The sequence below is a fragment of the Rutilus rutilus genome (genome assembly GCF_951802725.1).
Source record: "Rutilus rutilus genome assembly, chromosome: 18".
NCBI classification, from domain to species: Eukaryota; Metazoa; Chordata; class Actinopteri; order Cypriniformes; family Leuciscidae; genus Rutilus; species Rutilus rutilus.
The window spans coordinates 10,502,608-10,574,696 of record NC_140231.1 but is presented as its reverse complement, the minus strand read 5'-3'; the positions used below and the strand labels follow the sequence as shown (position 1 = coordinate 10,574,696).

Sequence of the window (72,089 nt, the reverse complement as noted above, 5' to 3'; positions counted from 1 at the left end):
TCGTCTTGGATGTATCCCTCTGACTATCGTCTTTCTTAGGCATGTCGGCATAAAACCACTCCCGACAGGTTACAGCAAAGTTTTAAGGGCAAATCAGCGTAAAATAGAGTTAAAGTGCAATAATATGAAAGTAAAATTAAGGAGATGTCACGGAGCACTCCGAAAACACGTCTACTCCATTACTGCGCACGAGCGCCCCCGAAAAACGAAGACAATTTGACGGTCGTCGTAGAAGTCACACTGCAGGACTGTGAGTCAAATCTTTTGACACTGCTAGAATTTCGTCTGAGGTCAAATTTAATCGCAATGGTCATTAATCGGCTGTCGGTGAACATGTCGAACTAACGACTTCAGATTTTAGCCAAGGATCAGAGGAATCTTTAGGATTTGCTCAATTTGTCTCAGAAGGCCAAATCGTGGCCACAATCGTACAGTGTGCACCCACTACTTGCAACTACATGTCAACTAACTCTCATTAGAGTATTAGTAGGATGTAAGGTTAGGGTTAGGAACCTTTTCATAGTTCCTAGCCCAGACAGCAACATAGTGTTGGCCCAGATTCAGGCCACATCTGGTACGCGTTGAATCCAAGTGTACCAGATGTGGCACAGGGTCTAAACCAGCACAATATGTACTATATGAAGTGTACGCTGATTGGCCGAACGCAGGCGAAACACCAGCACAAACACACAAATTATAGCCTATATATTGATGCCACAAAACTAACTCCACGAACATGGAAAACAGTGATAGACGAACCTCTCAACCTTTACGCTAAGGAGAAAATCCAACGCAACTTTGAAGGGACCAAGCGAAGCATGATTATGTATTTCTGCTCAGCTAGCAACACTGGGCATCAACCACGAGGCAAATGCTAATACCTTTGTATATAGGCTTCTGTTTACTTTCTTTGAACAAACGTTCTATCTAATAACATATTAGACAGGACTGTTAAACAGATCGTAAACTAATAAAGACGGAGAATGGGAGCGCTGTGTGCTCAGGCTCTGGCGTTCTAAAATATATTTCCACCGTGCTGTCAAAATAAAGGTCACAACAACAAGCGCGGCTTGCATCACTTCAGAGTTCCTACTGGCGGTGTGAATGCAACCAGGAAAATGACCCTAGGGGAACATTTAGTTCAACTTATAATCATGTGCAACTTTTTTTCTGGAAAATGCAGTACTTTAAATGTTGAGTAGCTTGAAGCTTGGCAAGCTACAGTTTTAATGTAGCTTCCCCAACACTGGTTTGGCATGATAGATGACTTGATGACTAAGATAGTGACCTGATGCAGAAGGAATGCATCAGACTGTGGGAATGTGGGAGATAAACTCCCTGCAGGTGAAGTTGAGACTTCACACCACACTTTTAGGGAAATGGTAACATTTTACAGAGTCTGGTAGACCATGCGAAATATGAATCTCCAGTCCTCTGTGTGGTTTCCCCGACATTTCTTGGCAGCCGAATGCAAACAGAAGAGTTGTCTCTGGGGCTCTCACGTGCTTTCTTTGTGCTCAGAAGACCTAAACAAAAACCAAAAAGGCTTGAGCTTAGCTGAAAGAGCAGACGTCTTCTGGCTGAAGAGGCAGTGGTTGTGTTTTGGTTGTGGCAAAAGTTGCTGTTTGTTACATTTGAAAAGTTGCAGTGCACCAGTTTGACAAAATAAAGGTTCTCTCAACAATGCCATAGAAGACCCATTTTTGGTTCGCCAAAAAAAAAAAACTTTCAATGAACAGTTCTTAAAATAACTATTTTATCTCAGTGTGAAGAACATTTTAAAAATCTAAAATAACCTTTTTCCACTATAAAGAACCTTTCGGTCGCTGGAAAGGTTCCATGGATGTTAAAGGTTCTTCATGAAACCATTGATCCCAACAAAGAACCTTTATTTTTAAGAGTGTAGCACTTGAGGAGCTTTAACAACAATTGTAGATGCTAATAGTGCATTTCTTTGAGTCATTAATCTAGATCTGTTATGATCATATGTATCATGATGTATGACTATGTTTCCCACCAATTTCAAGTTGGGAATCTTTGCTTTTACATGCTCTAGTTATGTTACTGGAATTATATAAGCTACTGTATAATGGATGTTTGTGAAATTTAAACTGGAGTAACTTGCTTAAAAAGCCGTTGGTGAAATCTGCAAGAACTGTGTTCTTCCTGCATTTTCCTACTGCAGTGTTACACAAGACATCCTGTGCCATGATGCCCCGCAGTGCGATTGGGTCCCCACAAATCTCCAACAGCTCTGAGGTTAAAGGAAACCGTGTATGCAGGTCCACCTCTGCTGCAATGGTTCACATGAAATATTGATTGAAACAAACTATTTATCATTTACAAAAGGTTTTCTCAAACAGGGGTTCGTGAGGGAAATGCAGGAGGTTAGTGAGTTAATGAAAAGCTATATATGAAATATATCTAATCAACACACGATGAACAAAACAAAGGCTGTGATTTAATTGATGTATACAGTCTGTTGTGCTGCGTTTTTCAGAGTGAAGAGTGGCACTGCGTTCATTTATGTGGTTTCAAAGCTACAGAAGTTTGATTTACAAAATCATGGACATATGAAAACTGCAATGACCCAACAGAGCTAAAGAATGGGGTGGGGGACCAACCAAGACCAAGAATGAAAAAATTGGAAAATTCCTTCCAGAAGCATAAGAAGTACTATAGACAGCTGATATAATGTGACTGGTGACCAGAAGATACTCCACTAGCTTCACTACCCTTGTCTTGTACCTTCATCATAAGGTCTAAGGATCACATATCCATATGCTTTCTTCAGACCAGCAGCCCAAACATTCTTTGCAACAATTCTTTGATATTTGAGAGTACTCTGATATCCAACTCTCTATCCCAAATGGCTTGGCGTCACCTATCCTTGACAAACTTCAAAAGCTTTCTTTTCTAAACCCTACGGCACCCAACACATCAAAATCCTTTTAAAATAATTACGACAGCCCTTAGCCTATGAAAAACATCCTGGAACTCGCCCTCCAACCTTGTATGCACTCAGGACAATTTGATTTCCATGTCCGATGCGCCTCAATATGTTTAGAAGCTTTATCTACTCAGTTTTGAAGCCTACCCTGAGGTTCCTTTGGCAATGAATGGCGGTTAGTAAAATGCTGCTGACCCTCTGGGCTTGATCTCATCTTTTAAACACAGAGTTCACTTTGTGTTTAAGGTTTTCCAGACACAAAGGCTCCATAACGTGGTGTTGGTTGTATTGTAATGACACATGGATGAATACCAGGAAGAGGAATGTGAGTTAGCTCAATGATAATGTCAACTATGTGGGTACAGGAAAGAGGAGAGTAGTGTTTGCGTCTGGTATTGTCGCGTGGTTTTTACGCACGTAGAACAGGAGCATTGTTTTGGACCAAGGTTTAAGGGTGAATATAGAGGAAGGCGGCTGTTTACAGAGGCTGAAAGTCTTTGTTCCCCTCAAGTCAATGTCACATAAAGTGGCAACTGTGGGACATCAGTTTATGCATATATAATCATATAATCAAGCAAATTACAGAGTGCCGATGCAGAAAACAAACATCTCAATGAAAATGAGAGAATATGAATCCTTCAGGGAAAAGGTGATTGATTTCATGTCAAGTTTCTTTTGTGTGTGTGTTTGTGTACTGCATAGCCAATAAAATAAAATTAAAAGATCCTACACTATTTACATATATACGTATAAAATAATAGCCAGACTTTGGGTAGATTTTTATACTAACACAGTTAATTGGCCAAGCAGAGACTCAACTGGCCAATGCTGACTATCTCAAAAATCTCAAATATCAGCCAAATCAATGGGCCTGACCAATATATTGGTTTATCCCTACTCATAACACGTCATTCAGTCAGGGTCCAAATTATGCTCTGTACAACGAAAAACATTCTCAAAATAATCCAAACCAAACTTTTGGCTGGGGTGCTAAACCAACAACGCATTAGGCTAATGATTCAGAACTAACAGTTTCGTTTCAACACAAAGAGATCAGATACACTGTCCTGTACAGGGTCCACAAACACAAGGGCCATACAAAAAAAACATATACGCAGTACAAAAAGCTGATATAGGCGAAAGTAATTATTATAACAGAGGTAACGTTTCCGTCTGGTACAAAAGATAGAGATGAGAGCACAATAAACGGCTGACAGGTTGACAGACAAGCCGTCGCCTCGCCCATCCCTGTCCTGCCATGCAAATTGAAAGGAGCTCCATTATTTCCACTGATATACTTCACTCAATAGATAAATAATTAGGAAGGCTGCAAATGTTTGGGTTTTGGCATGATTATCTGGTCATGCTTTCTAACTGGCAAATCACAAGCGCTGTAGTGAAGACTCCCTTGAACTGAGCAAACAGTACAAAATCCCTTGCACAACTCTCTGGAGGTCAAAGCATGAACTGCAACCTAGTGTAAAATCCGAGTACAAGCTAAAGATGCCAACAAATTTAAAATGTGTCATTTACACTAAAATGTATCAAAGTATGCACTATTAAAATGCAACTACCCCCAAAAAAACACCAAAAAAATAAATAATTAAGGGGTTTAAAATCGATTTATCAAACAAAAGCCCCCAGAAATAGGAAACAAGAGATCCAGGATCCATCCCAGACGCATTAATCCACGCATCCCATTCTGTGCGACCCATCCGCATATAGTTAGAATGCCAGCTTAATTGTTTTAATTGCAATGCAGTAACAGCGTACTAAAAGAAAGGAGTCTTTTTAAGTCAGGTTTGATTTATCTTACCAGTCGGTTGCCGACGTCTCGTTGATAACGTCCTGGTAGGCTGTTAAGAGGGCCAGTCTGTTCTTGCTGAGATTCACAGCCATGTTTCTGCCACTGCAATCATCCAGCCCAGTGTAGCAGTGATGATGAGGAGCGCGAGAGTCACTGCGGACGGAGCGCGAGAGGAGAGGAGAGGAGGAGGAGGAGGAGGAGGAGAGATGTTGCACGCTGAACAAAGAGACGCTGCTGCCGCTCTGCTCCGACGCGCCGCGCGGTCCTAGTGCGTTCTTGTGTTCAAAACAGCTACAATGGAACGCAACGTAGTAAAATAAGCCAAACTGTTTAACTGGTCATTTCGATGCTCATAGAACAAAGAGCAATACGTCATCTGTTGCATGTGTGCATAGGCCATTGAAAACAGATATATCATGGAATGTAATCATTCTCATCCTACTAGGCTTCATACTGTTTAGTGTTCTTAGTGTGTATGGGGTGCTGGAAATAAACTGCACAAAAATGCTCTATTTTGTCAGATTTAGTCATATATGCTACAAGTTGTACTTTTTATAGGCTATAAGAGTGTAAAAAAGTGTTCTTCTAAATATAATAATTAATTAGCCTGGCTAACGTCAGACCTCGTGGTCTGGGAAGTGGAACCACATGTTCATTTTCTCGTATTTGAGGCATGGTTTACGAATGCCGAGAGCCGTTTATTGGGCGCTACTAATGTCTATCAAATGCGCCTGTACATATACCAGATGACGTATGTAGAGCGACAGAAATTCGACGAGGAAGAAGACGAAATAAACTTGCATTCTAAACTAGAACACTATCTAGGCTGCATCGAAAGGTAACTTCGCGTCTGATGCCATGTTGGATCCATAGATATAAACCGTTAACTGTCTATGATTTAAACAAAGCCTGCGTCCCAATGTGCATACTATCCATCCTAAATAGTATGTGACATTAGTAATTGTCAATACTATTTAGGGCAGATAGGGTGGATAGTATGCAGATTGGGACGCAGGGAAACTGCTTCGGTGTGTCGCATAGACGTCGTCATCGTCTTGCTGCTCCCTCCCCGTTCTGTGATAGGCTAGTTGCACGCATAGACAGTATATAAACGTGGCCGCCATTTTGGATTTCGGATCAGCGAGTGTGCGCTTAGACACTTCCGGTTTCGCATTACGTCCGGTGCAGGGAGCCAGAGAAAGCCGAAATTTATCTTTTATAGTAGTTTATAGAATCAATTATCACTTAAAATACTACTAAGATCCATATTACTATCACACGAACCAATGGCAATTAAATGCACGGCTGCATAGTCAGATTAATGAATGAAATACAACTGTTCACGAACAGAAGATATTGACTCATGCTGCATACACATACCCAATGACAGTTATGCCTACTGTAAATATAGAGTTACAACTACGATTAGAGTTGTTTAATCGTAGACATTCACATGTTTGCCCTGTGATAGACTACAATTGATCTCCATAAATACTATTTTCTCAATTCTGCATGCATTTTTACTTACTTGCATCAATTGCTTGATCAATATTATCATCACATATTTTACATTTACATTTTTTACTGTAGGTACCACAAACAATTTAATATAGGTAAGTTTGTGTATATTTTACACGTAGTAGCCTACAATACTGTATGTGCTGCTTATAAACACCAGACAGATTATTATTATTATTATTTATGAAACAGGTCTTTACTCATCTCACTTGCACAAAATAAATGCAGTAATAGAAAGCATATAAACGCACAGGTGAAATACACTGAAAATTATATGCATTTAAAAATTTGGTCGGGTTGAAGTTATCCTCTGGATCTTCTGCATCCACTCAGTCTGTAGGCCTACCGCAGCGGCAACGGGGAATGCATGAAAGCTGACTTCTCTGTTGTAGCGTGACCCAAAACGGCACACAACGATGAAGTGCTGAGGCTGTCACCGTCTGAAAGGCAAGTCACTTCTCTTGAATACTCATTGTGAAAAAAAAATATCTCTGTGGTAATGGAACTCGGTCGCTGTTGTCTCTCGCTGTCAGATCACCTTAAGTTTTCACTGGAAGTATACTGGCCCACACACTCAAGTTCGAACAACGGTCGCCGTGCACGGCGCGAATCGTAGCCAAGGGCAAACGTGTGAATGTTCACGGTGCATATGCAAATAACTCTAATCGTAGTTGTAACTCTATATTTACAGTAGGCATAATTGTCATTGCGTTTGCGTATGCATATGCAGCATGAGTCAAATACAATCTTATGTTTGTGAACAGTTGTATTTCATTCATTAATTTGACTATGCATCCGTGCATTTAATTGCTCGTGTGATAGTAATATGGATCTTAGTAGTATTTTAAGTGATAAATGATTCTATAAACAACTATAAAAGACACATTTCGGCTTTCTCCGGCTCCCTGCACCGGGCGTAATGCGAAACCGGAAGTGTCTAAGCGCACACTCGCTGATCCGAAATCCAAAATGGCGGCCACGTGCAACTAGCCTATTGGTTCCCTTTTTGAGGGGAAAATCCTTCTTATTCTAAAGGTGTTTCTCAATGTCAAGGATCCTTCCTTGACATTGAGAAACGCCTACTGTCTATGGGAAAATCTGGTCCATGGAATCCAGGCTGCCTAGCAGCGTGAATAAAATCGCGCTGCGCGCAAGGCAGCATGGGGAAACCCAGGCTAATAATTAATAGGGATAGGCTACAATTTAAATTGTTTACTACCATTCAAAAGTATGAGGTCGGTAAGATAGAAAAAATAATAATAGGCCTACTTTTATTCAGCAAGGACACAGTAAATTGATCAAAAGTGACAGTAAAACATTATACAAAAGAATGTAAAATATTTCTATTTCAATTTATGCTGAATCATGAATCCTGAAAAAATAAAGGCCATCACAGTTTCCACAAATATATAAGAGTTGATCATACTAATAGTAATAATAAATGTTTCTTGAGCACCCAATCATCATATTAGAATGATTTCTGAAGGATCATGTGACACTGAAGACTAATGATGTAATGATGCTGAAAATTCACAGGAATAAATTACATTTTAATATATATATACTATAGTGTTTTAATATATATATAGTGTTAATGTAATATTAAGCAAAACAATTTTTATTTATATAACGCCTTTCCATTGCTCAAGGATGCTTAATATAACTTAATATAATGCATATGCAATTAAAACAGACAAGCTGTAAAATCTTTATCAAAATAATTTAAAATATTAAAAAAATTGTGACAAACAGCATCAGAGCAAAGCTGTACAGTCAGTGTCCCTCTTATTTTGGAGGTCTCTGAGATAAGTCTCTTATAGGATTTAAGTATTAATATTTCCTTTATGATATGTGGTATTAGATGGGATGGGAAGGAGCTTTCAATTTGTCTATCTGGATGTATAGACTATGGCTGTATCTCAAAACACGGTGTGCCGCCTACCTAGACAGCATTTTCTGGGCTTTTGATCCCAAAATGTTTCCAGATGCTCAAAAACATTGTTTATTTATTTAGTTAGTTGTGATTGAATGTGTTCAACTAGACCAAGTGGACCACACACTTTCAAATGTCAGCTACATTGTAAGGGCATTTGGCATTGTCCTGTTCTTCTGGGCAGCGACAAAGTCAAACATGAAAGATAATCTTGTGCATGGTGGGAAAATCTCCAACCCCAAAGAGTAAACAAATGCGCACCTTATCCTATAGTATCCTGTACTTAACAACCTCTTAGAGCTCCAAGGATTCTGTCCAATCCCATATAATGGCACAAGGCCAGGATCTGTCAGTCACACAGGGTCAGTGTGTGTAATGTATTCAACTACGGCACAGATTTCATCTAAGATACACACACTTCCAGTAGGGTGCTGCTTTCCTGCTGAAAACAATTGCAGCACATCTAATCCCACGACCCAAAAACACACATTTGCTGTGTCGCACATTGGGAGATGGGCACGCACACACACACACACACACATGCATACAGAAATAAGCTATAGTGCTTAGTCCTTCACCCTCCTCACAGCCCAGCCTCCACATTAATGGCCCACACACACACACACACACACCTTCCACTGCAGTCTCATCCAATCAGGATCTGTGTTTGCCTCAGAGCTTCCCCTCCCCTTGGCTGCCCACTAAATGGGTTACCATTAATTAATTCTTCTCACTCATCTGGTCCTTGGCGTCTCCGACTGCCTACAAAGGTAGCAATTATATTCCGTGGTGATGAGGATTGTTCTTAGGGAAGACATCTGTCCGGCAGAGCCTCGGCAGGCATCCAGAAGGAGGCATTCAGGAATACAACTTTGTGGGCACAATACAAGTCTCCGATTGAACTGCTATTGTGTGTTTAACAGCTCCTGTGATGTTTGCACCAGAGGTGATTTTTCACCCAAACACATTCTCTTCAACTTGCTATTAATTAATTATCAGTTCCAAATATACCGCAAAGTAGCAATCCTGAAAATTGGTGTTAAAGGTGCCATGCAACTTTTTCATTTTTTGCACTAAAAGAAATCAATTTCTAAAAAAAAATTAAATTTAAACTGTAAAAAAAATGCCAATTCACTATAAAATATGTTACAAAAAAAATCTACTAAAATTTACTTTAAAGTCAGCATGAAACAAGTTGCGATAGTCTTTTCTTCCTTATTGTGATGCATATCCAAGTGAAACAAATTCTCGAACAAGAAGAAAGGTAGGGCCGGGCTTAATTTTGGGATCATCGGGAATTGATTGGATGGTTGTGGTTTGCTATTGGTCAATCTCATGTGAGTGACAGGATGTCCCGCCCTCGTGCCCAGTAAACACATCATCAGAGAAAAGAAGAGATGTCGTTGCAAGACGGAGAGGAAGTTATTTTGATTAAAGATTACAAGGGCACATGAATAAAAAAATCGGTCTTCATGCATTCTCTTGACAATGGACCTCCTTTGCACAAAAAATGTCACCGAAGTTCTGCCAATGTGAACTCTTTGCTAGCAATATATTTACCTGTTAAGCCCAAAGACAACCATAATTGGCATATGTTTCCTGGCACTTAGAATCTCTCAGCGATGAAAAGTCCTCTGCTTTCTTATTAGTTTTAGGATGTTTGTCTGTGCAAGGCTGTTGGTGATAGATTAGAAATAGTAAACATTCTGCACCCTCCAAATACATGAAAGTTCGTCTATCGCACTCTCAGCTGCTGGCTTCCTATAAATGAACTGTCCAGACTGAGAACGCACCTCAAAAACCTTCTGATCGGCCCAACAAAGAATCTGACTGCGACCATTTCATACTTACTTCAAGGATATATCTATACATTTTCTACACAATTCTTTAAAATCGCTTACAGCACCTTTAATTTTTATAGTTTCATTTAAAACTATAAAAAATTGATTTGTGAAAACATTTTTATAATAAAATTGTTCCATTAAATATATAATATATATTAATGGATTTCAATAATGTATAACATTTGTGTTTTGCTCACCAATAGGCGCAAGTACAAAGTCCACGGTAAAACACGGTCTATGCAATTGTGTGAATATGTTTGAGATGGTGTAACAAAAACTTTCATTTTTTCTTTCCATTCATATGTCAAATGATCCAGTGTCACAAGATGAGTGATGAGTGATCAAATGACAGTATGTGAACAGTATGAGAACATGGTTTTAGGAAATTTGATTATACTGACAGTGGACTCCAGTCACCACCACAACACTTTACTCATTCATGCTCTACACTGGCACACACACACACACACACACACACACACATTAGGTTTCGGGATCTTTGTGGGGACACTCCAAAAAAGTTTATTCAAGTGTGCAATTAGTATACTTCGTTTAAACTAGAAAAAGGATACTTTCAGTCTACTTTTTATGTACATACAACAAACTATTCTGTGGGGCCATAAAAGGTTTTGTGAAAATGATCAAAAATGCTGCCGCTGGTTGGCAACTAAAAAAAAAAAAAAAAAAATTACATAATGTTTGAACATAAATGTGTGTCGGCAGTGTGTGTACACAACCACCCTATAATGGTAAAAATCCACCCACTCCTTTTTTAAATCCCCATCAATCATAAGCAGTGTCTCAGAACAAGCCATGCAATGTGACATCACAATACACATGCCCCGCCCACGACTGCTAACGACTCTGCCCTATTAGCATAGACTCCGCCCTCAGTGAACTGTACACAGTCTGCCAAGTTTATCTCCTCGACAAAGCATTTAACGCCAGCATTCGAGTAAGATATGTAAAGTTATAGTTATTAAATCAAGAGCAGTGAGTTATTTTCTGTTTTTCTTTTGTTGTTTGATTCATATAAACAGCATATATAGCAGTAGGTACTGTATATGACGCTGTTTTCACTTTAATACACAAATCTAATATACACAAACAATTTATTTACTTGCTGTTTAAGTTACAGACATAACCAACTGTTTATGTGAACTGTGTGTATTTAACAGTTTAAGCGCAATAAGACGTGAAAGAGAACTTAATTTAATTCTCACGGGACGCGCCGTCTGACATCCAGCTTTCTGTGCGTGAGCTTCGGATGTGTGCGCTCAAAAAAACATATATCAGAAGTTTAGACTGATATGGCTTTAAAGCACATGCATATAATATATTTTCATGATGATGAAGAACTGCAATGTCACGTGAGCGTAACCGCGATAGAGATGATAATCAAAACCAAACAGATGTTTTAGTTTTTGGCAGAGTATCTGATGCACCCGCTGTACAGGCTCCGCCCTCTTCTGGAAAGCGGGGTGGGAAGCAGCAGCTCATTTGCATTTAAAGATACATGCACGAAAACCGCATCTGTGCGTCCAATTCGCATACCATCCGTCCTAATAGCATTCGAAAATATAATTAGTTAGTCCCAAATTGTAGTTGTGTTGAAATGAGTATTCCAAAGATACCCGGATGGTCTACTATTTCCGGTCAGAATCCGAAGTGCAGATCGATGCGCACTATAACGGCTAACATTGCCCACGACCCATCGCTGTGCACGAGGATTCGATTACAACTACAAACACGAGTGAAAAGTGTTAAAAAACTACAGACATGGAGGATATGCGAGTCCGGCGGTTATGTAGAGAGGTTTAGATAAAGGGGTTTGACTGAATGATTAATTATCAGTATCTAACCTGACGAAAATGTATTTATTCAATGTTTACCACATTATATTTCATCTGCAGCAGCATTGGGAACTTTTGTAATGATACGTTTGGCCATTAACTTTCAAATGCATCATTATATTCAAATTGCAAACACATGAGCAGAGTCTCTGCATGAAAGACCCACAACTGGCAGATCAACGTGCTATAGCCTACATTACTCTCCAAAATGGTAGGAAATTGCATTAAATTGAATGTGGAGGATTTTGACTTGTAGACAAGATGATTGACAGGGCAGTTTAAACTGTGACAGGATGCATGTAACTAAGCAACAGAGTCCGGTAAAGATGACGAAGTAGTATGTCCCAAAGCTTACCTACTCTTTTGCTACACACTCAAAAGTATGTACTTTTTCTTTCCAAAAAGAGTACATACTTTTAGGGCGTAGTATAAGTAGGCGAACTGGGAAGCAGCGCATGTTTTTCCTTCCACTCAAAAATGCATTTACAACATGGTATAATAAATGATCTGTGGGGTATTTTGAGCTGAAACTTCACAGAAATATTCTGGGGACAACTGAGACTTATATTACATCTTGTAAAAAGGGGCGTAATAGGTCCGCTTTAAAGGAATATTTCAAGTATAAAAATTAAGTGACGAAGTATGGTAACTTTGTCCTCTGCATTTTAATCCATCCAAGTTAGTGCACTCACATTAGGAGCAATGAGTAGTGAACACACACTGCAAACCGTGGACACACATCCGGAGCAGTGGGCAGCAATTTTGCTGTGGCGCCTGGGGAGCAATTGGGGGTTAGGTGTCTTTCTCAAGGGCATCTCAGTGGTTTCCTTCCGGTGTTGAGAATCTAACCCACGACCTTCGGGTTACCAGTCTGGACTCTTTAACCATTAAGCATAGTACACTTAAAATGCTAAACATAGTAGTCTACATTAAGTGCAAAAATAAGTATGATGTTATGTTCACTTACAAAGTACTTACAACTGCAGTATAAAACCTGCAAGTACTTTATCTGTGCACGTTCTTTTTTAATTCATCGAATGTCATCGTAATTTTCGATTAAAATAACTTCCCCCCTCACTTGCAGGGACATCTCTTTTCTTCTTTGATGACACGAGGGCGGGACATCCTGTCACTCATATGAGATCACAGTAATAAACCACATCCATCCAATCAATTCCCTTTGGACAAATCAAGTCCCACCCTACATTTTTCCTTGTTCGAGAAGCCGCTTACTCTTGATATACGTCACAATTAGGAAGAAAATACTACCTTAAAGTCTTTGTGCATGCAAATACTTTCATGTTTTCCATTTAGTTTGGATTTTAAATATTTGAAAGTAAGAGTTAGTAATATGTTAGATGGTTGTAAAGGGTTAAACCAGCACAGCAGCTCTGTGAAAATACAATCCACATACCAGACATATGAAAGCGAGACCCATGGAGAGCCTTTTAAGTTAAAACAAAGAGCCTGACCAGCGGAAAGACCCGTGGGTTATGTCCAAAAAATTAAAGGAGAGGGGAGGGGAACCATGCAATTTATTCAGTCCTACAACAAAAATCCTCTCATGAAAGACTGCGTCTAGTACTTTGTCTTATCTGAAGTACTTTCTAGATTGACAGTCAAATTTGACTAGTTTGATTCTAGGGACTGGTCTCGGAATCTATAGCAAATCCCAAAGGACAAATCAGCTTTGTAGCAAATGTTGATTAAGCCTGAAAATGTGTTCATCTTTATGTTTGGAAGTTCAATATTGGTAAGAGGTTATTCGATAGCCTTTAAACACGAGATGATATCGCACCCTGGTGGCCACAGGCTGCTGCAACAGAAAGTTGAGAGTGCCCTCCCCTTTAAAAAATTACCATACACTGTGTAGTTAATGCAGTTTGTTACTACCATAAATCCCGCAGTAGACCTTAAATGGGCAAGAAGCCATATTGAATTTTACGCAAATGAAAGCAAGGCTGTGAGGGAGAGATTTACCGTCTTCATGCGCTGTATAAAAGGTACTAGATCACATCCAATTTTCAAAGCTCACACCTCTATTTGAAGTTTTTTGGAAAGGCGTTTTGTCAGCTGAACAAATCGAAATGTTTTTAACAAAAGTAGGCTACAATCCACTGAACACATTAGCCCTCACTAGATTATTTGATCTATTTAGCCCCCACTGTCAAATAAATCAATCAAATGAAATGACAAAGCTTCTGCCACTTTAAAGATCACAATCATTTATTTTACAATAGCTATAGTTACTACAGTAAAATAAGTTATGTGATCTCTTTAAAGTGTAAGAATCTTTCAGCAATTAAAATAACAGCATGCAAGTACATATTTTTTATTATAAATATTCAGTGTTTAAACATGTCTGCAGTGACAATCTGTCACAGAGTCCATGTTCCATTAGCATAGCATGCAAAATAAGAAAAGAATTATAATTTTTTTTTAACCTGGTGGTATTACAACAGTTTATAGAACATTAAATAGGGATTAGCGTTCTGTTTGGCTGCCTTTCAAGTACAGAAATTAAATGAAAGAAACATACAACCAACAGAATAATAAAGAATGATCATACAAATGTGTCTTACACAAGTAATTAATCATTAGCAAACCGAGTGAAAATTATTAAATATAATTTGTCATCTGTAAACCTGTGAAATACATTGCATCAAGAGGTCGGTCTAGGAGGAGTGAAAAGCAAATTAAGTAACCCATTTTCTCACAACAGGCAGTTCTACATCAGTCTCTCTGTAAACACATATCAATGATGTCTGTGGTAAACCATTCGTTGGTTTATCAGGAACACAAATAGTAATTAACTACAATATATGACTATATGTTATTTAAATGCATTTTTAAATGATAAAAAAAAAAAAAAAATTGCATTGGGACCCAAAATATGCATACCATTTGCACAATACAGTACATTGTTTCTAAAACGAGTAGCTAGGGAAAATAATGATAAGATCCAGCACAGAGGTCATATGGAGCCCATTTCTTAAATAGCAAGGTTCAACAAATACACAAAGAGAAGAGAAAAAAAAAAAGATATAATAATTCACACTGCCTAAGAACAGTAAAGAAATACCTAGATAAAGGTGTAAAACATAAATAATAACTGAGAGTATGACCTACACCCACAAAATGACACTGCTTTATCATAAAATAAAAGCAAATGACCATTTATAAACAAAGCAATTTATAAGGAAAAAGTACAGTAGCTGACCAAATCTTCTGCAATGATGTCCCAATGTTTTTGATATCTGGATCCAACAGTAACCAGACCCAGATTCTGTGTCCATGTTTTTCTTAAATACCTGTATTTTTTTTTTAAGAAATCAAATGCTCCATGAGTCATATTAAATGTCCTTTATTGGCTGGCCACTTGATGATCCACTATCTACAGCATATGTTTCAACTTAAAAAGTACTAAAATATAGAATAATCAAGTTCAAGGCACCTTATCTTTGGTAAAAACCCATGGCCACCTGCATCAGTTCAAAGTTTAGTAGTGTTTTAAAAGCAGGTAATTAGCAGATAGCAATGCATCTGCAGGACTGTCTCTTTGATCATACACAACACAAACGTGTTTGAAGGAAAGGCAGAGCAGAGAGGAGTGATAAAGTATGCAAGAGTTAGTAACGCTCCCATGCCTGCATGCTAACAGCTAGATGGCTTCGAAAGGAGGGAACTAGAGAGTACTTTGAGAGAGGAAACTGCATCCGACTCTTTGAGATCATCAGTAGGTACACGCTGCGAGTAGAGGTCACTGTTTGATTGAGGTTCTAGATTTGGATCCAGAGATGCGCTCTCTGGTTCTTTCTTAACTGTCACTGTGCTTACGCTGGTCTTGTCTTCCCCTTGATTCATATGATAAATACAAGGTAGAGAGTCTGGGGAAGCACCAATACTGTAGGGATTTTCAAGGGGGACATCCAATTTGGGCACTAAAGAGAAACAAGTGGCTTCGGGAAGAGTCAAAGCCACAGTGGTCCTGTCCTGAACTAAAGCTCTGGCCCTGCTAGGAGAGCTAAGATCAGCTGGCTCATCTTGGTTCAAAGGCACCAGAAAGGACATGCCATTCCACTTTAGAGATGCTCCGAGATCCTCAGTTTCCACCTTTGGTCTCTTGGTCATAGACTGGACATCCCGACCTTGCAGTTCTGTGAACTCCATGTCTCCAGCAGACCTCTTGGTAATGGCTCTCTTGCTCAGGTTCAGTGGAAGGGATTGATCTTGAGGTGCACTCCCGTTGGGTTGGGAGGTCTTGCCAAGATCCTGAGCCAGAACTTCGGAAAGTCTCTTGGTGAAGGTGTTCATGTGTGTCGAGCCAAGACGGGTGCGCATCAGTTGACGCAACTGTAGGCTACAGCCGATGTCAAGCGGAAGGATCCTAAGAGGGGGCAGGGGAGCTCTGGTCATGGCCAGTCCTCCGTTTTGGGACGAGGCATCCAAACTACACCCTGAACACTGGTGCTGGAGACTCTCAGGGGTCTCGGGTGTACTGACTTTGGGCTGATGGACCATAATTGTCTGGTGGGGCGTAGAAGAATCTTGAGGAGTTACCTCATGAGCACTCACTCCATTGAGGCCGAGACGGGCTCTAAAGAGGTCCAAAGGACACAGTCCTTTAGTGGGACTGAATCCTTCAAGGGAACCACCTGCCAGCAACTTGCAAGGAACCGACAGAAAAGAGGGAGCTTGAGGTTCTACAGTCTCCGTCTTGACATCTCGTCCCAGTACGGGTTGGTGGAGCACCGTATTAGAGGGTACAAGGGCCAGACCTTGGCCATGAGGATGGTTGGTGAGCTTCAGTTCTTGAAAAATAGTCAATGGCTGCACGATTTCCTGATGGGGTCTTTCTGGTTGCTCTGAGGGAGGTTTGGGATGCAAGGGCGGTCTTCCAACTCTGCCTCTGGCCAGAACTTTAGCATTGCGTTTTCCAGGTGGTCTTCCTCTTTTCCGTACAACAACAACAACACCATCTGGCGGTGAGGCCTAAAAAAGTAGTAGGGCAAAGAAAGGTAATCTTAGTTATGCTCATTTTATTAGTCGGGTACCGGGATGATACAGCAAGCGTTTTTGAGAATAAAGAAATCACTGGATTTACCAAAATTTGTGACCTCAAACCTTTTGGAGCTTTGTTTGAGGTTTTCTACAGTAGTGTGGCATAATAAAGTATATCAGACAAATGGCATGTATGAACAAAGCATGGTTCTTAAACCATAATCAGATCTAATATGGACTAAACATTATGTTTAGCTCATCTTATTGAGAGATCTTGCATATATGGAACAAAAAAGGGTCAGCATTTCCCTTTTCTAGTGCTATAGAAAATAAAACCCTCACCTGGTTTGTAACTGCATTCTTTTTTGGGCTGTTTGACACCCCTCTGCCCCGTACAGTCTTTTTGATGGTAGTGGGTGAGAAAGATGTAGCTCTGGGCTTGCCAAGTTCTGGGTTTTCTCCCCTTACATACAGTTCATAAGGGAGCATCAGCCTAGAATTTGATTGAAAGTGGGCATTCAGTTAGATGAGAAAAGCCCTCTGAAGCAGCAGGAATTAATTGTTGCTGTAATCAGAGCTTCACGCTCACCTTTCATAATGCCTCCTTGTGCAGGTGGCAGCGCTGGTGCTGCCTGGGCTTCCACCCAACTCATTGTACACGGTCTTCCACAAACGGTGCGATGTCACCTGCAGGCGATGGGGAGGACAATGGTTCTGACTCACACTACTGAGCTCACCGCTAATGCTTTCATTCCATTATGATGGATTACAGCTTACTCAGCAGGGCCAAGTAATGAAACGACATGACAAACTTACCCTCTCATATCCCCCCAGTCTTTTTACAACTGAATACATGAGGAAAAGGTCAACTGTGGGCAAATAGGAAAACGGCTTGGTTAATTAATAAGTTAAGGTGGAAAAAAACTACAGAGAAATTATTCTAGTGAGTGACTGGTGATCAGTTTTTTCACATGTAAAAGCAGTCATGCATACATACTCTTTTTGAAACCCAGGTTGGGAACTTTGCTTATAGGGGAACCCCTCCGCTCCATAAAGATAAATAGCTGATCCAGGAAGAGCTGCTCTTCTGGATGTGGGAGCCAGTTCCCATCCCAATGCATCTCCACACTGCCCATCACATTCTCCTACAGAAAAAAAAAAAAAAAAACACATTAGAGGATCTTTCCTACAATGACAAATTAATAGCAAAAGATCTAAACATTAAGGCACGTACAATTCACAATAGAACATTTTTTGAGCAAATAAAAGGTACATTGCCTATCAATAGTGTAAGCGATGTATGAATCACAGCTCGTGCAAAAGTCACTCAGACCGAGCAACTTTCTCCTGGTGAACGCGGGGAAATCTGCATGTCCAACTGGATTTCCATTAAAATGTCTGGATTTTGCCCCCGAAAATTCAATCAAAAGTGGTAAATGTGACTGCACCAATCAGATTTTGGACGTTAAAATCCGATTCAAAGCTTGAGGGTGCTAAGAAATGGCACATATTTCTATAGAGGAATTTGTAATAATTCACACTACCCAGCAAGCAGAGCTGTTTTGAAGTTTTGCAGGCCAGCTAGCTAGCGGGATAGGTAATGTTAGCTAACATTGGCTAAACTCAGGGTTGCCAACTCTCATGACGTGACAATCTTTTAGGCTCTGTCTCACATTGCCCAAGTAAATCTCATGCCAAATTAAAAAAGTCAGTGTGCTGTACATACTGTTTGGCGTATGACATCAAGAATCGTGAGAGCACCGCATGAAGTCGAACACACGTATTGACAAGGTATGGGTTTTAATTAAACCAATGAAGACCTGCAACCTCTTGATTGGACCAGTCTGTACCAATCACGTTTTCCCCAAACCATACAGGGTCACTGTATATAAGCTGCTGACCCCCATCTGCACGTCAATCACCGAAGATGTTTAGACTGCATTGAGAAACGTAGTATTTGTACTCAAAGCAGTTTTACACGGTAACTAGGGATGCACCGATATGACATTTTTTGCCGATACCGATAACCAATAATTCTTTATATTTGAAAGCTGATAAATGATATATTGGCCGATAAATCTAAATCCACATTATTATATACATTTTGAGAGTGGATTACATAGACAAAAGTCTCACCATTAAAAGCCATGTCCCAAGCACACAATTACAATGTTCTCATTATAATTTTATATAGCCTACATGACAGTTAAGTGCAACATTTGCATCGCAAGTCTGTGTTTTCCATTTTCGAAGTGATAATAGCGAAAAGCGAAAAGTGTCTCAGTTGAAGAAAATAATACATTATTTATCGGCTTTAATAAATATATCGGCCAATTTAAAAAGAAATAATAATACATTTCAGGCTGATAAAGATTACATTAAAAAACGAACATATATCGGCTGATACCAACATGCTGGCCAATTTATTGTGCATCCCTAAGGGTAACTAATATTTATAATATTAGTTCTAAGGCAACTAATATTAATTTGAGTTAATTTAAACCTTTAATAATAATAATAATAATAATAATAATAATAATAATAATAATAATAATAATAATATCAGCTGACAGGGCTCCCTGTAATAATAATAATAATTATTATTATTATAATTTGTTACATTTATATAGTGCTTTTCTGGGTACTCAAAGTGCTTTACATAGAAGGGGGAATCTCCTCAACCATCACCAATGTGCAGCATCCACCTGGATGATGCGACGGCAGCCATATTGCACCAGAACGCCCACCACACACCAGCTTATTGGTGGAGAGGAGACCGTGATGAAGCCAATTGGTTTATGTGGAGATAATTAGGAGGCCATGATGAACAGAGGCCAATGGGCAAATTTGGGCAGTTTAACGTTTCATCCGATCTTTTTTACAGTATAGTGTCCCCATCACTATACTGGGGCGTTAGGACCAACACAGACCCCAGGGTGAGCAGCGCCCCCTACTGGGCTCGTTAACACCTCTTCCAGCAGAAACCTAGTTTTCCCAGGAGGTCTACTATGAAGTAATATGATGCCATAAAGAATCGCATACACAGGGTAAGATTTGTGAAAGTGTACATAAGTTCGCAAGCGTAAATTAAATTTGCATGCGCAAGAGAAGATTTGTAAAGGTGTAAATCGCTTTTTAAGTGTAAGAAAAAAAATATCTGCAGGCAATGCATGTTTATTTAAAGCATTAGTTAAGAGATTCTTTCCTTGAGAAAATATTTAAAAATAATAAATAAATAATAATAAAACAATAATTCTCGCTCCAAACTAAACTCAAAAGTTGCCAACCCTGGCTAACTAGCTACTCACATTACAATATTTAATATTGTAGTTAGAAGCATGGAAAACCGCAGTGTTCTCAAATAAAGTATATTTAATACAGTATTATCAGCCTTGTATATTTTTTATTTTCAATTGTTGTAATGTTGATTAATCTATGATCAGGATTGTTTATTAAATGGCTTTTAACTCTTTCATAGAATACAATATACATTTTTACCCAAGTTCAGTTTTTTTTTAAACCTAAAATTATGATAAAATTGGCAAACAGTGTCACAAATGGTGTGAAAGGAAGTCAAGATCTCAAAGTTAAAACAAAACAGGAAGCACTCAGTGACATCACAGTATTCTTCACTATTTGTTCAAAATCTTAAAACATCCTGTTTGGCTATCCGATCTGTATTCATAAACAAGTCTATAGAACAAACTGAGTAGCAAACTTTACACAGCATACCTTCATTCTTTCCATCCATGACTCTGATAAATTGTTATTGTTTAGCTGATCGGATCCTTGGCCATCCCTGCCCTTTCTTTTACGAGGTCTCCCCTTCAGACTGAGAGAGGAGCATCCTGGGACAGAAACATAAATCATCTTTAGGCAACAATACTTAACTTTTTTAGCTTTTTGTCATAACATGCAAAATCAATGTACAAAACAAAGTTAACAGTCCCATTTGATTCTTTCCTGTAGTGTTTTGTGTGGTTATTCTGAAAGATCTCAGTGCCATTAGTACAATGAGATACAACTAATAAAACTTTTCTCAATGTTAATAAAGTACAAACTAATACAATATTTAACACACTCTTTTCTAGTTAAATATTAAAGTGAATGAATTACATTTAAAAAAAAAAAAGAGAGCAGCAGGTAGCCTTTAAGTATTTCTCAGTTCAGAAAATATTGTATTTGTAGGGTTGTCACAGTACCAATACTAGTCAAATTTCACGTTTTTTTTTTTTTTTTTTTGCACCAGTTTCAGTACCAGAGCAAAAACCATTGTGACTTTTTTGTTTAAATATTTTTTTTTAACTTTTTGAAAATTTTTAATATTAAATAGCATTAAAAATGAACCAATTTCATGTATTAAAGATAAGTAAATGATACATTGAAACTACAGATGCACCGATACTAACTTTATCTGCCGATACCGATTTAGATTTTATCTGCCAATACCGATAGTTTGATTTTCTTAAGGGAAAACAAAAAGTTGCTCTCCCAACTAATGCTGTAAACTACACAGGGAACCCTCTCATATGGTACATTACTGTAATATTAGAGGTTAAAATATTATATTCAACTGAAATGCATTTTCAGATATAACAATTACACTAAAATAACAACTGAAATGTTTGTATACTTACAGCTCAGTTGCACATAAACATGCGTCTTCATGACTAATTTATTCAAACACATGTATAATTAACAGTAAATAAGCTCCAGCTCACTTACACATAAGGTAGTTTTCATAAACGTGTCTTCATGACTAATTTATTAAAACATGCATGTATACTTAACAGTAAATAAGCGCCTCTCTAGTGTTTTTTTATAGCTCACTAATGAACTGTGAACATTAGCTAACTTTCCTGAGGTTAACGGAACATTAAGTGGCATTGTTCACAAGCCGTTTTATTGACTTCTTTCCAAGGTTGAAACACAAGAGTGATTACTAGAGCGGTAAGTTTCACTGTATCATTCAACATGCCTTTTGATGTTCATGGTTTTTTTCTTTGTTCCATTTCGCTCTATATATGTATTATAGAGGAAGACATGACGTGCTCTACAGGGATCTGTAACTTCACAACAGGGATCTGAAACTTCACATTTAAGAGCATCAAAAATGTGTCAAATTTCATGATAAAAAGGACATCATATTAAAGCTGAGACTTTTCTTATCAGAAGTAACAAAGCACAAAGCAATTAAAAAACAGTGGACCTGGCAACCCTGGCTTGAACTACGGGTGATTCATATGGTCAGACAGAGCCTGATTTAACATTGCGTTCTTCTACTGTTAATGCATTCATTTTCTTTAACAGCTTTAAATTTGGCCAATGGATAAAATAGCTTATTTATCGGCTGATACATTGGTGCATACCTTATTAAAACATTAGTATGTAGCCTTCAAGTATTATTCAGTTAAATAAACATTGCACCAACAATGTTTTTTAATTAAAAGTTAGTAATACATTTAAAAATGAAGAAACTTTACAGGTAACAGAACAGGTAACAGGTCTACTGCACTTACACTAAAACTTATGCACAGATCTATTTTGACATACCAGATTCTTTTTTGTACAATCTGTTGTCAAACATCCCAATTTCATATTCCGTCCCGCATTTTATTATGCTTTGCAGTGTGTACTTAGCAGCATGAAAAATGCTGAAAGTGAACAAAGAGCAGTTCCTTTATAATCCGTGAAACTGATATCTCTTCAGTTCAGCCACGGCGCAAGCTCACGGACCACAGTCTATATTGCACAATTAATCTGTTATTTACAGCATCTTTATACTTTGGTGGTTGGAGCTCACACTGTGCAAACTCTGGCGTATTGAGCCATACTAACTAACTTATTCTGTCTAAGCCCATTACGTTCATGCACTCAACAAACGTGTCTGTGATTGGCTAAAAAGTTCAATACTGCAAAAGCACATTGTAAATAGAAACCTTTGACGGTTTACCAGAGCACAAATATGCATGGAAGCGTTTGAAAGCGGCCACCTATCTGGGGTAACGGATTGACTCGGTGCTTGGTACTACTGGTACTGCAGAAAGGCTGGTGCCGTTATGCTTTTAAAGTTTAAGTAACGACTTAGTACTGAAGTACCGGTACTTTTGACAACCCTAAAACTCACAAATCAGCCTTTTACCTAGGATGTACACTGTGTTTTACCATCCAATTGATCTAATAGTCATTTTGGTTGTCTTTAATTGAGTTAACGGTCTACATATTTGACAACTATATTAGCCTGCCACATCACAGCAACGTTTATGAATAATAGGGCTGGGTATTGACACAAAATGTTAGGATTCGATTAAGATTCACAAGCTTGAGATTCGATTTCATGTCATCTCGATCTCGATTAATCGGGGCACGGTTAAAAATGGGTCCGTGACAGACTCTGCTCTGTTTATCTTTACAGACACGGATTTTCGGAGGCCAAAATTTCGGTGCATCCCTAATTCTTGGGGTTCATTCAAATGAGAGTTGATTAAAATCGAGAAATCGATATTTTTAACCTAGCCCTGTCACAATCCAGCAAGATTGTATTACTCACCAAGCTGTGTCAGTATGCTAGCATTGCTGTCTAGAGTAGGGTGGTTGAAGGTATCCCGACAGTAGAGGACTCGTGTGTTTTGGAGGGCCACTTTTATTCCCCCCAGAGCCAGCAGATGGGGGTCCTGCAGACCAGGGCAGCTAGCCTGATCCGGGACGCGGCTTTGAAGGGAACGGAAGCGGCAGTACTGGGGGTAACTGAGGACCTTCACCTTCTGCTGTACTTCTAGAGACTCGTCTGAAAGAGAACACAAAAGTCAGTCCATACATTAGCCTACGTTCAAATAATGATCAGTACCAGTGTCAACAACACCCTCACAACAGCTTTAATGCTCACGTGCAAAAAAAACAAACAAAAAAAACGATATATTTAAATAGAAAATATACTCATTCAGTATTAGCTACAATCCCTGGGCTCGACTATATTATCACACTCCAGGGTTGTTTGCAAAATATTATGAATAAGGCAATTTTACATTTTTGTAAGCTGAACCACAATAATCTGAATGATTCCCTTTCGGGTCCCCCCTGAAATGAAAAGTAGTTCTCTGTTTTTATTTTAAAAATAGAAAATGTCATTTCTATTCTATCACAATCTCACAAAATGCTGCCTACAAGTTCCTATTCACACATTTCACTCTTACTTATACTTAACTATAATGTGACGTGCGTTGAGTTGCCTTTAGGCTGAAAAACAGACACAATGGACAATTTCATAAGCCTTCCTCTTTATTCACTTCCTGACAAAAGCCTAACTCAAACAACACAAGTTTCATAAGAAAATAAGGCAAGATGTACTTTGCGATTTTGCATTTATTAACCAAAAGTTATTAAAAATGGTTGGTTAATTGAAATAAAGCTGAGATAAAACAAAGATTTGGATGAAAAACTTAAAACTTTTGAAAAAATTAAAACTCCCATGATTTTCATTCTTCAACTTAAGCTAAATAAAACTAAAACTGAAATAAAGAATTAAGGTGAATATAAATATATATATATTTTTTTAAATGATATATATATATATATATATATATATATATATATATATAAAAATAAATGACAAAAGCACACAAAATACAATTATTGAAAGCTTATTCAATTGAAAGCATATATATATATATATATATAAAAAAAATTTGATCGTTTTCTGTTATATTGAGTTTCTTTATTTCTTATATATATATATATATATATATATATATATATATATATATATATATATATATATATATATATATATATATATATATATATATATATATATATATATATATATAAAGAAATAAAGAAACTCAATATAACAGAAAACGATCAAAAAAAATTTACGTGTCAATAATTCTTCATCAAGAGTAAACAAAATACATAAAATGAAAAATTCCAGTCAACATTCATGTCTATCTGCCTCTCAACAAATAAGGCAAGACACCTGGGCCTGTTGAATATTAATTACAAGACAACACATTTAATATTCATGAGCCAAGCTGATAAAGGACCCACTTTCTATTAAGTGTATTTAACTACTATGTAATTGACATTTAAATTTATATTTTGATGCAAAGCACTTAGTGTACATACATGTTTTTACATTGCACTTATATTTAAAAAAATACCTGCATGTATTTACATCTATAATTACACTGTTGACCCCTTAACCCACCCTTAAACCTAGCCGTACCACCAAACCTGTCCTAACCTTACCCATATCCCACCTCAATATCAGCAAGTGTTTTGCAATACAACATTGAACACAATGAGTACATTGTATCGAACTTTCTTTTTTCGAACTTTTTTTCATTACTCACCGTCACTCTCCGTTTTTCCTTCCTGTGGAGAACTAGCATCTTGTGAGCCATCACACCCTATCAGAGGCTCGTGAACGTTTGGACTGCTGTGCTTCCACTGTGGCGGTTCCTGACAAGTCCACTTCACCAGATCCTCCACTCTGACTACAATCTTTTTTGATACAGCGAGGACCTCATCCTGCGCAAAGAAATGCAAAGTAAAGTCCACAGGGCGAAACGACGCATCTCATACCTTCACATGAGCTTACAGGCAGGATCGGGTTTGGCTTAATGGCCTGAAGTATTTTAACACCTTTGTTGAATGCTAGAGAAGCCTCTCCCTTTTTCCTATGTTATACTAGTTAACAAGAGACACATAACCTCAGGCAAAAACAACCAACCAACTGCTTTAAAAGAAAAAGTGGGGTAAAAGCCCAGTTGACATTTAGATGCTTATCTATGCGACATTCTCACATTCTATTGTATACAATGAAAACCCTGGAAAGCTTTAGTATTTCTCCTTACTCATTTATTTTGTTAGAAAATGGCCTTTTGTTCTAAACACATTATGAAGAAGTAAAACATTACAAGGGACATTGTTTAAAATGCTGTCTAGTTTAGCCATGAATGCTTCTTACAGCAAATGAATGAGTATCTTTCGACTTCAGATGAAAGAATCTGAGAGGAGTCTTGAAAGTTGTGGTCCACATATGACTGGATTCTCCTAAATAACTAGTTTATGTTCATTACTAATTCAAAAACTCTTCTTCATTTTATGTTCAGAGTAATAAGAGCCCCTTCAATCATTCGGCTACTAAAATTATTGCTAGTTAATCATTTAACAGCAGTTTTTCAGTTGTATATAATACCACAGAAAGAGGGATTTGATTTTACATTCTCTTTTGTATGTCATTCTCAGGCCACGTTCAAGAGACAACACTTAAAGTTACATAAAACATAAAGCTGTGATGTGTGGATGCACGTTCCTAACAAGTATTATCACATCATTTCTATATATCTATTAATGTTTTAAATAATTAAGGCACCAATAATAATTTTTACAGAACCTTTTCTTAAAGTCTTGTATGCATGTTTATTGTCCATCACTGGATTGTAAACTACTTGGCAAAAAAAAAAAGCCTTTGGTAACAGTTCTTATGTGCAGATTCGGTGCTCAGGCATAATTATTGGTGCACAATTACTAAAGGTTCTTATTATCAAAGTTGAAAATGATAAAACAAAGCTGAAAATAAAAATGCACATTATTTTTGTTAAAGTTATTTTTATTTTATTTTTATTTATTTTTTTATACTTCAGTAAGGACTTACCCTAAAAATGAAATAACATAAAATTCCATCATTAATTCTTGTATTGAGCATTTAAAGGAAGAAGGTTACATTAGAAACATTTTAATGTTAAACGTTAAATATTGATATTTGTTTATTAAATTTAACGCCATGTTAGCATCGAGGAAAACACTATTTACATGGCAAACACAAGGTCAATATCATAATCCATACAATTTTAATTATTATATAAAACATTTCAACTTGACATAAGATAGAAAATCTAAAATACATTCGGGTGATACATTTTGAAATATTCCATGTAAACATGTTTCTGAATAAAAGCGTTTTATAGCAATGTCATAAAAATATCTATATGAATATAAGAATATATTTGACAGTCAAATAACTTGACACGAGAGACATAAAGGAACTTTGCCTATCAATAAAAAAAATAAAAGAATACTTGTAAGTCAAGTGACCCAGTCGGCACCTAGTGAAGACGACTTGGTCATGTCTTGATTTGAAGTTATGGAATAAATATGAAGTGTGTAAACAATGTATTTACTTCTGCTCTATTTCTTGAATCCTCAACAAATCTTGAGACTGACCGAAATCCACATAGAGTTTGAATGTGATCACAGAGTTGCAGCCTATCATGCACACAATAATCTGTTTCTCTTTGCATATGGTCAGTACATTCCAGCACATTATTAAAAAATATTCTTTCTGATTTCATGTTCATTGCTACTTACTCCAAAAAGTAAAAACTGTACTTGAAAAGAAAACAAGATTACTTTGAATAGAATCATTGTAAAGTTGTGATGAAGAGCTGAGCAAGTCTTACATATGTATTTCCTGGTCTGAGTGTGACTTCCTGCTTAAAGAGGAATTAATGAATACCAAAAAAGATATACATAAATAAATATGTGAAAGTGTGTGAGAGCAGAATGTATGTGTGTGTGCGTATAGAAATGTATTTATGTATGTGAATGTGAGAGTAGAAATGTATGTATGTGAAAGGAGAACGTAAGTGTGTGTGAGAGTAGAAATGTATGTATGTGAAAGGAGAACGTAAGTGTGTGTGAGAGTAGAAATGTATGAATGTGAAAGGAGAATGTAAGTGTGTGTGTGAGAGTAGAAATGTATGAATGTGAAAGGAGAATGTAAGTGTGTGTGTGAGAGTAGAAATGTATGAATGTGAAAGGAGAATGTAAGTGTGTGTGAGTAGAAATGTATGAATGTGAAAGGAGAATGTAAGTGTGTGTGAGTAGAAATGTATGTATGTGAAAGGAGAATGTAAGTGTGTGTGAGTAGAAATGTATGAATGTGAAAGGAGAATGTATGTGAATGTGAGAGTAGAAATGTATGTGAAAGGAGAATGTAAGCGTGTGTGAGAGTAGAAATGTATGTATGTGAAAGGAGAATGTAATTGTGTGTGAGAGTAGAAATGTATGTATGTGAAAGGTGAATGTAAGTGTGTGTGAGAGTAGAAATGTATGAATGTGAAAGGAGAATGTATGTGAGTGTGAGAGTAGAAATGTATGTATGTGAAAAGAGAATGTATGTGAGTGTGAGAGTAGAAATGTATGTATGTGAAAGGGGAATGTAAGTGTGTGTGAGAGTAGAAATGTATGTATGTGAAAGGAGAATGTAAGCGTGTGTGAGAGTAGAAATGTATGTATGTGAAAGGAGAATGTAATTGTGTGTGAGAGTAGAAATGTATGAATGTGAAAGGAGAATGTATGTGAATGTGAGAGTAGAAATGTATGTATGTGAAAGGAGAATGTAAGCGTGTGTGAGAGTAGAAATGTATGTATGTGAAAGGAGAATGTATGTGAATGTGAGAGTAGAAATGTATGAATGTGAAAGGAGAATGTATGTGAATGTGAGAGTAGAAATGTATGTATGTGAAAGGAGAATGTATGTGAATGTGAGAGTAGAAATGTATGTATGTGAAAGGAGAATGTATGTGAATGTGAGAGTAGAAATGTATGTATGTGAAAGGAGAATGTAAGTGTGTGTGAGAGTAGAAATGTATGAATGTGAAAGGGGAATGTAAGTGTGTGTGAGAGTAGAAATGTATGAATGTGAAAGGGGAATGTAAGAGTGTGACAGTAGAAGAATGGATTTTGGCTTGTAAGGCCCCTCATAAATAAATATCGATGTTAAATCCACCGTTGTTTTAAATAGAATTGTCTATACAGTATTTAATGCAATTACATCAGAGTACACCCTTACTTTACTTTTTCAAGGGAAAAGTAATTAAATTACAGTCACTACTTAGCAATGCAATTAGGGCTGTGAAACAATTAATTGCATCCAAAATAAAAGTTTGTGATACACATATATATATATATATATATATATATATATATATATATATATGTGTATCACAAACTTTTATTTTGGATGCAATTAATCGTTTCACAGCCATAAATGCATTACAACCAACACTGATACTACATGCGTGCGCGTGTGTGTGTGTGTGTGTGTGCGTGTGCGTGTGTATGTATAAGGGCTGGAATCGACGTAATCGATTACGTCAATTGCGTAAATTAGTCGTTGCGCGGTTTACATCCGGTAACGTAAAATTGTTTACAACACACAACTGCAAAATCTGTTAAATTACTATGCATGTACAAAACGCTGTGGATATCCACATTCAAACTGATAATACGTAGTAATTAATGTGGCGCTCATGCACACTTCCCTCTTAACCACAGGTTATTTCTGTATCTTTCCCTCTTCTCTCTCACCTCTCCATGCTCCACCGCTCTGCCCTTCGGAGTGTCCTCAGGTAAGAAGTAGAGTCTAGAACTGGCCAGCAGGCGGCGCTGCGTCTGATCTTCCCACAGCAATGTGACCTCCGCTATACACACCGGCTCCTGAGGGCCACAGCGCATGAAGTAGAACTCCCCGAGCTCCCAGACCCGAGTCGCACCCCCGGATTCCTGCTTGCAACCCACTGACTTATAAAAGGCAAAGGAGCCTCGAAGGCAGCTAGGAGCACCTAACCACTGATCAAGACAAGAGCGCACAAAAGAAAACAGGTTAGGGAATGAACACACGACTGAATGCACATATGAGAAAATAAATAAATAAATCATGCGCAGCTGTGAGAAAACATCTTAAATACCTTCAGTATTAAAGGGATAGTTCAGCCAAAAAAGAAAATTGTCAAATTTCTTTCTTCTGCTGAACACACAAGAAGATATTTTGATATGGGTAACCAAACTGTTTATGGACCCCATTGACATCCACAGTATGGGGAAAAAGAAAAAGCTATGGAAGTCAAAATATCTTCTTTTGTGTTCAGCTGAAGAAAGAAACTCATACAGGTTTGGAACGACTTGAGGCTGAGTAAATAATGACCGAATTTTTATTTTTGGGTGAACCGTCTCTTTAATGAGTCAGAGGACAAAATTATAAGTTAGCCTACACAAGATCACAAGCAGTCTGTGGTTAAAAAACAACTCATCAATTCATTCATTTCAGTTGGAATTTGCTCCTGCGGAGATATTTTAAGCAAATAGAAGTGTTGTCATTGCACAAACACTTCATAACAGTCAGAGCTCTGGTAGGAAACGTATGCATATACGGAGCTCAAAAACACACATGCAAACACCCTTCACGTGACTCACATGACAGCGTCGCTGTCTTCTCAAATCAGCTGAGCGCTAAGACAAAAATATTCGACATCTCGACTTCTAGCAGGATTGTTTTTTGCTAAACATCAGAGACAAAAACATCCTATAGAGTGGGGCAAATTACACATGAACTAATCATTCACGTAACCCACTCACAATCGTTTGGTAAAGTTTCCATGGTTGAAAACACATTCCAATGTATTAATCTACTTAGGAATGGCCTGATAGCAATGGAAAAACACTAAGATTTTGCTATTATTTGAGTTGCAGAAAGTAAAACATACAAATCCCACAGAGATGATGCCAAAACATGGTTTTCGGCTATCAAATATAAAAACCGTAACAATAAATGTGAATGCTACACTAAATATTCTGTGTTTTTGTTTGTGATATTCAAAGAAATATATATATACACATATGAAGATTGGTTCATTTTATCTTCAACATAATGAAGATAATTCAGTTGATAACATATTTTTGGTCAAAAGCATGAATGTAGAATAGTGTTTAACTATATTCATTTAAATTATATTTATAACATTAAAATGTTCTATTGTTATTGTAATATCTTATTTAAAAAGTTATTGTATTAGCATACTAAAAGATTTACAAATAAATAAAACAAAATAGTTAAAGGTATAAATAATGCAAAAGGCTAATTAGAATTTATTTATCTGAAACAAAATGAATTCATTTGCTGATAGATATCTTGATATTAGATCAAATTGACAATAAATGTGGAGGCTATACTGATACAGTATGTATATACATATTAAGTTTGATTCATTTATCTTTTACATACTGAAGATAATTTAGCTGATAACTTGTTTTTGGTTAAAAGCATGAATGTATAATAGTGTTTAAATGTATTCTTTTATGTTATTTTAATAACATTTAAATGTTTTTATACTAGTATCAATATTTGTTGTTGTTTTAATAACTTACTGAAATGTTGTTGTTGTTGTATTAGCATTGTAAAAGTGTTTTAAAAATAAATAATAAAATATAATAATAATAATAATAATATTTGATATTAGATATTTTACGAGGGTGGTTATGTATGGATGAAAGCCTATATTTTTAACTATGGTAAAATACATAATTTGAAGTAAATATCTTAACTTAAACTATAAAAGTTATTAATGTCAGCACTACAAACTATTTTCAAACACAGTTAATAAATCGTAAAGTAATAAGCTCTTCAACTATAGGCGACCTTTCTGTTTTCGTTGTCATGATTGGTATCGACATGAAAATATGAGTGAAAAAAGATAAATAATGCAATATGCACATGGAAATTATTTAATTTATCCTTATGCATTTTATAAGTGGACAATTCACACATGCACAGCATTGTTTGTCATCTGTTTTCCATAGTAATATTGCATTGCCTCTTGACCCTGGCCTGTGCATGACATACTCTCATTACTTTAACTCAACATGTCAATCACAGTACCCGTTCACGAGGGTCAATCACCCCTGCCCCACCCCCACTGGTAACCCACATTTTCACCGAAAAACCGACCAATCAGAAGCCACAACACTCGGCGTCCACATGTCGAGCGCCTACTGGTAAAAAAAGAGAACTAGTCTTACAGTTAAACCACAATACACGTCTGTGACAGTCAACTTTTCACTTTATATACTCCAACGAGCACTGTTTCATCCCAATCCCAAAAAATATTACATGGAGAGCTTGAGAAAGACTTAGAAAGAATAACCAAAATGACCTTGGAGTTTTTACTAAGCCCAATTTTTTTTACATTTATTAGCATGCATAATGAAAAATGACTCATATCAGAGTTGCTGATCATGAGAATGAAAATTGATTATATTTTATAAACGATCATTTAAAAAAAATTATAAAATAAAAAAACAGTGATAAACAACATCCTCAATCCGGGTGCTCTCTGAAGCTAATAATACTGGTATTCACTCAATATGTGAAACAACATATTTCAGCCAACTTCCTACTGCCACATACATAAAAGTCTCATATATCATGACAAAAATGTAGGCAACTGCTGTAGCCTAGCATTTCTAGCCAACACGAATAATCTCTTGATATTAAAAGCATTGGAATAAAATAAACGATGTTATTGTTGCTAAATACAACATTTAAAAAAATAATAACATCACGGCTCGTGTAACGATCAAATAACTTAAGTTTGACGAAAAAACTTCGTTATCTCAAATAAAATCAGCAGCTCCACCAAGTTTACCTCTTCCTAGAAGTTTCATTTAAAATCAGGCTTAATATTCGCGGGATTTCATCGAAAAAATGTGTCGACAGATCGTGAATATTAACAATGCAGCTTTCCCTTTAAAATCGTGGGCTCGATTCGTATCGTTTTTAATAAAGAAATTAAAACAAAATCTGCTTGGCAAACGTGAAATGTGGGGGTGGGGGGCAAAAGAGGGAGAATCTAGGTAGTCAACACGACACACAAAGAAATTAATCATTAACGAAAAAAATCGAAATATCAAACGCACGCGCTCTTGATATAACAATAAATCGGCACACAAAAAACACACAGCGTCGAGGAAATTTCAAATACATTTCGAAACAAATAAAAGTTTCTCGGCGAAATATGAGGCAATATTTTCAAGTCTTCGTTGGCTTATTGGATAGGAATCAATTCGGCATTTTAGCGAACTTCAAATATTACGACGTGTCGCGGGAACAGCGGGTAAAAAAATATAGGATTTTAATTTTTAAAAACAAAGCGCATTTCGAGCTCGCGCGCCGAGCGCCTTGAGCTGCAACAAAGTAACAGTTTAAAGTTGTAATTCAGTTTACCTGTATCGTACTCTGCTCCATTGCAACTCAACATTCCCTTATCCCTCTCGATGCCCCCTATCAAGTTACACAGCCGGGTACTAACAGCACCGGCACACACATAAACGTAGCTGAAGAAAAGCTTGTGCCTTTTTGTGAAAATAGGGCAGGATCTAGGTGTGGCTTAACTCCATTTGCCAAAAGAACTTTAATATATGTTATGCATTGTACACAAAATTTGCCTGTGGAAACATGCTCGCGGTTTAATTTAACCCAGTGACTAACAGTGATCACGAAATATACAACACAATTTCAACATGGAGCCTTGAAATCAGCATTTCAAGACAAAATCCATATGTAGCCTACAGTACAGAGCATGCGTGCTGTTCTTCAATAAAATAGCCCATTTTGAATGCATAAAATAAGCAGCGAACCCTCTAAAGATTTGCATTACTAGTCTGACGTGACATATTTAATATTTTGTCTTATTATTTTTTAAATAGAATGTTTCAAAATAGAATGTCTGGTCTATAATATATGTATGAAATTCCCCTCTAAAAATGTACATTTTCCGATTGTAAACACTGGTCTTGTTGGCCAGTACAGTCGTTTTCTGAAAATATTAGATGAGATTGTTATTAAATGTATAGGCTAAAAGATATTAAAATATTTATATAATAAACAATGCAAAATAGTTATATGTTGTTCTCCAGCAGGGGGAGTGTCCACGTGATCCACGAGACAATGGCTGTGACATTTCATTTTTCCTGCTCTTGCTGACACCAGAAAACTGAAAACATACGACAAAATATCCTCATAATAGTCTTTTTTATTAATATTATTACAAGTTATTTAACAATTTGATATCAGTTACTGGCCAGCTCTCATTTCTTAAGCGGAGGGCAACAAATACAAACTTTACAATAGTGATTCATGTTCTTGAGAATTTGATTATTTCCACGTGGTCTTGTGACAGAACAAATGTTGCTGTCCCGCATCAGTCCTGAGAGGATATGTGAAAGCAGGAGGTCACACCGCACCACCATTAGAAACAGCCTCTTGCATTTGTATTTTTATTCTTTCAGGTCATTGTAGAAGAATGTGTATCTGAAGCAACTCAATATAGTTTTTCTGTTGTTTCCCCCCTAATCATGTTTAAAAGATTTTAAAATATAGCCTGAAGACATGGAGCCACCATCTTCTGAATTCTGAATGGTCATCCTTTGGTGAATGAATGAATGAATAAGACGATAGAAAAGGCAATAAGTAATATTGTGATTATATAGAATTATAACTGCATAAATATAATGAATTATTTGTTATTATAATGAACTGATAAAAGATTTCTTGACGAGAAAAAAAAAAGAAGTGTAGTTTTCATGTTTTCAATTTTGTAACTTGAAACCTTAAAATGAGGAAAGTTTGAAGGTTAAAATGGATTTTTAAGGAAAAAACAACAGTAGTATCATTATAATATCATCATTCTTCTCATTTCATCCATAAGCTTTATATTTTCTAACTCTAAACATATATTAGTGCTGTCAGATTGATTAATTGTGATTAATCACATCTAACATAAAAGTTTGTTTATATAATATATGTCTAATAAGTGTATATCATATGTATACACACACATATATATATATATACATATACGCACATATAATACATAAACACCTTTTAGGTTAGATGTGATTAATTGCGATTAATCGATTTGACAGCACTAATATTTGTGTAACACACACGTTATATAAACACAAACGTTTATGTTATATATATATATATATATATATATATATATATATATATATATATATACACACACACATATACACTGTATGTATAACAAAAGTAGCAATATATGTAATGTAGGGCCTATATAATGAATAATTGTATATTGGATTCAAATAATAGTTTTGGAGAAATTATATGCTTTATAAATATACAGTATAATAACATTTTGAAGAAATTATGAATTGTGCCATCAAGCCACAGTCAAGGTCAATTGTTTCTTGTTTCTCATATGGCTCTGAATATACACACTAATGCTCAAAACACAAAGTCATGATATGATCTGCTTACTTCAACAATATAAAAAATTCGGTACTTTTAGTGGAGTTTGCAACGAAATACCTCTTTAGCGCACACACACACACACACACACACACACACACACACACACACACACACACACACACACACACACACACACACACACACACACACACACACACACACACACACACACACACAGGAAGCATTCTTCCTCACACTGGCTTTAAAAGACCTCATGGAGGCGCTGTTGCCTTTAACATTTTTTTTGTCAGTGTCAAGCTCCACAGGTTTCGTCAGTCGATTTATCCTTCAGTTTCTCTGAGATATGACAGCTGAGATGTGCTTCAACATTCTCTAAATACGCAAATAAAATAGATTTGTAAATTAGTTTCATATGATATAGCCAGAAATAAACAGTGGCTTAATATTCAGACTCTTATTCTGTGATGGAAATAAACACTCATGCACAGATTAGTTCACAGCTCATCATGGTTCCTGCTGAGCCATTGTGAAAGTTAACAGATAGCCTACTTTTACATAACAAATTGAATTATCAACAAAAGTCTTATCTGTGCGAGTGACCAGTGAACACATTGTGCCATCTTGCTGTTAAAAGGCTCATTTAAAATGCTGTACTAACAAAGTGAACACACTCTTGTGAAAAAGAGTGTGAATACACTCTTGTGTGTTTTATATTATTACATTTAAAGTTTATATACTTTGAATGTGCTAAAAGTGGGTCAAAAGCACTATTAAGTTCAACTAGCCTAATTACATTAAATATACATTTAAACAATACATTTTCATTTAATAGTAAATTACATGCAATAAGTCTCCAAATCATTACATTCTATTCTTACTTAAGTATATTTATTGAAAGTAGCCTATATCATTTTTCTAAATAGTTAAATGTTCTCTAAAGTGTATACTACATCTTTTTCACAAGGCGAGAGAGAGAGAAGCTGAAAACAATGCTAAGTAGCCTATATTTTAGTATGTATGCTAATAGCTTGTTTTGGCGTATATACTTTTACATTTGGTGATAAAAATAATGTTTTTTTTTTTGATTGACCTCTATGATAAACTCATTTAAACTACAATCAAAGCTATTAAAGTATTTTGTAAACTGGCTCAACCAATGGCACGGTTTGGAGGCGGGGCTACTTGTTTGTCGAACCAATGGCAGGTTCTAAGAATGCTAATCAGGCAAAAGTGGAAAATGCATTGAGTTAAATTTATGGAATCTTTGAAGGAAAACAATAGCAATGGGAGTAATACAAGACCACCTGGGTGGGATGTTGAAGTATTTAAACTAATTTAGGCGAAGAAAATGATATAATACCAAAAACAAACAGAACTCTTTAGGCAGCAGCTAGAGAGAGGAAACACTCCACAGGAAATGACTGGAACACAAACTGGACAAAGAAACATAGCAATGGTACTTTCGAGTTATGGGACGGTCTGCCTGAATATTCTTTTAAAACTGACCTTGACCCGGTGGAAAAGCAAGCTTTCTCAGGAAGTTTGTGGCATCCTGAAATCAGATTTAGCTCAAATGTCAACATACTTATTGCAGTGGTTTTTCCTTTCTCTCTTGGCAGTGAAATCTTAAATATGACACTTCATGTTTTAGTTTGCAATCTTGCAAGAAATACTACTCAGTATTAACAACTCATGAGCTTCCTTGTTTTGCTCAACTTCTCAAGGCTGTGCGAGGCCACAAGGATTCTGGGCTTCTGCCAAATAGTAGCAGAAGTGCTGGGCCGATAATGGAACAAAACTAGACCTGTTTAACTCCTCTGAGTTTCCTTTCACGAGTCCATAAAGTCTTATTGCTGTAAAATAAAATCCTTTAAGCCAGAACTAAAATCTGTTCCAAATTTAACAACACAAAAGCCTTTGTTTCAGCAGTTTTTTTCCCCCCAGAATAAAATATGCGTCACAATATCACATTGACAAACATGAGCATGTTCAAAGAGCGTGTGAAGTGATATGTGTATAATGGAAGTGTGAATCAACTGACAAAAACTTGATGAACACACAAGTGACAAAAGCAAGAGCCTCTGTTGAAACAACACAGCTAAAACCAGCCCAACCTTGGCTGCTTTTAGAAGGGTTTTGGCTAATTTATTTAGTTGGACCAGCTAAAACCAGCAGAACACCAGTTTGGCCAGCTAAACAAATGGCCAAAACCCCTCTAAAACCAGCCGAGACCAGATAAAACCAGCAGAACACCAGTTTGGCCAGCTAAAAAAAATGGCTAAAACCAGCCGAGACCAGCTAAAACCAGCAGAACACCAGTTTGGCCAGCTAAACAAATGGCTAAAACCCCTCTAAAACCAGCCGAGACCAGCTAAAACCAGCAGAACACCAGTTTGGGCAGCTAAACAAATGGTCAAAACCCCTCTAAAACCAGCCGAGACCAGCTAAAACCAGCAGAACACCAGTTTGGCCAGCTAAACAAATGGCTAAAACCCCTCTAAAACCAGCCGAGATCAGCTAAAACCAGCAGAACACCAGTGTGGGCAGCTAAACAAATGGCCAAAACCCCTCTAAAACCAGCCGAGACCAGCTAAAACCAGCAGTACACCAGTTTGGCCAGCTAAACAAATGGCTAAAACCCCTCTAAAACCAGCCGAGATCAGCTAAAACCAGCAGAACACCAGTGTGGGCAGCTAAACAAATGGCCAAAACCCCTCTAAAACCAGCCGAGACCAGATAAAACCAGCAGAACACCAGTTTGGCCAGCTAAAAAAAAATGGCTAAAACCAGCCGAGACCAGCTAAAACCAGCAGAACACCAGTTTGGCCAGCTAAACAAATGGCTAAAACCCCTCTTAAACCAGCCGAGACCAGCTAAAACCAGCAGAACACCAGTGTGGGCAGCTAAACAAATGGCCAAAACCCCTCTAAAACCAGCCGAGACCAGATAAAACCAGCAGAACACCAGTTTGGCCAGCTAAAAAAAAATGGCTAAAACCAGCCGAGACCAGCTAAAACCAGCAGAACACCAGTTTGGCCAGCTAAACAAATGGCTAAAACCCCTCTTAAACCAGCCGAGACCAGCTAAAACCAGCAGAACACCAGTGTGGGCAGCTAAACAAATGGCCAAAACCCCTCTAAAACCAGCCGAGACCAGCTAAAACCAGAAGAACACCAGTTTGGCCAGCTAAACAAATGGCTAAAACCCCTCTAAAACCAGCTGAGACCAGCTAAAACCAGCAGAACACCAGTTTGACCAGCTAAACAAATGGCCAAAACCCCTCTAAAACCAGCCGAGATCAGCTAAAACCAGCAGAACACCAGTTTGGGCAGCTAAACAAATGGCCAAAACCCCTCTAAAACCATCCTGGGAGACCAGCTAAAACCAGCAGAACACCAGTTTGGGCAGCTAAACAAATGGCCAAAGCCCCTCTAAAACCAGCTAAAACCAGCAGAACACCAGTTTGACCAGCTAAACAAATGGCCAAACCCCCTCTAAAACCAGCCGAGACCAGCTAAAACCAGCAGAACACCAGTTTGGGGAGCTAAACAAATGGCCAAAACCCCTCTAAAACCAGCCGAGACCAGCTAAAACCAGCAGAACACCAGTTTGGGGAGCTAAACAAATGGCCAAAACCCCTCTGAAAACCATCCTGGGAGACCAGCTAAAACCAGCAGAACACCAGTTTGGGGAGCTAAACAAATGGCCAAAACCCCTCTAAAACCAGCCTGGGAGACCAGCTAACTAGCCTAGCTGGTTTTTAGCTGTTTGTTTTTTTAGCAGGGATGGTTTATAATCTTTGATTTTTTGAACATAAAATGTGTGAAGTGCAGGCTTCTTTCAAAGATTATGTGCACCAAGTTTTCCTTATAGTAGTTTTGTATGTGTATCACACTCTAAACCCAAACGTTCTTTGTTTTGTAAGATGAAATGAGGGTGGAGCATTTCCAAGAATTTCTACATAATCATACACATTACAGATCCTCTCCAGCAGAGACGGGACAATATTCGCATATTTCAGTGTCAAATCACATGGGAACTTGTTTTGAGGCTTTGCAAATAATGCCTGCAAGCATCATAACCGTTATTATTTTACACATATTGGCTCTTTATGTCAGTTGTGTTTATTTAATACATTTGATTAAATATTTTCTTTATTTAAACATAAAATAATCATAAAACTTTTCAATAAACTTCAATTTGTTAATTTTTGTTTACAGTGTTTACTAATGTATTTTTGACATTTCAAGTTGTGTCAATTATTATTAGTTCATGTTTTATGGATGAATTAACAATGAACAATGTTCCATATATAATTAACCTAACCTATCTATAAAGTAGATTAATTAATGCTTTAAATGTTGTTACATTACATCAGGAATACTAATTCATCAACTAATCACATTATCATATATACTGCAACTAATGCATTAACATTGAGTCTCATTGTACTAAAATAAAACAGAAAAAGTGTCATTAAAACATTTACATGTTAAAAACTTAGGAAAGTTTTCACATTTTATTTTCCACTGCAGATATGGAGTGCAGAAAACTTGTTCTGTCCATACTTTAGGACATTCTCATGAATCCCACATAACTGGGTCACAATTTCAATACAAAGTGTCCCACAGAGACGTCACCCCCTCCCTCACTGTGTGACATACATTCCTCCTGTTTCCCTCCATATTCTCTTTTCTTTGAGGACATTTGCACATGTGCAGGGGGAAAGCATGAAAACACATCATCTGAATTTTCACCTTCATTATTCCAGTCTTCAGTGTCACATGATCCAATATGCTTCTATATGCTGATTTTATCCTCAGTTATTATCAATGTTGGAAAAAGTGTGAAGGAAATATAAAAAAAATTACACAATGAAGTGCTGTATCATACAAATTCCACAAGATGGCGCTGCCATCCCACAAATCAAATTACATTACACAATACAAAATTCACACACTGCTTATTCCAAACCTCTGATCCTGTGTGTGTGTGTGTGTGTTTGAAATTTCACTGAAGAAAAGGGCACAGGCAGAAGTTATGTTTGATAGGTTAAAAACAGACACTTAATACAAACGTCATGAACTGTCAATATTATTTAATACACATTTATAACACAACAAAGGCTTTAAATATATAAATTTGTGCATTTTTCATTTTATAAAAAGCCATAGAAATGGAGAGGCATTGAAAAGCACAGACACCAGTGTTACTAAAAGCACGTCGACACTATCTTTTGAATTTTCTTTTTCTTGAGAGTCTTAGGCTGTTCTTAGAGGAGTCAATAAGGCAGTCGGTGTTCTCTGATCGAGGACTGAAGGTGTTACTGGGACAGGAAGCCATCGACGAGGAGTCTACGCTTTCAGACGTCCCCGTGACCACAGGATCGGCAAGACCGCTGGGGAAGCATTCATGAAATGATCAGTGCTGATTTTATGGGGGAAAAATTAAAGGCATATGCACATACAATGTTTAGCAAACAATATTGAAACTGTACCAGCTGCTCTTTGTAGAAACATCGGATGGTCCAGGTTCATCACTGCCTGAAAGTGAAGAATTAAATATAATAAAAAGCCTCATCGCTCAAGCTTTATTGGCATAAACAGCAGAAATTCAATCAATATGCAAATGTATTCAATAAATGTAAATGTAAATCAATATTACACACCAGTGGGTCTCCGTTCTGTCCGTTCCAGAGCAGAAAGTAGGCCGTTTTCCTGCAAAAACACTACAATAATGAAACTCGATACAAACACAGGGCTCGACATTAACGCTTGTCTGGGACGAGTGGATTTTTTGGAGGGGTGAAAGAGTGAAAGAGAGTTATAATTGCCCGACCGGACAAGTAGCCTGATTAAAACGGCAATAACAAAATAACTAGGGAATCACCAAATTGCGAGAACGATTCTGCATTCATTTAGCGCAAGTGCCGATTGATAGTGGATGATAATATAACATTTATAATGTACTGACGGTAACCAGGTTGCGCTATCGAGGTGAGGAGAAATGGAAACAAATGAGCGCAGCACACACAAAAGAAAGTCAGTTAACATACTGCGGTAAAAAACAGTAAAGTTAAATACAGTTAAGCAACATCACACGACCAAGAGTGTAATTAACATCACAACTGAAAATGTGACTGATTTAAAATGACAGTTCAATAAACAAGTAATTCATATTAAGTCACTTAGATTTTAGACGTTTGAGTCAAAGATTCAATGACTCATTGAACGAATCGTTTGAATGAATGACTCACTCAGTAAGACGGTCACCTGCCGCCACCTACTGGCGGTTTAGTGTTTAAAAGTATCATTCTTTCCAACATTTCTTATTTGTACATTCAAAAAATGTTTTAAAACAAATCTATTTAAAGTAGTTTGTAAATTATTTAATTTGATTGGTAACAGCCCAATGGTGTCTTTTATTTCTAATTTAATTTATTGATCAAATTTAAGAATTTAAAATGAAAGATAAAGCATATATTTTTCTAATATTAGAGGGAAAAAATTGCCCTTTATAAAAGTGAAAATATCATAAATATACAGATTTAAATATGTCAACGCTGATTGAACAGTGATGAGAATATTGCTTCAGAATAAATTATATTTACAACACACAAAAAAAAACAAAAAACGCTAAACGTTTAAAAATGATGAGTAAGCATACTTGTTTCAGTATGTAACGCTCACCTGATTAGTTCTCGGGTCTTTCTTTTTAAAGCACGACTCAACATGTTCTGTATACTCCTGGGGAGAAATCAACTCCTGACACAGGAAGCACTTCTCCATCTCGGCTGATCTGTGAAGAAAAAGACCATTAAAAGACAGTGTGTCGTGTCTTTTATGACACTACTATTGTAATTTATTCTCAACATGTTCATGTTTGCTGCACCTACTTGCCAGATCGCTGAGATGCCTCTGTTAAATTTCCTCTGGTCCTCTTCCGTCGGGCAACAACTACAATAAAATTAAATATTTCATTTCACAAATTTATTGACCTTTTCCACAAATATCTCAGACAATAGACTCTATACACACCGACTGCATATGTGTTTCCACTAAAATCTCAGTGCTACGTGCACTCTTTCTGTCATATGTCTAATTGATATATACATTATATATTAATACGTTATTAACATTTAAGTATAACCATAACGTTTTAGTAATAAATCCCAGAAGCGTAACACCTTTAATGTGAAGGTGGATCGGATCAATGTTAATTTGTCCTGTTATGTGACACTTCCTGAAGATTTAATTTTGTGCTAAATCTCCATACCCAGCACAGCACCGGAAGTCACGATGGACACTGATGTTAAATGCGATTGTGCATAGAGAGTCCATTATAATAATCATAATATTTGCATAATGAATATGATTGGTCTTCTTCCCTAGATCTATTTGCATACTGAACATTACATTCAGCATACATACTTCACACATAATATTCAGCAATATTACTGATTTGACTGTATTGGATGAGAACCGAACTTAGCTAGACGATGACATCACTGTTTTCTCCAGAGATACTTTATAGCTGAATTGAACTCATTTCATACTTTACAGTTACTGAACAGAACTGAATAATCTCAGAACTGATTTCAGCTCAATAATGACTTTACTATTGTCTTTCATTTCCATCACTGTTTAACCCTGCTTTGAAACAATCTGCATGGTATAAAGCGCTCTATAAATAAAGGTGACCTTGTGATTGTTCTTCCTGCTGGTCTGCTTCTCCGTCACAGAAAGCGGCGTGGATCTCGATCCTGCTGAAGGGGAAGAGTTTAGAGCACATGGGACACTCCATCCTCTGACCGTGAGGAGGAGCAGCTTCTGCTGGATCGATCTCCTGCTCCATCATCTCCTCCGCTGCCACAGACGCTCCTTCTCCCTCCTCCACCTCCATCACCTCGCTGGCAGCGTGAGACTGGGGCTGTGAACCAGGGAAGCTCTCTTACAATTACAAGGTCCTTCAATCTGCTTGTAAATAAAAAGTGTATTTGTGTTTGTATAGTGCTACTGTACCTGTGCGGGACTGGCGGGGCTGGTGATCATTAGCTCTGGTGAGCTGTTTTCAGTCATCTGAGTCTCTGTATTCACATTCAACCGAATTATGTTTATGCCACAGGAAAGGCTTTCATCATCTACTGAAGAGTCACTTACCAGGACAAACTATCTCATCCTCGTCACAACCCTCATGAGTCTGGGCTTCCTGTTCCTCCTGCTCAGCTGGACCCTTTATTTGAGTTTCATCTGAAATATCCCACGGAGTTTTCTTCCTGTCAATGAGATGCGATAGGACAGCTTTATAATACTTTTATGATGCTACTTGTCCTTTTTTAGAGCTTCAGCACCATCCACTTCATCACTTTGAGTACATCTTTCCTTCAAATACTGTATATAAGAAATGAGAAAAATAAAATGGGTACATATGCAATAAAACAAATGTAAATGATATACAATACATTTATATTATACTATGATGATACATTTTTTCTTTGATGAACAGGAGGTTCAAAAGAAAAGCATTTATTATATAAATCTTAAATAAATTAAATATAATTAATAATTAATAAATTAAATATAAATCTTGTGTAACATAATACATGTCTTGTGTCTTTTTAACTTACAGACCCTTAAAAGTTAAGTATATTAGACCATATAATGCATTACAAGGCATAATTACTACATTGAAAATACTTTTATAATGCATTCACATAAAGGCTTTAAGTAAAGTGTTTCTGATGAAGCCTTTTTAAATGTGGTGCTGACTGTGTGCTTCTGACATAAGCATGTCACCTACAGTGCCCTCCACAATTATTGAACCCCCTGGTAAATATGATCAAAATGGGCTGTAAAAAATAAATCTGCATCGATTATCCTTGTGATCTTTCATTCAAAAAATGTGCAAAATTCTAACCTTTCATTGAAGTAAAAGAATTGAAAGTGGGGGGAAATCACATTATGAAATAAATGTTTTTCTCCAAAACATGTTGGCCACAATTATTGAAACCCCTAGAATTTTTTACGAGTAAAATATCTCTGAAGTATATTCCCATTAATATTTACCTTTTTTAGTACACCAGGGTGACTAGGAACATGAAACTGTCCAGCTATGACTTCGTGTTTCACAGGAGTTTAAATATGAGGAAACACAAAGGCCAAATCCCCTTAATCATCCATCACAATGAGTAAAACCACAGAATACAGTTCTGATGTGCAGCAAAAGATTGTTGAGCATCACAAACTAGAAAGTGGCTGTAAGACAATAGCTAAAGAATTGAAAATCCCCATTTTGACCATCAGGGCAATAATTAAGAAGTTATAACCAACTAAAGATGTTATGAATCTGCCAGGAAAAGGACGTGTGTCTATACTGTCTTAATGCACGGCGAGTATGAAAGTTTGAGTGGCCAAAGACTCTCCAAGGATCACAGATGGAGAATTGCAGAGATTAGTTGAGTCTTAGGGTCAGAAAGCCTAAAAAAAATTTATCAAACAACCCCTACATCCCCACATGTTGTTTGGGAGGGTTTAAAAAAACCCCTCCTCGCTCATCCAAAAACAAATTCCAGCAAATTTAATTGTCAGACACGACTGGATCTTCAAACAACACAGGGTTCTGTGGTCAGATGAGACTAAAACAGAGCTTTTTGGCAGCAAACACACTAGATGGGTTTGGTGAACACAAGGATAAAAAGTACCCCATGTGTACAATTTAATATACCATTGGATCTTTAATGTTGTGGGCATATTTTTCTGCTGGAGGTCCTGGACTTCTTGTTCAGATACATGGCATTGTGGATTCTATCAAATATCAACAGATAAAAAATCAAAACCTGACGCCTTCTGCTAGAAATCTTATAATGGGCCGTGGTTGGATCTTCCATCAGGACAACGATCCAAAACAAACATCAAAATCAAAACAAAAATTTGTTGTGGAGCACAAAATGAAGCTTCTGCCATGACCGTCTCAGTCCCCTGACCTGATGAGTGGGCTGAACTGAAGAGAAGAAGCACCAACATGGATCTGGGAATCTGAAGGATCTGGAGAGATTCTGTGTGGAGGAATGGTCTCTGATCTCTTGTCAGTTATTCTCCAAACTCATCAGGCATTATAGGAGAAGACTCAGAGCTGTTATCTTGGCAAAAGGAGATTGCAAAAAGTATTTAATAAAAGGGTTTCAATAATTGTGGCCAACGTGTTTTGGAGAAAAACATTTATTTCATAATGTGATTTTCCCCCCACTTTCAATTCTTTTACTTCAATGAAAGGTTAGAATTTTGCACATTTTTTGAATGAAAGATCACAAGGATAATCGATGCAGATTTATTTTTTACAGCCCATTTTGATCATATTTACCAGGGGGTTCAATAATTGTGGAGGGCACTGTAGTTCTTTCAAAGGGTAAATGTGTAACATAACTGGTGGAAACACCAGAACTACACGCTATTTTACCTGAAAGATCTATTTGAAGCTGCAGTTACAGGCTCCTCTTGGCTGAGGAAAAGGCTTTTTTCCTGTTGAGAAGGCAAACAAGATATCAGCAACAGGTGCTGTCTTTGTTACAGTCAATAACTGGAGTGTCATCTTGTGGTTGATGATGGTATTACACAAAAAAAAAAAAACCCTACAAAGCTACTTGGAGCCATGGATCCAAGCAGACATGCTGAAATTCTAGTTCTGACAACAAAATCGGTTAATTTCACATGACACCGACATCCCTAGATCTAAACAATCACCCTGACATAGAGATTAGAGTAATACCAAAACCAGTATACTCACTACCTGCTCATCTTTTGTCTCTGGAGAAGACACGACTACGTATGTTTCGCTCTGTCCTCCCTCAGCCTCCTCCTGTGACCCCACCACCACAGACCCCTGCCTTTCTTCCTCCCTCGCTTCTTCTACCGCTTTTCTGTTCTTTTCCTTCCCTCCCTCTTCTTCATTCTCCTCCTCATCCTCTGACAGCTGAGGAGCTCTGTTGCGCTTCCATCTCCTCCCACCGAACGGCCTCTCTGAGGAGCCAGGCAACACCTAAAAACAAACACATGTATCATTTGGCAATCTTGAGGATTGAGGAATATTCATAAGGAAAGCTGATCAGTTTGTGACGTTGTAATGTGACGTTTTGACAGCTGATGTCACTCACTGGCTGCCCCCAATCTGCTTTGCGCAGCAGCTTTCGCTGGGCCTCCTTCAGGCTCTTCTCGTACACCTCCATCTGACACATGATCACACGCGTGTACTCGTCAGGGCTTTGCCCCATGGGACAGAAAGGCACTCCCCAGTAGTAGGAGATCGTGCATGGTCCTTTTCCCACTGAAGTATGTGTAGGTTTACGGTCAGAGGTTTGGGATTCAGCACCTTTGGACGCTCTGGAGTCCTCCTCCAGGACAGACCGAGACATTTGTGTGTCTTGTGTGGAAGGATCGAGGGTGACGGTAGCTGAAGAGATACAGGACTGGTTTGGAGAAAGCTTAGTCCTGATTGAAATCTTCTTGACCGGGCTTGGGAAGAGAACCTGCAAATGACATCATTTTCCAATTCTGGTTAAACCTGGATGTTTACATGTAGCTATTGGAATATTTTTGTAATCAGCATATTCCCAATAATCTAAGACAGGCACATATTATATTCTTTGGACATGCACTGATACAAGTGAATGTTCATTTATGTGGATACTTTGACCCAAAATTCTGAATACAGGCATATGGCAGATTAGAATTTCTAGAAACCAGAACATTAGCTGTAACTGGTTATGGCAATATTGTGCTTACAAGGGGCTTACATAATTGGAATACATTCAAATACTGATTAATATAATAATATCCTTGTGCATTAACATGCAGTTGTTTTAAATTTACAAACTGTTAACTTTAAAGTACCGTATCCTGCCTACCTCTTCACTGCCATCATCTTCATCATCATCATCATCTGCTAAATGCAAGACCATGTGACTGGTAATTTCATTCCAAGACTGGTTTGGAGCTTTTTCTGCAGTTTAACACATGATGAAATGATTAGGGTGAACCCAGGTGTTCAGAATCACAGATATTGTGCAGTGTAGATATTGTGTATATATGTTTTTGAAAGAAGCCTCTTGTCAGACTTCTTACATATGTTTTTGTAGGATTCGTTGATAAATAGAAAGTTTAAAAGAACAGAAATTATTTGAAATAGAAATCTTTTCTAACATCATACACGTCTTTACGGTCACTCTGTATAAAATTATTAACGGTAGAGTCAATAGGAGCTTTTCAACTTTTATATAATTTTTCTTTAAAAAGGCTGAATAATTGGCCTTGCTGAATTAACGTTTGTATGGAACCATCGCACAGAGAACCCAATAACTTGTCAGGCCCTGTCGGCAGGAACCAAACTCGCTCTGTGTGGTGACGAATACTACAAAACACAGCTCAGTCTTGCAGCAACAGTGGGTCAACCACACATGCAACTTGAAGCATAAAGTAAATGCTTTTCTATTGCCAGAACTCAATCAAACTGCCTTACTTGTATACTCAACACTAAGTTACACTTTGTTTGACATGACTATACATCCCCAAAGTACCACTTAGAAATGAACTATGCAAGTTAATCTATTTTTGTGTGGCAGCATCAGACAAAGATGGCAAGTTGAAAATTGTAAACTCTTGGTTCTAGGCCATATGTCTCAGAGTAAATAGAGCAAACATTGCCAGTATGGCCACAGTAGAGAGGAGGAGTGTAAGAAACAACATACCAGTGTCAGATTTTACATTCTCACCCTGAGTGGTTTGATCCTCCACATGCTTTTGGTCAGGAGTTTTCTGTTAAAATGATAACACAATAGAGTTAGAACACAAATAGAGATGATAGATAGAGTCAGGGACGTTAAATCTCATCTCTGGAGATCTAGGGCGAATCCCAATTCACATTTTATGTATCCTATACAGAATGAGAACGTATGGGTTACATAGTAGGTAGAGGATTTTACACTATTTCCACAGATTTTTACACATAATACCTTCTTGAGTAGCTCTCCAAGAGCAGAATTGTGTTATTATAAGTAAAATCTCTGAAATAAAATGATTAGAACATGCATTACAGAGGATTAAGGCCTGTTGACACCATGAACGATAACTATCCACGCACCAATGCAGAATAACGTTCTGATTATTGAACGATTTTTAAAACCATATTTTTATTGTTATAGTTGTCATGCTTGGTGTGAATTGGCCTTTAATCCAGTCAAAACCTGATAAAACAGAACTAGTCTTTACAAAAAACATGTGAATGGGATTAGAATGAAGCTCTCTGAAGAATATACACACTATCGTTCAAACGTTAGGGGTTGGTGAGACTTTTTAATGTTTTTGGAAGAAGTCTCTTATGCTCACCAATACTGCATTTATTTGATCAAATGATTCTGAATTTATTACAATTTAAAATCCACTTTTCATTTCAAACGTAATCATAATTCATTCCTTGTGATGGTAAAGCAACATTTTCAGAATCATTACTCCAGTCTTTAGTGTCACATGATCCTTCCATCTTTCTGATCAATATGCTGATTTGGTGCTTAAGAAACATTTTTTTGTGTGTTAAATGTTAAACACAATTGTGGTACTTAATATTTTTGTGGAAACCGTGATACATTTACTTTACTGTTCAAAAGAACAACATTTACTTGAAATAGAAAAGTTTTGTAACATTACTAAGTCTTAACTCACTTTTGATCCGTGCTAAATAAAATCAGTAGCGTAACTGATAAACATCTACATAGTTTTAAGCTGTCCTACTTACACTTGTTTCAGTGTCGTCTTCATTGTTGTTTTCGGGCACACATTTGGGGCTTGATTTCTGGGATCTTCTAGAAGGTGAAAGGCACGAATCTGGATCTGTGCTCAAACCTTGGCTCAGCTGTGTTGGTAAAGGAGTGTCTTCATCAGGTATCTGAGTATCGTCTTCCTTCCCGTTAGCATTTGATTGGCCATCTTTGTCCTCTGGCAGATCCCTTGTCGGTTTGAAGCGATCCTGAGTGAAGACGGGCCATTTGGAAAGAGGTGAATCCTTCTGTGGGGACAGAAACCTGTCGGCGCAGGTGGAAGTGGCGGTGCTGTCCTCTGTGTGAAAGTTTATCGAGCCTGCGCTCCCCGGGATGAGTTCCTGACTCAGTTTCTCCACACACACTATAGGCTGGCGAATGAAGCTGCGATGCCTGGGAAAGACAGGGGACAACTGGGACTCTGAGCGAGATTTGAAGAGCTCATCCTCCGGAGTGTCCCTGATGACTGTCAGTTTATCTGAGGTCTTGTCCTGGGAATATGCATCAACATGTGGGAAACGAAGGGGAAGGTTAATACTTTTATAATTAAAGGTACATTTTTTCATCATTTAAAATAAATAATAAACTTTTATCATTAATTACTCACTCTCATGTCGTTCCAAACCCGTAAGACCTTCGTTCATCTTCGGGAACACAAATGAAGATATTTTTGAACCAACTATTGGCAGCAACGTCATTGCAACTTTCAAGACCCAGAAAGGTAAAGACATCGTTAAAATAGTCCATGTGACTAAAGTGGTTAAAAAAAAAATATGTTAAGAAGTGACAAGAATACTTTTGTGCGCAAAAAACAAAAACGACTTTATTAAACAATTTCTTCTCTTCTGTGTCAGATCTCCTACTACGCTACGCTACTACGCTCCTAGCAGCGCTTCCGGGTTCTACTCAAGAACGCCGCCTCACTATTGGCCGACGCTGGTCACATGAGCACCACGACACATGCGTGTGATGCTGATGCAGGAGCTGGTTCTGACGTAGAACCAGGAAGCGCTGCACTGTTTACACTACGCCAACAGCGTAGGAGAATGACGTGGAAGAGACGAGATTGTTGAATAAAGTCATATATTGGTGTGTTTTTTCGAGTGCAGCAGGCGTAATGATATGACGCAGTGCCTGAAAATAGGTCTAATAGGTTAGACAAACTTAGTCCCGGTCACGTTGGAAGTTACAGAGCTGGGGACTATTATCAGGCGCTGCATCATATCATTACGCCTGCTGCACTCATGGTACGGCAGCAAAGTTTCTTGATTATTACGCAGGAATGAGAGTATAGTTCCTAGCCATATCAGCCTAGAAAATCGCAACTTTACATTTTCCGTCGGTCTTAGTACACGATGTAACTACAGAAGAGTCAAGTTTTAAATAGGAAAAATATCGAAACTCTTTGGTCATTTTTTTGAGAGAGATGCTAATGGTCCTGTCCGATTCAATGATCTATGCTAAGCTATGCTAAAAGTGGTACCGCCAGACCCGGAGATCGGCTGAATGGATTCGAAAACGGTAAAACTCAACTCTTTAACTCTGGGGGAGTTGTAAATGAGCCTATTTCCAAAAAAAGTGGAGTATCCCTTTAAGGTTGAACCACTGTAGTCACATGGACTATTTTAACAATGTCTTTACTACCTTTCTGGGTCTTGACAGTTGCAATGATGTTGCTGCCTATGGAGGGATCAGAAAGCTCTCAGATTTCATCAAAAATATCTTCATTCAAGATCTTACGGGTTTGGAACGACATGAGGGTGAGTAATTAATGACAGAATTTAAATTTTTGGGTGAACTATCCTTTTAACCCTTTAACCATATATGAAATAAAAGTCCAAAAACTGTATTTTTAAATGAACCTTTAGACCTTTTTGTGTTGTGTATCATATACAGCAAAAAACATAGAAAGTACAGAATTATACTAGAAGGCCTTTTACCTGCTAAAACAGTATAAACTATCAATCAGATGAAAGAAGGTATATAATAGATTGCGTACAAAAGCAAGGTTGAGATCATTTTGACAATTTAGAGGCCTTGGAAATTTGGGTATCAAATATGATACAGTAGGCTTTATAGGGTTAAGAAGAAAACATAAATAATGTGAAGCTATTTCATAAAAACTAACCTGAGAGGTAGCAGGAGTCTTGGAGACCTGAGTTAAACTCCTCGATGAAAGTTGCGAGGAGGTCACCTGTGACAGATCAGGCATTTCCAGCAGCGGACTAGTCTTTTCCCTCTCATTCTCGCTGTGTCTCTGATCTTGTCTGGGGTAAGACAGCTTTCGTCTCAAGTGCAATATTGTATCTGCTACATTCTGCTGTGGTTGACCTGAAGAGCTGGCTGCTTCATCCTGACCCTGTGAGTCTTTTACAGCGCTCTCCTGCAGAAACACACACAGCATTTTTGATTAATGCCATTCTGCTCTTTTGGTATGAGACTTGTGACTTGTGAGACTTAAGGGTGGAATCCACTACACATTTGCACAGACCCCCCTGTTATCGCTTGCGAAAACCAAATGGCGGCGCCGGGTTGGTAGATGAACCGGGGACCCGATTGTAGCACTTAAAGTCAGATTTTCATGATATGTCCCCTTTAAAATCTGTTCCCATTTTTACAAGTCGTGTAGTGGATTCCAGCCTTTATGAGAAAAAGTGTTTCCCCAACATGAAGACTTTCTTCTATGGCTTTCTGTATCTCGCTGTCTTCCATCTGTCGTCTCTCTGCAGCAGCGCTCTCCGCTTCCTGAGCGCTCAGTCTCATGGCCAAGAGCAGCATCTCTTCTTCCGTCATCTCTGAAATTGCAGAGAATTGAGGTTCCGAATGAGATGTACGCCTAATATTTCAGGCACAATTTATGATTTGTTAAGAAAATCTGAGTTGCGGTACCTCGTAGTTGGGACTCGTTCTCTCTTCGTCTCCTCCGGGATGTCCGAGAGGACCGTTTAAGGAGACTATCGTCCTCCTAAGGATAAAAAAGGTCAAATCTAAAGTGGGTTTATTGTCATTTTATTCCTTTTATTTAAAATGAATTATTAATTATTGTGACGTATATCCGAGTGAAACGGCTTCTGGAGCAAGAAGAAATGTAGGGCGGGATTTGATTTTGTCCGTGGGAAATTGATTGGATAGTTGTGGTTTGCTATTGGTCAATCTCATGTGAGTGACAGGTTGTCCTGCCCTCACATCATCAGAGAAGAGAAGTTGTTGCAAGAGGGAAGGGAAGTTATTTTGATTAAAGATTACAGGGGCACATTATTATGTATTTTTGTTAATGTTGTGCATTGAATCTTAGAATGTTTGGAAAAACAAAAACAATACATTTTGCAATTCCATTTGGTGACGTTACTGGCATTGAAATGAGCACAGCACAACACAACACAGCCAAGTTGTTGTTTTTCCCACTTAACCAACTCTCAAACCTTTAAACGAACACACACACACACTAGGTGGTACACAGTACCTCTTGATCAGAATCAGATATGACCAGGGTCTCCTCATTGTGCTCCACTCTGCTGACTTTAGCTCTTCTTCCGCTTTCATCCGGTGTGCGCTTCCGGCGGGGCATCCTGCGACCTCAATAACATTAATTTTCCCTCTCTCTAACTTACACACCTTTTGACACGCTCTCTGAGACGCTACCTCAGCTAACTGCTCAGAAACTTCTACTGAACGCGTTCAATGTTCATATCAGGTAATACAATGTTAGTTCGACCAGTCAAAGGCTCGAAAAACAAGGATTTCAATTCCCGGAAATTTTCACAAGCGACGAAACTAGAGTCACGTGAGACAAGAGAGACCAAGAAAGACGTTGCGTCATAGCCAAGAGCGCGCGCGCTGGATCGAATCATTTCCGTGAATCGGTTTGTTTCAAAGAACCGGTTCAATGATTCTTTTACGTCATTACGTCGCCGCATGACGCTGAATTTTAAATGTAAAAAAACAAAAACAAAAAAAAACATAGGTTCTCAAGACATTTAACAAAAAACGCAAATGCAATAATAAAATACATAAAAATAATGAAATTAAAGGACATCACAAAAATAAATGAAAAATGAATATTTTTTTAGGGGAATTTTTATAGACTCAAAATAAGTTTCAAGGGCTGAACCAATAAGGGTTTTAAGTCACTCCACTTAACGTTACTCCAATGAATATACTTTTTTTTTTTTTCTAATATCAAAAACAGATCCATAATATACATGTTAATTTAGGTAAAGTGAAACTGTTGATAGATTGTTATCAGCGTGGTATATTGATCCTCCAACGTTTAAATAATCGCATGAATTACTTTATAGGCGCATAGCCTGCCCTACTGCTTATTATATATTTTTTTTCAAATTGAATTTACAATGTTGTTTATAATTTCATATGTCCCAATTTAGTTTGCTGAAGACAAAATTCAGCTAATAAAAACTAAAGTAAATATCCTATAATTTTCACCAACAACAAAATTGTGGTTCAGTTAGCGCGAGAATTGGATCGATTTAGAGTCAGACCACTTCCTGAATTTACTAATTGGACTCAAAATTGATTCTCAAACCAGCACACGTCAGTACGGCATTTGAGGTGATGATAATTACATATTTGTGTCAAATCTATGGTCTTAAGGGGAATTAAGAGGTTATTTTGCGTTACTTCAAATTGTAAGATGGTAAACAGCTAGTTGGAAGATTCGCCGTAACTTAAAAAGAATGCCAACTTTACTTGCCAAGTTAAAAAAGTAACGATTCATTTCGCAAATAAACACTTCAATTACACTCCAATTATAGCAATCTCGTCTAGATTCTCTTACATATCCTTGTGTCATGCGCATATAAATAATTTTGTGAAGCATGTAGGATAAATGGTGCACATATTTGTTTGTAAACACAGAATAAAAATGGGTTAACTTACAGCATTTCGGTATGAAGAGACTTGTGCGGCGCATGTCTCGTCTGCGCATGCGCAACCCGCCTCCTGCAACCATCATGGCGCAGCAAGAGCCGAATGGAGATTTTCCATATTTACCTTCAGGGGCGGCCGAGGGTAAGAGATCGGCGACACTCAATCAGAATAAATGGTGTTACTTTCGATGCATTATTTATAAGTAAACCATGACATTTATTCCGAGAATGTACAGTGCCTGAGAGTGGGAAGGAGTGTAAAGCATGGTAGCCTAGCTCAAGCTCTCAGGACTGCTGCTTTAGTGTCTATAGGCAGAACAGTGTACACAAGGTCGATGTAAGACATAGTCTGATACTTGCAATTACATGCATAGAAAGTCTATTTTAGGTCTGCATACTTGGCCTTGTAGCTTTTTTGTATGTTTCTTGTATACAACAATGAAATGCCCCTAGTGATTGTTTCTGATGCTGACCTGTCTTTCAGTGAACCGAATGATAAAGGAGAACAGTGACTTGTTCTCCGATTCTCAGTGTAAAGTGTGTAGCGCTGTCTTAATCTCAGAATCCCAGAAACTTGCACATTATCAGGTAAGCTTTCACATTCACATAGACAAAGTTTATGTGATCCGCAACACGTCCTTTGTTCGTCAGCCAATAGAGTACAAAACGTGGTTTTAAGGGCTAAATATTGATTGCAAGTATTTCAGGCTGTGTTCACAATGACATACTAGCATACTACTCGTACTATTTCTGCAGTATGCATACTTTAAAAAATGTTGTATGCATGCAATACTCAGATGACTAACTGAATTTGATTAACTCTGCAGTATATAACAACACACTGTGCTGAGTGCTATCAGAGACAGTGCATAGTAGATGCAGGACACTTAAATTACATTTAAAGGGAGAAATTTGTACGCCCAATATGGTGCTTCTAATACAGAAAGTTCCAAATAAGAGAGTGTAAAACAGAGTATCATGACAGAATGAATTGCTGATTTGAAATATAGCCTATTATTCAAATGTTTAGTTAAATTAAGGGTGTGTTCACACTTGGCATTTTTGGTTCGATTAAAACGAACCCTTGTGTGATTGCTCATGGTTCATCTGAATAAGTGTGAACGCTGTCATCCGGAATCCAGGGATTCCTGCCGCTGTTTTGACTCATTTACACATTTTATAAGCTCTTCACAAGTTCTCAGCTGATCAAAATACCATCATATGGAGCTACGCACATACAACGAGCACATTTATCCTAGCACACAGCATTGTTTTGGATGTTCGGTAAGTTCGGTGGGGAAATATAGGCTATGTCATAAAAGCCAACCAATCAGGTGGTGAACATATCCCTATGCCTTTAGGTTCAGTATCTTTAGGTTTGGTGTTAAAAATACCAATGTGAACGCTAAGCGGACTAAATGTTTTTTTTTTAGTTCAGGCCAAACAAACCAAGCGAACCAAACTACTACGATGTGTGAACACACCCTAAATATTTCCCAAGATGGCCGCCGAGTCAGCTGGCTTGCTTTAAAAGGTACTTTTGTGTACAAAGGACTTGTACCAATACCCACACTTGTGGGCTTGGCCACTTGAGTGCGCATGACAAGAAGCAAGTGCGCAAGGCTGTCCCAGGTTGGAAAAATGCCAAAGTTTAGTGCCCATAACACACACTAAATCCACATAATTATCCAGTAGCAGTTTTAACATTAAGTGACATGGCATCTGACGCACAGAAGCCAATGGCACATGTCACTATGCGTATTGGCACATCCGGTGGCACATCCGGTATTCACTGGCATATGCCAGTGGATAGTGGCATGTGTCACTGACATTATTGGCATGTGCCAGTGGCGTATTGGCACATCCGGTGGCACATCCGGTCTTCACTGGCATATGCCAGTGGATAGTGGCATGTGTCACTGACATTATTGGCATGTGCCAGTGGTGGATAGTGGCATGTGTCACTGACATCGCGACACACTGACATGACACCTGACTGACACCGAGTCGCGGAACATCCGTGTTGCGACACCTCCAGTAGTGATTGACAGATTAATCGTAAACGTAATTGTGGCACAAAATCCTAAACAAATAGCCTAATTTTGTAATATTTAAAATATCGATTAAACGAATTAAAGTGCATTAATATTTTTTCAAACATGTTATTTGTGTCACGTCTGTAGCCTATTTGATTGGTATGTGCGTGCCACTGAATGTTTTGTAATACCAGTGCGACTTTATGTTGTTTATCTCGCAAAGTCACAAACTGCCCATTCTATCAGATTCCCATCTGTTTCAAGTCCTTCCAAAAAGTGTAAAAAAAAAATAATTATTAAAAATCATTTGTTTGTTAGGCTATGTATCTGAAAAGGAGTAGGCCTATACCGAGCTACTAGCAATATTCTTTATTTATACAAGTGCAAAAAAGTGCTCAGTGCATTTTAAAAATTCAACAAACGTTCGGTCGCGCAGGACCTTTCTCAGTAGGCTACCTTTAATATTTCAAAAATAATTTTATGGAATTATTCAATAAATAAAATATTTTTTTGTTGTATAAATTAACTATGTGCATATGTTACATAATCTACATTATACTCCGGCAGACAGCTGCAGGTGTCACTACTGGAGGTGCCACAACATAAAGAGACATGTCAGTTTTAGTGACACAGGCCAACTGGCATACCAGTGGATATTGGCATGTGTCACTAAAACGTGAGATGTGCCAATGGATTGCGTCATGCCACTTGCATAACAATTTGCTTTATGCTGTCAAAAAATATGATTTTTAAGTTAAGTTAATGTGTAGCCTACAACGTACATAATTCGATACAATTATTTTTGAAATATTAAAGACACAGATGAGAATCTTGCGCTGGCTTGTGTTACACTCGCTTATTCTGACACCTACTGGCGTGCGACTGTGCAGCATCGCGCAAAAATAAAGGTTTACACAGTAACGGACGCGACTGTTAACGTTATTCGTAGTGACCCAAGATAGATTTATTTCGTGTCTTTCCTAGAATGGGCAGTTTGTGACTTTGCGAGATAAACAACATAAAGTCGCACTGGTATTACAAAACATTCAGTGGCACGCACATACCAATCAAATACAGACGTGACACAAATAACACGTTTGAAAAAAATATTAATGCACTTTAATTCGTTTAATTGATATTTTAAATATCACAAAATTAGGCTATTTATTTAGCATTTTGTTCCACAATTACGTTTACGATTAATCTGTCAATCACTAATGGAGGTGTCGCAACACGGATGTTCCGCGACTCGGTGTCAGTCAGGTGTGTCAGTGTGTCGCGATGTCAGTGACATGCCACTATCCACCACTGGCACATGCCAATAATGTCAGTGACACATGCCACTATCCACTGGCATATGCCAATGAAGACCGGATGTGCCACCGGATGTGCCAATACGCATAGTGACATGTGCCATTGGCTTCTACGCGTCAGATGCCATGTCACTTAATGTTAATACCGCCTCTCTAATTATCTCTAAAACCGCTTCAGAGCCGTATTTGAGTCTAAAGCCCAAGTTATACTTTGGATGTCCACCAACGTCTACACACTTTCACACACATGCACAATTTTTACAAAACTATGTTGTACGTGTGTCCCATCGGGTAATCCAACTTGCGGTCTTCACGCCCAACTCTTGGGCCAAATACAGGAAAGTAAGTAGACAAGGGGTCAAGTGCAAAGACTGTATCCCACAATGCAATATGTTCAACATGACCTTCATTTTCCAGCATAACCCATGAAAATCATCTGGTCATTTGATCTGACTGTCAAAGTTTAAGACATTTTCTTTCCCAAATGTGGATGAAAAATGCTATACATATTTCCAAAAAGACGGACTACCCCTTGCTGAATAAAGCTTAGAAAATGTTTGAGGTCATGTGACAACTGTAGTGTACTACTGGATCAAATATTTATCATTGTATGTAGCATACACTGTTTCACATACTGAACTATGAATAGTACTTGAGGATGGTATAGCTTAGTGGTTAAAGTTCCTGTCCCATGACAAAATCACTTTATAAAACATCAGCTAAAGGACCTTCTCAATGTTAACCTTCATGTCTCTTCTTGTAGAGCAAAAAACATGCGAGCAAAGTACGCCGGTACATGAGCATTCACGGTGATGAGGAGCCTATTGCAAAACGGTCTAAGTCTTCAGATGATGCTGTAAGTCAGATGAGCAACCAGATGTCATGGAGGCTTATTGAATATTAGATCACGGATATGTTTGTGTCCTGTATTAATGGGCAGTGTTCTGTTTTGCAGACAAGTAATGTCGACGAAGAGGGCAAATACAAAGCCTGCAATGTGTGCAACATGGCATTCTCTTCCCCGGTGGTGGCACAGTCACATTACCAGGGCAAAGTTCACTCCAAGAACCTTCACTTGAAGACCTACGGTCAGCAGACTCCTGGTAAGAAGACCTAAATCATTAAATTTAGTGCTTGAAATACAGGAATGAACAAACTGAGCTGTACTCTTGTTTTTTATGGTAGATGGTCTTGCTTTGCGATCAGTTCTTTTGCACTGGGTATTTTTGTAATGCATAAAACCTAAAAAAAATTCAAAATATCTTCCCTTCCCTCTTGCAACAACATTACTTATCTTTTCTGATGATGTGTTTACTGACAAGAGGGCGGGGCAACCTGTCACTCACATGAGATCGACCAATAGCAAACCACAACAATCCAATCAATTCCCAATGGACAAACTCAAAAAAATTTCGTTTCACTCTGATATACGTAACAATAAGGAAAAGAAAAGACTTCGGTTTCATGTTGACTTAAAACATACAATGTAGTAGAGCTTCACGATTAATCGTTAAAAGATTGTGATCTCGGTTCATAACCCACGTGATCTTATACCTAAATGACAACCATTCGGCGATATCTATTAAAACTTTGACAAAATCATGATGGAACATTCAACGATCTCCCACGATTCTGAACAGACTACTAAATAAAATAACATGTAGAGGTTCTGATAAAATATTAATTGCTGCAGTTTATTTCAAAATGAATTACCGGTAGAACGATTTTTTTTAAAAATGGTTTAAATGAGCGATTCAATGACTGACTTTTTCACTTCTTTTTCACATGCTAATTGTAGACAATATTCAGTAAATATTACACAGTGCGCTAATATTATATTCCGATCTGGTCATTTCACCTAAAAAGCTGACCTGCTGTGTTGTCCCTCATCTTCCAGCATTACCTCAGCCCAAAGCACAGGTGAAGAAGGATGAAGGGCTACCTAAAGGTGTGCAGGGGCCGGCAGAGCGTGACCCCAACCGCTTCTGCTCCATCTGCCAGGCCTCCTTCAACAATCCCCTCATGGCTCAGCAGCACTACAATGGCAAGAAACATAAAAAACACCTGACTAAACAGAAGCTGATGGAGACCTATGGGCCGTCCATTGTACCAGGTCAGAACATAGAAGGGGGGTCTCACAGCCTTCATGACATCAAACAGGACTTACACTTACATCTCTCATGTAAGGAATTACATCTCAGAATTTCATCCAGTCAGAAAAATAGCATTCATTTTGGTGGCTTTATAGATTTTAATTTTTTGGGGGATTTTTTTTATTAATATTTCATATATAAATATGAAGAGAGCTTTCAAAAAAAAGTACAGGCTTCACAATTCTGTGAAAAACATTTTTTGTTTGTTTTTAGAAGTCAAAATTACTTTCAGTGGTAAGCGACTGCATCTCTAGTTGTTTTTAACCTGGAATGTTCCTTTTAACCTTTATTTTTCAATTAAATTCCTATTAGTCTACATTATTTTTTACTTCTAAATATTTGCTGCCATATTGCAAATGCCATAACTGAATAGGTTGCACAAAACAAAAGGAATATTATTGAATACATTTGCATGCACATCAAATTCTGTTTAACATAATAAACAGTGAGTTGAATATATATTTTGAATTTGATATTCCTTCATATATGGTTATTGCAAGTAGTGGTCAACCGATATATCGGCAGGTATTGGCCATTTTTTTTAATTATAGGCATTGTACGATAAGTTTCTCTTTGGCTCATTGTGTCAGAAGTGGGACTTTTATTTTGACGACGCTGAAAACGGCAGTGCATGAGCACACAGTCTTTATTAGTTTACGGTCACTGTTTAACAGTTCAGTCTAATAAATAGAATTAAAAAAAAAGTTTTCTCTGTTTACAAAGATTAAACAGTTTATGAAAAAGCATATCAAGTTTTCTATTATTAGTAATTGGACAGCAAAACTATAATATTTTCTCATGTACCGTCAGCAGTCAGCATACACAAATTTACATAAAATAAATAGGGATGTCCCGAGCCGAGCTCAAGGATCGTTTATTTGCATAAGGATGCATTATTTCCTTCAGCCTTCCAATGCACACTGTTCGCCATGATGGTTTTGAATTACTTGAAATATGATTGGAATAACTTCAAAAAAGGAGTTAATTGCAACGTGCAGCGCAAGTCTGTCATATAGGCTATATAACATTATAATGAGAACATTATAAATGTGTGTTTGAGGCATGGCTTTTAATGGTGAGACTTGTTTTTGTATTCAGGCTGTCAAAAATGATATAAAAATTTGGATTTAGATTTATCAACCAGTATATCGGTTATCGGCTTTCAAATATAAAGAATTATCGGTTATCGGTATCGGCCAAATTTTCATATGGGTGCATCCCTATTAAAAAGTTATTATAATAATATTATAAAAAAAATTGTACATTTGTATACAAATCACTTTGTTTGTATTTCCTTGAGAAAAATGTACCTGATAAATATCCAAACGAATTCAGAGTTGAAATTTGTCAATGACTCTGTTGTGTTTTTGTCACTAAAATGTGAAACGTCACTTCTCTCAGCCTCCTCACTGAAGGGCTACCCATGTACTGTGTGTAATATTGAGCTGAACTCCGTGGAGCAGTACCAGGCCCACATCAGCGGCTCCAAACACAAGAACCAGTGAGTATCTCATGCTGCTTTCCTGAAAACATTTCCCTTTCTTATTGGTCAACAAATAACGCATTTCCCCCATTTCCACAGCAACAGACTCAAGAAAGGGCCAAATGCGTTCGCCTGCCCACCCGACAACTACCAGCCCGATTTCCAGTATCCGCCCAACCAGGAGGGTCTGGAGTCCGGGGGGGACTGGAACAGCTTCACTGAAGGCTATGAGTGAGAAGATGCCCTCGACGTTGGCTGCCCTCTGCTCATTTGTGACAAGCTTCCTCTGTTTAGGCACAGGTCAATGTGTGTCTGCACTGTGCATCTCCTAATGCCAGCTATTCACTACAATACATCTCTTCCCGTCCATTGATTCCTTCTGTCACTCTCACACACAGTTGAAGGGACCACAATAAACTTCCACAGCTTCCCCCCTCCCCTCCCCTCCATATCTGAAAGCAACGGAGGCGAAACTTAAGAGTGCTGCTTTTTCTTTTTTTTTCTCGAGTGTTAGGAGTGTTTATTAGCGTTTATGTATTTGTTTGGTTTACAAAAATAAATTTCCATGTTCTCCAGACACAGATGCAGGTCCCGGAGGTGGTTTCGGGAGATGTTTTGTCTATATGATCGATACTCTTATTTGTTGCTTTTTATCTTAAAACTCTCAAGCTCCCCGTTTTGTGTTGAATGAATGTCTGTGGAGTTCAAAGCCGTTGGATTTGACAGTGCGCAACATTTGGAAAGTTTGCTTTTCTTGGGAGCTTAGAGTGCTTTATTTCTTAAGTTCTGATTTTCTACAGCAATTTTGGAGAAATCGATGTATTTTTAAGCAATTTTAGTCATTTCTGTTTAGGCTGGGCAGTAGTCGTCCTTCATTTCTCATGGCTCCTTTCCATTTCCATGTAAACGTGAATCTTTAAGTAGGAAGTACGTTGTAATTTCATATGCTTAGAGATTTAAGCTAAAGCTTCAGTTCTCGCATCCAAACTGAATTTGTCCTGGTGATTAAAATTGTCCAATCATAAAAAAAATTAGTCCCACTCCATAAGGGTGATTTATTTTAGTTTCCATTTAGGCACAAACGCATAAGTTCATCTTGACGTTGTCACAACGTAGATTCTTGCAGTATATTCTGGTGTGTTACTCTTTTTACAAAGTCAAACTAGTAAGAAATTGATTAGTTTCAAACGTGCTTGTCAGATGAAAGCCTCTGTTAGGGTATAATGTGAAAACGCTCTCGAAGTTTTCGATGACTGTTGAGCATATGTGTAATGTATGGCTTGCATTGCTTATTTTTGCAATGTAAATTACATTGCAAATTGTCCTTGGCATAAGAGACTGATTCCAATGCTAAGACGTCAAATCAGCAATAGTTCAATTAGTGTTTAGCACCTCCATATTAAACAAAATTGCTTCAGTTTAAGAGTCCGTTTAGTCGGGGGAATTGTATATGAAGTTACTGTGAAAGGTTGAAACGCTACTTTGTCATTAAAGAACCGAATGTGAGAGACCATTAATGTTTTCTCAGACTGAAAGAGCCTAGTTTTTACTCTTTTAAGCTTGGTATGTTAGATGTATGTTTGATGGGATTTGAATTCATACAGACTCGTCATAATCCGTTATGCTATTGAACACGATAGCAGTCAGCAGAAGAACTACTGTAAGTGAGTATAGACAGTGTTACGTTATACTGACGAATGTTTTTGCAATCCTGAAGGCTTCTACGCAGCACAACAGCAATTATGTGAATGCATAGGGCTTTCAAACTTGGTAGCATTTATGTATTTGATGTCATTTTGCTTTTATTGGTCAATTTTCTTTTCAACAGACATTGTGAGCCTAAAAAAAATGTATGTTACTTTTCATCCAGTAAAATGTTTTGAGAACTCCTGTATTTCAGACATGTTTTAATGAACTTACCTGAAATTGCTCACTCGTGCTATTTCTCGTAAATGTGCATAGAACGGTAAACCAGCGTGTTTATGATTACGATAACAAATGAATATACAGTACCAGTCAAAAGTTTGGGAAGTTTGAAAGAAGTCTCTTATGCTCATCAAGCCTGCAGTTAAAAAAAAAAAAAAAAAAAACAGTAATATTATGAAATATTATTACAATTTAAAATAATGGTTCTCTTTTTTAATATATTTTAAAATGTAATTTATTTTTGTGATGCAAAGCTGAATTTTCATCAGCAAGTACTCCAGTCTTTGGTGATCCTTCAGAAATCATTCTAATATGAGGATTTGATACTCAGTTATTATCAATGATGGAAACAGTTGTGCTGTTTAATATATTTTTTTGGAATACTTTTTTCAGGATTCATTGATGAGTAAAACGTTAACAGCATTTATTCATAAAAACAGCATTTATTCAAAATAAAAACATTTCTAACAATATAAATCGTTACCATCACCTTTTATCAATTTAACGCATCCTTGTTGAATTAAAGTACTAATTTCTTTAAAAAAAAATAGTTATTGTTCCCAAACTTTTGAACGGTAGTGTATATTGTTACAAAAGACTTCTATTCCAAATAAATACAGTTCTTTTTTACTTTTTATTCATCAAATAATCCTGAAAAAAGTATCTCAGGTTATAAAAAAAATATTAAGCAGCACAACTGTTTCCAACATTGATCATAAATCCTCATATTAGAATGATTTCTGAAGGATCATAAGACACCAAAGACTGGAGTACTTGCTGATGAAAATTCAGCTTTGCATCACAAAAATAAATTACATTTTAAAGTATATTAAAAAAGAGAACCATTATTTTAAATTGTAATAATATTTCATAATATTACGTTTTTTTTTTTTTTTTTTTTTACTGCAGGCTTGATGAGCATAAGAGACTTCTTTCAAAAACATTAAAAAATAGTAATGTTTCCAAACTTTTGACTGGTACTGTAAATACCAGTTTGTAGCGTAACGGACTGTTTTTGTACAGCTAAAATAACTGGAAGCCACTGGCACCGAAAGCCTCGCACATTTAAGTTAGAAATGGCTGTGCCGCTTTTACAATTAAAATAAGGTGGATACTTCAAAAGGGCCTTATTAAAAATAAAAAAGTCCACTTATAATTAAGTTTGCCGTTTTTCATTTGGTTCTTTATGGAAGCTTGTTTCCACCATAGAATTTTTGTATTTATTTTTTTATATATATGATATAATATATGATATAAACTCGCATTTGTATGTTAAAAAGTAGCAATTATCTCTTAAATAGCTTTATTTCGTGGCAGAAACAAGCTTCCATAATTCTTTGACCTTTCGAATTAAAGCTGCCGTAAGCAATGTTCCCAATGCCCTCCGGAGACACTGAAGAATCAGATTCTGGGTTTTTGTTACTGCACCGATAAGACGTCTATATGCAGTGTTGGGGAAAGTTACTTTGAAATGTAATGCATTACAATATTGAGTTACTCCCTAATGTGAGGCCCTTACACACCAAAAGTGAAATGAAAAAGCCTCAGGCTGAATGAAATGTAAGTTTAGGCCTGTACAGTAGAGGGCGCCACTCAGACAAACCTTTGTGCTGCCATTCTGGATTGAAGAAGAATGGGATTTTTTTTAATTTTTTTTATAAATTAAAACAAATGTGATGGTTTTCTAAAGTAATTTTTGCTTATTAGTATGATTGAATTGAATCATTGAAGGTCAGCAGCAAAGACATTGGTTCACCCAAAAATGAAAATTCTGTCATTTACTCACCCTCAAGTTGTTCCAAACCTGTATGATTATTTATTTATAAAGAAGTATTTTGAAGAATGTTGTTAGCCATTGACCTCCATGGTATTTTTTTCCTATATGGAAGTCAATGGCTGCCGTCAACTGTCTGGTTACCGACATATATTTTGTGCTCGACAGAAGACTGAAACTCATACAGGTTTGGAACAACTTGAGGATGAGTAAATGATGACAGAATTTTCATTTTTGGGTGAACAAGAGAGATCTCAGTCAATAAATGGGAAAGAAAAATTAACTTGTGTTAATATTGTGTTGTAAATTTAAAAGCAATGTGTTTCTTTACTAGTTACTTTAAAAAAGTAATCTGATTACATAACTCAAGTTACTTGCCATGTGTTACCCACAACACTGTCTATGTATGTATGACCTCTGTTATGATGGCCAAATCGCTGAAAATGGAATTCTAGACATTTCAGTGTAAATGGTTTTATATGCGTTTGGTTGTAACTTGTGAATGACCCGCCGGGTCCCCCCCCCACAAATGTAATTTTACTTTTCTATAGAGTTGAGTTGGGCCCTGTCCCAAATGGAATCTAAAACCCTTGCATCCTTCCTCCAATCGGCTGCTTCAGTTTGGGCGCGGCAAACGTGCACATCACGGGCGCATATCACAAAGGGGGGCGCTCGCGAGCACCCATTTGAAACCTAAAATGACAAGCGGGACACCTTCATGAATCCGTCGAATCTTGAATCACTACGGTACACGTATAATAAGTGTTTATGTTCGGACTAGTTTAGACTGGTTCGGGTCGTACCACTGCGGAGTAGCCCAGTACCTGTGTGACTCGTCACAGATATAAACAGAGAAGTAGCTCCGGCTACAGTGTTATTCCGCAAGACGCATGCAGTTCTGCTTATTAACCACTAGAGCGCCAAAAGTTACGGCCTGCAGCTTTAATGTCCCGCCGAAATTTAATGTATTATTTAACAAAAATCCCGACGTTGGCCTTAAGTTCACGGCTACTTGATGTGCTCCTTCGTGTGAATCTGTCAGCGTCGCAGTTCACTCCATCTCGCCCAGAAAAAGCATACAAGTTGTGAGAAATAAAGATGAGCAAAAACGTAGTGTGGAACAATTTGGGACAGGGCCTTGGACTTCAGGTGGGAAGCTAAATGTCTGTTCTGTGGTCCCTGTGTAAAAGATGAAACAATCTTGTCAAAGTGATAAAAAATCAGTTGCAACCTTTTACAAAACACTTAATTTAACTTGCACTGAAAAGTTTTATTCGAATTCTTCAGATTCTGGCCACATGAGTTCCTAAACATGATGAATGATGGGATAGGCCTTTGCTTTTACGCAAATACCGCTACGAAGTGGTATTAAAGAAAGTGTGAGAATTTAGTGTGTGTTAAGGGCACTAAACTTTATGCTTTATATATGTCATCCAAAAAAAAAAAGCATACATGTTCAGACCTTGTCCTCTAGATGGCGTACTTTACACACTTGTCTTTACCTTTTCTTTATCACTTTTGGTGCAAGATGGATTTTGGGTCAATACATGGCTAATATATCTTCTCTGAAATGCATTTGTGGTTATGTAAACTTCTCCAAAATCTAATCAGTTGTATTGCTCATAGTGCTGACAGAACCATTCACCATCTGTAAATCATCAAGGATGAATTGTTAGCATTAGAAACAGATTCTCACTGTCATTGTGGCTTATTGTCAATAAACTTTTGTCTTTGCTATACAACATAGATAATAAATCAGCTCTACTAATGAATAACAAACAAACAACAGTTAGTTAAATGTTCACAGTTGCTACACACACAAAAAAAAGTTTACTTACATTTTTGATTTGAGACTACTAAATAATTTTTGCAGCATAAACGGAAACTAAACAGTGGATTTTTAGTTCCCAGCATGCTTTGCATAGGGCTGGATCAGGAGATTAAATGTCAAAATTAAAGTTTGAATAAGACCTGTTTGTTAATGTTCAGTTAGGCTATGCCATTTAAAGCTGCAGTCTGTAGTTTTTCCTCTTTGTCGCCATCTCTGTTTGAAATCTGCAATTGCAGTTATTCGCGGAATTGTCAACTTTACGTGGGTTGTGCCTCGGCTCGGCACGGCACAGTGCGGATGAATCCAATGTTTTGAGGAGAATGTCAGTCAGTCACCGCTCCTGTGTGGATGATGCAGTCTCAAGTCCGAAGTCTTTTGCATTTTACAATGGGTGAATCTCCAGTTGTCACTGGTGATTGTCGTTTGAACCTTTCTGGACCCGCCATCAAATTGATAAGTTTAATTATATCAAGTGCTGTGAGAAAAGGCCATAAATCTCCACCTCCAACATCCTCACACGCAATATAGCCTACTAGCTGAGACTCCTTTTTTGTGTGTACAGATGTGACGTAATGACGCAAAGACACGCTCGAATTTCCCGCCGAAATCCACCAGTACCACTGGAATTAAAAACATTATTGCAAGCTTACCGGTTTGAATCGAGCTAAGGCAAACAGATAGTTTTGAACACTGGCTGGTTATGTACTTGCTCAAAAATGTATTTTGGATCATTTTTAACCCAAAAAAGTTACGGACTGCAGCTTTAAAAGAGTTTCTGTTATATTGATGTTTTTGCAGTTGCCATTGTGTTGAAGAGGAGAGCTTGTGCTTGGGATGTGTGTAAGTTTATAGTGTTACTGTTAGGCTATACCAAATAATCAATAGCTGTAATAATGTTAGTAGTGACAAACAACTTACTTGTCCATTGCAAATGTTTGTTAGCCACAGAAAAGCTAACACGAAGAGTTCATAACTCTCTCTTTTTGTTAGTCGCCTAATTGTGTAATAATTAAACCTACAGACTACAAATTGTTACCTCAGTTTTATTGAGTAGATTCTAGGTTTGATTTTACAGTGACAGCTCTATTTCCAGTTCCTGTATCCCTCATGTGCTGTAAAAAAATCAACGCGGCGAGATTTTGCCAGGTATTTCCATTTATAAAAAGGCAATGGGGAGGAGGCTTGACTATTTTCATTGATAAGATCTATTTACTCGAAGGGGGAGGTATCTGGTGCCTTTCCATTCACTGAAAGAGAGGAGTACTGCCCCTCCAGCGAGGCGCCACGGTGTATAAACAACCTAGTTGTATGTACTATACCAGCATGCTGAAACATAGACTCCCCTGTGTGAGCAGAACAAACCCCACCCACCATCATTTAAAGCTTGCATGTATATTCATCGAAGAGATATTAGCACCGTGTTAGGTTTAGCTCTCCAGTGAATTGCTGTTATTTACAGGCATGACAGATTAATCTCTACAAATTTCCCCCGACAAAGACGTTTTGAATTACCTGGACCTCAGTGCTGTGAAAAGAGGATTGTGTCGAGCTGGATGTAGCGCAACATGCTGTAACTTTAGTGGTTATAGTCTGTAGTTTCATAGTTCGACCCCTACATTTCATCCGAAATGAGGCCCGGGGAGCTTTGGGTCATGTTGAGTGTAACTTGATGAATGAGTGCTGGACTTTGGCAGACCCATTCAAGTTTACACTCGCGTTTCTAAACATGCCCTTGTGTATTGAATGGCCACATGGACACTTGTTTGAACCGAGTGCTGTTTGCTGAACCCCTCTTCGGGGTGTGTAGTCATCCTTTATTCGCTGTTTGCACGCTTTGCATGGAAAAGACCTCAAGCAAACTGTCAAAATGCTTTTTTATTGAAATTTTTTAGTTTTCCTAAGGCAAGACACCACAGGGAGAAAATGTTAACAACAATCACAGTACATTAAAACAACTGGTTTGTAAAAGCAAAGCTTTCTGAAATAACTGATTTGCACACATTTCCAGAAAAGAAATCTATTATTAGAAAATGATACGAGATTCAACTCATTATTTTAAGTTGAAACGACTTACACAGCCAATTTGATCGTAGGCTACTTAAAAATTTAAGTTTTTTACAGAAGGGATATTTGATCTCTTTTTATCACTACATAAATCAGAAAATACTTTCAATAGTGTAATACATTACTGTGTATTAGGAATAAAATGTTATTGTGAATGATTTTTGAAAAAACTTCAGATTATAGATATAGGAATAAAACTGGGAAGTTGGAAGAATTTCTGGCTCAGTGAAGGAGAAAAAAAAACTCATTTTGAGGAAACAACTTTTAAAGATATGTATTATCGTTGAAATCTACAGATGCAGATAGATAACACTTTAATGTGTATTTTGGTTGTGTTTTTTTTCACTAGTCTGAAAGAAGATAAGTTATGGAAGGTCAAAAATGGTTTTGCCTGCATGTCTTGCCTTAATAATAACAATATATTTATTATTTATTTATTTATGCTACTTTCCAAAAAGTCTATGGACTTCTTTTATGGTAATTTGTGGGGTGGGGTTTGTCCTTTTTGGAGCTTGAAAGGCCTTGGTCGCTTGTTTGTGTCCCACAGGACTGATTATGCTTTGAATAACACGAGGATGTTATTCTCACATGATTATTTTTTCTTTTTGATTGAACTGTCCATTTCAGAATACCTTTATGATTTTTCATAAACCTCAATGAGTCAATCACGCTTTAGAGTGTTATTATTTTGAGTATTTGAACTGATGGTACAGTGTGTGTGTGTTTGGGTGTGTGGACAGTCAGGGTGCAGGAAACAGGGGTTGGGGGTTTGCTCATGGGTGAAGAGAGAAAGTGTTGTTGAGGGGCATGTGGGCGGCAGGAGGCTGTATTCTCTGTTTTGCCTGTCACAGTTTCGGGGGGTTATTGTCTAGGATGGAGACATCCGGAGGTCAATGCCTCAAACCCTGTGTGAGGAAGGGAACAAAACAGCCCTGTATAAGAACAGACCAAATGGGGATCACAGGTGGCAGGAATGGACTACATCTATATGGAAATGAGCTCACTGTTCTCAGCGTCCCACTGCAGCCGCTGCTAATTTGCTTATTTTCACATGGAAGAAGAGTATAGGGTGGATCTCGCGAAAAACTGAGAGTGTCCCAGGCAAAATAAGAATTAAATACATAAATACGTTTATTTAGGACTATTGGGATTGGGACTATTTTTTTATTATTTTTTTTTTGCTTTGAGACATTATTTTCATGCCAATTAAGCACAGTTTAAGCACAGTTTAAGCACATTTTCTTGCTGCAATATGTCCAGATGTTTTTTTGTTTGTTTGTTTTTTCTCCGAAGACTCCTATTATGTGTAAGTACTTTAAATTTAAATTGCATTAAGGAAATTACTTCTAAATTAACAAAATGGTAAGTTTAGAGTAAAATATTACTTGGACTTGAAAGAACAAAAAGGAAAAAGAGTTACAATATTGCATTACTCCCTAAAAAGTAACTAATTGTGTTACTTTTTATGGAAAGTAATCTTGTGTTACTTTTTTTTTTCACCTGGGCTGGGCTTGCTTGATTGTTTTTTCATAATCAAGTTACTAGTTACTTGAAAAAAGTAATCTGATTACATAAGCCACGTTTCTTGTAATGCATCACCCCTAACGCTGGTCAAGACCATGACTAATTATTAGCAATTCTCATTTAATATTTTAATAAATAATGGACAAATAATAGAATATTACTTTTTTTTTTAGCAAAATAAAATGGACAAATGAAGAAATATCCTCACTTTTCAACAAGAACCTCTTTCAGAGACACATTAGAAATGAAACAAGCACTGCTGTTGGCTCACCCTGGTTGAGTAAAAGCTTAGTTTTAGCCACAGAAAGGGTTGAGCCGTTCTCCTGAGATTTTGCAATAATTTTCAAGTGTTTATCCTTCAGAAACAAACAGCGCATAAGATACATGTTCGATTTCAGCTCAAACTTATTATGTAAAAAAAAAAAAAAACATAATTTCCCGAGAGCCATGGTTCCAAGAATTAACACCACCAGACGTTCATGGGCAGTTACAAAAAGGCTGTTTCATTACGTCAAATCGGATGTTTGCTTGACATAATCCAACAAACATGAGAGCATGTTGAACTGGTGATAAGAGGGGGCCAAACATTTGTTTGCCTGATGGCTGGGACTTTTTAGCGTTATGGCTGCTTTAGTTTGCAAATACGAAAATAGAACGGATAAGACAACGACTGGAGATAAATAAGTGAGTCTTAATGGAGTGTCCATGATAAAGGAAAGGAAAAATCTAGTTTAAACACTTGCCAAATTCTTGGCAAACTCTGTGTATTCACGGTTCCATGTGATTAAAAAAAAAATCCTTTAAACTCATCTTCAAAATAGTTAAAAATGTCATATGGTGTAAAACAATTTGTAAACATTTTTTATTACATTTTTTACAAATACAATGAATTACACACTTCGCACAACATGAGCTAACCTTGCCTTGTCATAAAAAGTCAAATTATTTGATATTTTAAGAGACGTATTGACCTGTTTCTGCATGTTAGATGTATTATAACTTTTTGGCAGCCATAAGTTTTCAAATATTATTTTTATTTATTTATTTATTTGTTTATTTGACAGGGACATTGCACAGCAAATGTGTTGCACAGACCAGAGATAGCTACAAGCTAATTTTCGTCTGTAGTCCATGGGCAGAGGCAAAGTGACAGCAGGTTAATACAGTGGACAATGAGCATTCCCACTGATGAGTCCATTCACAATACAAAATACAGATAAAACATACCTACACCTACACCTTCACTATTATAGTGAAGCAGTTTAAACATTTCTTTTTAAAATAAAATTAATAATAATAATAATAATAGAAGATTGTCAAACTACCATAAAAATCCTTCTTTTAATGAGGCCTTTTTCTGTATTATGATATCAGGACAGTTGTATCACTATCGTTTTTGTTTTTGTATGCACCCCTAAGAAATATAAAAATGAACATGCTTATTAAAAAAACAAGTGTATCAAGTCACTGTATGTTAATGATTCTTTTTTAAAAACATTGTTATATAATGCATAGACATCGACATATTAAGCATGACAGTACTTTGTAGGGTCCAACATTGTCTCCTAAACATTTCTAACATTAGCAGGATATTTCTAAAGGAGTCCACGCTGGAGTGAATTTCATACCACCCCTAAACAAACCCCATAAAGGAAGCCGTATATGTCTGCATGCAATTCTCAAGTAGGATTAGTTCACTATGAGAGCTGAAAGAAAGTCCCATGTACTCCATTTCCTGGGCTCCGGGACAAGTGCAGGTGGCTGAGGGGTTCGGATTACACCCCAATGAAAGTTCCCCCTACCCCTCTGGTCCCTCCTTTCCCTTCCAGCCCCCCTTTTTACCCAGCAAGCCAAACCTTTCCATGATCTGAGAATTCCTGCAAACTACTCCTAATTCTTCTGACAGATGGACACACTTAATCTGCAGCGGTCAGGCTGGAAGTAAGTGCTACAACCTGTGAACAGGCAACTAGGACAGCCACCTGTCAGGACCCCTGTCACATGATAGGCACCGCATGGCACACAGCTAAGCTATCGGGGACATATTGTTGCAGAAATAATATAAGTTTTGCACATTTGAAAAGTAATGAACAGTAAACAAGGCAGTTTGTAGACATCTCTAGAGCATTTAAATCCCCGAAATCCACATATTTTAGTAATAAAAATGCCATTTTGAGATACTAAAGGCCGGTTTGCAGGTCAGGTTGTTCTGTATGTTTATATACAGAATATACTAGAGGTGTAATGATACCCTCATGTCACGATTCGATACATATCACGATAATGAACTCATGATACGATATTATT

The 72,089-nt window shown here is 37.5% G+C and overlaps 4 protein-coding genes across 19 annotated transcripts in view; 1 reads left to right on the top strand and 3 right to left on the bottom strand.

The window, feature by feature from the left end:
- Nucleotides 1-4,939, bottom strand: part of dbn1 (drebrin 1) — an 85,793-nt gene extending 80,854 nt beyond the window's left edge. For 4 of the 10 annotated variants that reach the window (XM_084387259.1, XM_084387252.1, XM_084387255.1 and 1 more), the window contains exon 1: nt 4,767-4,937. In XM_084387259.1, the coding sequence (XP_084243385.1) occupies nt 4,767-4,849 (83 nt within the window). In that variant the 5' untranslated portion in view covers nt 4,850-4,937. Of the gene's footprint in view, nt 1-4,766 lie in introns of all 10 variants that reach the window. The other 6 variants (XM_084387250.1, XM_084387253.1, XM_084387254.1 and 3 more) reach the window with 3 other exon arrangements.
- Nucleotides 4,940-14,221: 9,282 nt separating this feature from the next.
- LOC311276968 (uncharacterized protein) lies at nt 14,222-33,107 on the bottom strand. Its single transcript, XM_084387045.1, has 10 exons — nt 32,973-33,107; nt 29,282-29,542; nt 25,258-25,435; nt 23,457-23,693; nt 20,639-20,754; nt 17,904-18,051; nt 17,723-17,775; nt 17,496-17,593; nt 17,249-17,399; nt 14,222-16,897 (listed from the first exon to the last, which is right to left on the bottom strand). The coding sequence occupies exons 1-10, from the start codon at nt 32,991-32,993 to the stop codon at nt 15,560-15,562; spliced, it is 2,601 nt and encodes an 866-aa protein (XP_084243171.1). The 5' UTR covers nt 32,994-33,107; the 3' UTR covers nt 14,222-15,559.
- A 6,962-nt stretch (nt 33,108-40,069) lies between these two features.
- Nucleotides 40,070-52,654, bottom strand: uimc1 (ubiquitin interaction motif containing 1). 4 transcript variants are annotated; one of them, XM_084387330.1, is made up of 18 exons: nt 52,256-52,654; nt 51,682-51,757; nt 51,460-51,587; nt 50,921-51,175; nt 48,771-49,283; nt 47,728-47,794; nt 46,888-46,982; nt 46,138-46,509; nt 45,771-46,022; nt 45,444-45,505; nt 43,148-43,263; nt 43,010-43,074; nt 42,689-42,917; nt 41,884-41,944; nt 41,678-41,786; nt 40,657-40,705; nt 40,486-40,531; nt 40,070-40,386 (listed from the first exon to the last, which is right to left on the bottom strand). In XM_084387330.1, the coding sequence occupies exons 1-18, from the start codon at nt 52,358-52,360 to the stop codon at nt 40,218-40,220; spliced, it is 2,769 nt and encodes a 922-aa protein (XP_084243456.1). In that variant the 5' UTR covers nt 52,361-52,654; the 3' UTR covers nt 40,070-40,217. The 4 variants fall into 4 exon arrangements, with proteins under 4 accessions (XP_084243456.1, XP_084243457.1, XP_084243458.1 ...); XM_084387331.1 differs by having other exon boundaries at nt 45,774-46,022; XM_084387332.1 differs by having other exon boundaries at nt 47,752-47,794.
- A 599-nt stretch (nt 52,655-53,253) lies between these two features.
- On the top strand, nt 53,254-62,549 carry znf346 (zinc finger protein 346). Of its 4 annotated transcripts, none has more exons than XM_084387336.1 (8): nt 53,254-53,361; nt 53,691-53,820; nt 54,163-54,266; nt 57,791-57,883; nt 57,983-58,130; nt 58,925-59,140; nt 60,582-60,681; nt 60,763-62,549. In XM_084387336.1, exons 2-8 carry the CDS (start codon nt 53,700-53,702, stop codon nt 60,896-60,898), a joined length of 918 nt encoding a protein of 305 aa, XP_084243462.1. In that variant the 5' UTR covers nt 53,254-53,361; nt 53,691-53,699; the 3' UTR covers nt 60,899-62,549. The 4 variants fall into 4 exon arrangements, with proteins under 4 accessions (XP_084243462.1, XP_084243460.1, XP_084243463.1 ...); XM_084387334.1 differs by having other exon boundaries at nt 53,297-53,361; nt 58,925-59,209; XM_084387337.1 differs by lacking the exon at nt 53,254-53,361 and adding an exon at nt 53,403-53,515.
- The last annotated feature ends 9,540 nt before the right edge of the window (nt 62,550-72,089 follow it).

Excerpts from the sequence above, each read along its gene's own strand:
- LOC311276968 (XM_084387045.1), bottom strand. The coding sequence starts at position 32,993 with ATGGAGCAGAGTACGATACAG. Across the intron at positions 29,543-32,972 it reads TGGAGCAGAGTACGATACAG|TGGTTAGGTGCTCCTAGCTG; the intron begins GTAAACTGAATT and ends TGTCTTGATCAG. Across the intron at positions 17,594-17,722 it reads GACTGGGGGGATATGAGAGG|GTGACATCGCACCGTTTGTG; the intron begins GTAAGTTTGTCA and ends CATCGCCTGCAG.
- znf346 (XM_084387334.1), top strand. The coding sequence starts at position 53,700 with ATGAAGAGACTTGTGCGGCGCATGTCTCGTCTGCGCATGCGCAACCCG. Across the intron at positions 53,821-54,162 it reads ACCTTCAGGGGCGGCCGAGG|TGAACCGAATGATAAAGGAG; the intron begins GTAAGAGATCGG and ends CCTGTCTTTCAG. Across the intron at positions 54,267-57,790 it reads AGAAACTTGCACATTATCAG|AGCAAAAAACATGCGAGCAA; the intron begins GTAAGCTTTCAC and ends CTCTTCTTGTAG.
- uimc1 (XM_084387330.1), bottom strand. The coding sequence starts at position 52,360 with ATGCCCCGCCGGAAGCGCACACCGGATGAAAGCGGAAGAAGAGCTAAA. Across the intron at positions 51,588-51,681 it reads GAACGAGTCCCAACTACGAG|AGATGACGGAAGAAGAGATG; the intron begins GTACCGCAACTC and ends CTGCAATTTCAG. Across the intron at positions 46,510-46,887 it reads AAGATGATGGCAGTGAAGAG|GTTCTCTTCCCAAGCCCGGT; the intron begins GTAGGCAGGATA and ends TGTCATTTGCAG.